At 43.2% G+C, this 72,089-nt stretch overlaps 1 long non-coding RNA gene across 2 annotated transcripts; it reads right to left on the reverse strand.

Moving 5' to 3' along the window:
- Nucleotides 1-7,494: 7,494 nt before the first annotated feature.
- On the reverse strand, nucleotides 7,495-41,219 carry LOC122453746. 2 transcript variants are annotated; one of them, XR_006273158.1, is made up of 8 exons: nucleotides 41,095-41,219; nucleotides 40,214-40,329; nucleotides 39,617-39,722; nucleotides 33,094-33,169; nucleotides 31,520-32,668; nucleotides 31,313-31,428; nucleotides 7,991-8,043; nucleotides 7,495-7,544 (listed from the first exon to the last, which is right to left on the reverse strand). It is a non-coding gene; the product is annotated as an uncharacterized LOC122453746 (long non-coding RNA). The 2 variants fall into 2 exon arrangements; XR_006273157.1 differs by having other exon boundaries at nucleotides 31,313-32,668.
- Between the last annotated feature and the right edge of the window lie 30,870 nt (nucleotides 41,220-72,089).

Consider the following 72,089-nt stretch of genomic DNA (forward strand, 5'->3'; position numbering starts at 1 on the left):
AGGACTGATCTCCCTTAGGATGAACTGGTTGGATCTCCTTGCAGTCCAAGGACCTCTCAAGAGTCTTCTCCAACACCGCAGTTCAAAAGCGTCAATTTTTTAGCGCTCAGCTTTCTTTATAGCCCAGCCCTCACATCCATACATGACTACTCAGCCATAAAAAAAAGAATGAAATTTGACATTTGCAGGAACATGGATGGCATTATGCTGAGTGCAATAAGCCAGACAGAGAAAGACAAATACCATGGTAGTACTTATGTGTGGAAAATCTAAAAAATACAATAGACTAGAGAAAGAAAACTAAACATAAGCAGACTCACAGATATGGAGAACAAACTAGTGATTGGTTACTGATGGGGAGAGGGACGTTGGGAGAGGGTGCATAGAGGTAAGGGGGGGGGGGAGGGATTATTGTGAGATTACATAAAATCCTCTGTGTGAAAGTTTTGAAAATTGTAAAGCATTATAGAATTTAAAGACTCTTCCATTCACTACTAACATTAATTTTTGGAAGAATCAATAGAACAGTTGATAGGTTGCCATCTGGTATCGGTCTCCTATTGCTCCGTTTTCCCGGCCAGGTTATGACATCTGTGATCTCTGACCGGGAAGAAGGGAGAGGTAAGACGCGGCAGGTAAGCAGCTGTCACATGTGGCCAGACTGCTGCGGTCCCAAGAAGACCACACCAAGATGAAAAACAATAAGTGAGCACAAAGTGTGGATCTCTCACAGCCTGCTGAAGGGTCTGGACTGGTGAAGGCTATACGACTACAAGGGAGGGAGCTGAAGGGTATTTGTGGGCTCCGGTAACCCCAGAAAAGTGGGATGGTCTGTGGATACACATCAGAGCCTCATACCCCAGCCTCATCCACCCTCCAGGACAAGTTGTAAATAAAAGTGACCGGATAATGTGCTCAAATAGGTCCTACTTGTGTTACGCTAATGATTCCACAGGAGGTAGGCATAGGCCCCTGGAGGGGGCCAGCAGAATTACAGAGTAAATCAGGAAGAAAGGAACGCCATGGCAGAGTGGACAAGAGCTCAAGCTGCGGCTCTTGCACCCTGGTTCTGATGCCCTAACTCTACAAACAAAGGCAGCTTCTCTGGGCTTCACTTAGCTCATCTAGAAAGTGGGTTTAATAACAGTTAACAAGAGTAACATTGGCTAAGCCTTTTTAAAAGTTCCTCTCACATAGCTAGTGTTTGACAAACACAGGGCATTACTATTTTTTGTTCTATATTTTCCATGCAAGGAAAAGAAAAGGATGGCTGCAATCTTTTTCACTATCAAAGCTAAACAAAACTATTCACACCAAGCTGGACCTGATTTCTTATATTTCAAAACTTATTCACATTTAAACTTTTAATTTGTGTGAACGTGTTTTTTACTTTATTTTATGGAAGTATAGTTGATTTACAAAATTAATTTCTGCCGTACAGTAAAGTCATTAAGCCATACATATGCATACATTCTTTTTCACATTACTTTCCATGATGGTTTACTTATCACAGGATATTAAATAGTGTCCCCCACAGGATATTAAATGAAGTGGGATCTTGTTATTTATCTATTCTATATGTAGTGGTTTGTAACCGCTAATCCAAAACTCCCAATCCATCCCTCCCTTACCCCACCTCCCCCTCGGCAACCACAAGTATGCTGTCTATTTTTGAGTCTGTTTCTGCTTTACAGATAAGTTCATTTGTGTCATATGTTAGATTCCACATATAAGTGATGTCACATGGTGTTTGTCTTTCTCTGACTTACTTAGTATGATCATCTCTAGATAAACCTACATTGCTACAAATGGCATTATTTCATTCTTTTTTATAGCTGAGTAGTGTTCCATTGTATATATGTACCACAGCTTCTTTATCCATTCATCTGTTGTTGGACATTTAGGTTGTTTATGCGCCTTGGCTGTTATAATTAGTGCTGCTATGAACATAGAGGCGTGTGTATCTTTTTGAATTGTAGTTTGGTCCAGGTACATGCCCAGGCGAGGGACTGCTGGGTCACACAGCAGTTCTGTTTGCAGTTTTATGAGGAATCGCCATACTGTTCTTCAGAGTGGCTGCACCATTTTATGTTGTGTGAACATATTTTTGAATTAGTCCCCAAATGCATGCACTAATACGCACCTACTCATATTGGAGTTCCCATCTCACGTGTGGGGAGCAGCCAAACGTAATTTGCTAAAAATCTCCACCTCAACGGCTTAAGCAGCAGCTGTCATCCCCCACACAAGCTCACTGTACAAATTCCTTGTGCACATCTTTGGCAGCATAACGAAAAATAAGAGAAATAAAAACATGTTTATTTACTTTTTTGATTCCTTTTTAAAAAGAGAATATTCTGTAAAATTTCCAATGGAGCATCACATTAGCATTGGCCTCATAACCTGTTGCTAATGCCAAATTTGCCATTCACTAAGGGAACATTAACTGATTTCTGGGAACTTGTTATAGTGGACGTCTAAGAATAAGGTGCCAAACTGCTATATCAGTGAGAATGAGAAGTGTCACTAGAGCACTAGCTTTTAAAAAATAATAGCAATAGAGAACAAGGCGCAGAAAAAAATAGGCTCAGAAAGATTCTACTTAAAGGCACACCATGAGTTTCTATTTCTAACAAGTGTGAGCTACATAACTCAGACCAATCTTTCCTTTAAAGACCATTAAAAATCTGAACCAAAAAAAAAAGAAAAATCTTCCTGAAAGCACTGATCTACTGACAGATATTAAAAATTGTATTGAGTCTGGCATTTAAAGTGACTTTAGGCATGGAATACTGAAGAGGTTTGCCATTCACTTCTCCAGTGGACCACATTCTGTCAGACCTCTCCACCATGACCCAACCGTCTTGGGTGGCCCCACACATGAACAATATGAAAAGGTAAAATGATAGGATACAGAAAGAGGAACTCCCCAGGTCAGTAGGTGCCCAATATGCTACTGGAGATCAGTGGAGAAATAATTCCAGGAAGAATGAAGGGATGGAGCCAAAGCAAAAAAAAATAGCCAGTTGTGGATGTGATTGGTGATAGAAGCAAGGTCCAATGCTGTAAAGAGCAATATTGCATAGGAACCTGGAGTGTTAGGTCCATGAATCAAGGCAAATTGGAAGTGGTCAAACAGCAGGTGGCAAGAGTGAATGTCGACATTCTAGGAATCAGCGAACTAAAATGGACTGGAATGGGTGAATTTAACTCAGATGACCATTATATCTACTACTGTGGGAAGGAATCCCTTAGAAGAAATGGAGTAGCCATCATGGTCAACAAAAAAGTCCGAAATGCAGTACTTGGATGCAATCTCAAAAACAACAGAATGATCTCTGTTCGTTTCAAAGGCAAACCATTCAATATCATGTAATCCAAGCCTATCCCCAACCAGTAACACTGAAGAAGCTGAAGTTGAATGGTTCTATGAAGACCTACAATACCTTTTAGAACTAACATCCAAAAAAGATGTCCTTTTCATTATAGGGGACTGGAATGCAAAAGTAGGAAGTCAAGAAACACCTGGAGTAACAGGCAAATTTGGCCTTGGAGTATGGAATGAAGCAGGGCAAAGTCTAATAGAGTTCTGCCAAGAGAACGCACTGGTCATAGCAAACACCCTCTTCCAACAACACAAGAGAAGACTCTACACATGGACATCACCAGAGGGTCAACAGCAAAATCAGATTGATTATATTCTTTGCAGCCAAAGATGGAGAAGCTCTATACAGTCAGCAAAAACAAGTCTGGGAGCTGACTGTGGCTAAGATCATGAACTCCTTATTGCCAAATTCAGACTTAAACTGAAGAAAGCAGGGAAAACCACTAGACCATTCAGGTATGACCTAAATCAAATCCCTTATGACTATACAGTGTTAGTGAGAAATAGATTTAAGGGACTAGATCTGATAGACAGAGTGCCTGATGAACTATGGACGGAGGTTCGTGACATTGTACAGAAGACAGGGATCAAGACCATCGCCATGGAAAAGAAATGCAAAAAGGCAAAATGGTTGTCTGAGGAGGCCTTACAAATAGCTGTGAAAAGAAGAGAAGCAAACAGCAAAGAAGAAAAGGAAAGATATTCCCACTTGAATACAGAGTTCCAAAGAATAGCCAGGAGAGGTAGGAAAGACTTCCTCAGTGATGAATGCAAAGAAGTAGAGGAAAACAACAGAATGGGAAAGACTAGAGATCTCTTCAAGAAAATGAGAGATACCAAGGAAACATTTCATGCAAAGATGGGTTCGATAAAGGCCAGAAATGGTATGGACCTAACAGAAGCAGAAGATATTAAGAAGAGGTGGCAAGAATACACAGAAGAACTGTACAAAAAAGATCTTCACAACCCAGATAATCATGATGGTGTGATCACTCACTCACCTAGAGCCAGACAACCTGGAATGTTAAGTAAAGTGGGCCTTAGGAAGCATCACTACGGAGAAAGCTAGTGGAAGTGATGGAATTCCAGTTGAGCTATTTCAAATCCTGAAAGATGATGCTGTGAAAGTGCTGCATTCAATACGCCAGCAAATTTGGAAAACTCAGCAGTGGCCACAGGACTAGAAAAGGTCAGTTTTCATTCCAATCCCAAAGAAAGGCAATGCCAAAGAATACTCAAACTAATGCACAATTGCACTCATCTCACACGCTAGGAAAGTAATGCTCAAAATTCTCCAAGCCAGGCTTCAGCAATACGTGACCACCCTAATGGCAGAAAGCGAAGATGAACTAGAGAGCCTCTTGATGACAGTGAAAGAAGAGAGTGAAAAAGCTGGCTTAAAACTCAGCATTCAAAAAACGAAAATCATGGCATCCGGTCCCATCACTTCATGGGATATAGATGGGAAACAGTGGAAACAGTGTCAGACTTTATTTTGGGGGGCTCCAAAATCACTGCAGATGGTGATTGCAGCCATGAAATTAAAGATGCTTGCTCCTTGGAAAGAAAGTTATGACCAACCTAGATAGCATATTAAAAAGCAGAGACATTACTTTGCCAACAAAGGTCCGTGTTGTCAAGGCTATGGTTTTTCCAGTGGTCATGAATGGATGTGAGAGTTGGACTGTGAAGAAAGCTGAGCGCCGAAGAATTGATGCTTTTGAACTGTGGTGTTGGAGAAGACTCTTGAGAGTCCCTTGGACTGCAGGGAGATCCATCCAGTCCATCCTGAAGGAGATCAGTCCTGGGTATTCATTGGAAGGACTGATGCTGAAGCTGAAACTCCAGTACTTTGGCCACCTCATGCGAAGAGTTGACTCGTTGGAAAAGACCCTGATGCTGGGAGGGATTAGGGGCAGGAAGAGAAGGGATGACAGAGGATGAGATGGCTGGATGACATCATCAACTAGATGGACATGAGTTTGAGTAAACTCTGGGAGTTGGTGATGGACAGGGAGGCCTGGCATGCTGCAATTCATGGGGTTGCAAGGAGCCAGACATGACTGAGCAATTGAACTGAACTGAAAAATAGAATCAGCAATGAAAAAAAGTATTATTAGAAATTAAGAAGATTGTTTCTCAATGAAAAAAAGGATCGATTCACTAGCAATTATAAGCTTTCTGAATTTGGATGCACCTAATAACATTGGCTTCAAAATATATAAAGCGAAAATTTACAGAACTATAAGGACAAACAGGCACATTTATGATATAATGGCAGATGTTAACATACTGTCTCAGTAATTGATAAAATAAGCAGACATTTTTTAAAGTAAGGCTATAGAACAATCTGACCTGATTGAAATAAACATACAAAATATCATACTTAACAACTGAAAAATACTTAACTTTTTTAAATTGGCTATATATGAGCCATAAAGCAAGTCTTCACAAACTTCAAAAGGTTAAAATCATAAAGAGGTGCACTGTGCAATATGTTTCTCATGAGAACATATGGCTATTCAAAATTGTTAATTATAATTAAATAAGATTTAACATTCAATTCCTCAGTCACGCTAACCACATTTCAAATCTCAGTCCTTTTTCAGTTGTCTCTAAGACATTTAAACCATATGAAAATTTTTATTTAGCTGTCTCTTTGCCAGCAAACTTATTCTTTGCTATATGTTTTTTATCTGTCTTCCCACCTAGAAGCATGCTCTGTGAAGTCAAGAACAGTATTTTTCATATTCACCCTGGGACCTACTTAGTAAAAGTTGGTTGAATTTATTAATTAACTAATTAATGATTCTGTATTATATTTTCCTGCAGTATAAACTTAAGTTGGTAGACTGAATGAAAGAATCATTCATGTCAAATTAAAATATCAAGCAAAAATTCTTAGAAACTGAAAGATATTTCACTTTCTCTGTTGGTGATGCATCATCCTAGAAATGATTAGTGTGGAAGAGGGCTTCAATTTTGGATTTAGAAAGCTACACAAATGCCTGAATGGAGGGAGTTGAGACTCAAGTCACACCTGTCTCGATGATCTAAAATTCCTCTCTTTTCATATAAAGCTGTTCAGAATAACCTCATACAATTTTTTGCCCCAGAATAAGGTATGGAATCTATTTTTCAAGGCCTTAACAATGACGCAGAGTCACGAATGAAAGCATGCATCCCTGTCAGTGTGAGAATGTCACGTTGCACATGAAGCAATTAGAAATGAGCAGAATCAAAATGAGAAAGGCCTTGTGTACTTTATCATGAAGCAGCAGAGGCCCACCAGCAAGTTCTAAATAAAAAGGAGATGGCCCAAGATGCCCCAAATATGAATAAGAGCTTGGACTCATGGCTGAATCTTGGAGGACCTACCAGCTTCCCTGAACTATATGCAAAGGTCACACTTTTTGCTTCACTGTCCCAATTTCAGGGAATGTTGGTTCCTATGAAGAAGAGTTTACTTACATATAAAAATTACACCTCTTTAAGCCAGGCTTGGAGAATGGCATCATCTGCTGCTATGACAGCAATAGACATCATTGAATTAATAAAATCTCCTGACATTTGCAGGCAAGATCGGTCACAAAGAATCATCAACCTCCTGTCATGTGGTTAGATCTGTTTTGGGTGCAGAGGTTTCAGCCACTAACTAGACATACAAGATCATTGCTTTCATGGAGCTTGCAATCCAGAAGGAAAGATAGCCAACAAACAAGCACACAAATATATAGACAGAGATAAGCTCCACAAAGAAAATAAATCAGGTCATTCAGACAAGGAAGTTAAGGAAGACAAGCTAGGAAGAGACTAATCTATCACTGAAAAGGTAAAAACAAGAATGTCATTTGCAACAATATAGATGGACCTAGAAATTATCAAACTAAGTGAAGCAAGTCAGACGAAGACAAATATCATATGATATCACTGCTATGTGGAATCTAAACAATTACACAAATTAACTTACTTACAAAACAAAAACAGACTCACAGACATAGAAAACAAACTTATGGTTACCAGAGGGGACAGCAGGAGTTGCCAGGGGGAGATAAACTAGGAGTTCGGGATTAAAAGATACATACCACTATATTGGGCTTCCCAGGTGGCTCAGTGGTAAAGAATCCCCCTGCCATTGCAGGAGACACAAGTTCAATCCCTGGAGGAGGAAATAGCAAACCACTTCAGTATTCTTGCCTGGGAATCACATGGACAGAGGAACCTGACTGGCTATAGGCCATGGGGTCACGAAGAGTCAGACATTACTTAGCAACAAAACAGCAACCTGTAAATGAGCTGTGTTCCAATAGACTTTATGAACAATGGGCAGCTGGTGGGCTGTTGTTTGCCAACCCTGACCTCAGATCCTCCTAACAAACTCTGTGAGCTGCCTACTCCATACTCTCTGTTGCCTTCATTATTGATAGCATAACCCCAAATTTGTTTACAATAACAATTCATGAACTGAAACTGCTCACTATCCCAGGTTGACCATGAGACTCAGTTATGGCCAATGAGATGTAAATGGATATCTCCAGATAGGGCTTGGAAAAGAGATTTTTTAAGATGGGCAGCCTCAGTTGTCAGGCTTTCATTTAAACTTACGTGCTTCTTTTTTCTGCTTCCTGTTGGAACTTGGATGGATTTGGAACAGCCATCTGTAAAACATGAGTCGACATAAATAAGAATGGAGGCTACATGCTAAGAACAGCAGAAAATGATATACAAAGGCTCTGGTTTCCAGTGCATCAGTTGGCAACTGTACTAGCCATGAATTGACTTCCTCCACATGCACGCTTTTCTAACTGATGCATTATATTCAACTGAATGCCTCCCTAGCTAATATACTCAAATCTTCAAAAGAATACAGCTATCAACATGATGGGGTAGAGGATTATCATATTAATAAAAAATAATCTATCATCAGAGACTTCTATGTAACAAACAACCACAAGATTTCTTGGCATATAACAATAAACATCTATTTCTCATGCATCTGCGGTCCACTGGGGTGATTCTGATATCTTGGCTGTGCTCAAGTTGGGTGCAGGTCTGCTATACATGGCTCTCATCCACCTTGGATGAGCTGGCTAGCCAGGGCATGTCATTCTGATGGTGAGAGTAGATGAAAAGTGGATTGAACAGAACAGGCAGGGTGTCTTAAGTCCTGGACCTGTCACTTCTGTCCACATTCCATTAGCTAAAGAAAGGCACATGACTGAGTCCAACATCCAGGAACAAGAAAGTAGATTCTATATTGCATTGAAAGAACAAATTGCAGGGCAAATGGCATGGATAAAGTGAAGAACTGGCACCAAGAACCTAATACACCACAGACAGAGGACACAGAGAAGGCAGAGTCGATTGGAGCAGACTCTTTGGTCACTTTGTGAAATCTTGCTGAGTCCTGGGGAATCCCACTGAGAAGAGTTTCTTGTCTCTCAAGAAGTCTCTCAAGTCTTCTTGGTCAAAGATGGAATAGCAGTCATGCCTTTCCCCTCTAAACACTCATCTGTTCTACCCCCAAAGCACCCATGACCCCCATAAATCTTCATATAATTCTATATATTCAATTATTTCCAGACCCTAAAATAATACATAAATAGTCATGCTCAGAAGTCAGAGTTAAAGTAAGTCAGAAAAAGATAAATACCATATGATATTACTTATATGTGAAATTTAAAATATGACACAAATAAACTTATCTATGAAACAGACTCTCAGACACAGAGAACAGAACGTTGGCCACCAAGGGGAAGGGACAGACTGGAAGTTTGGGGTTAACAGATGCAAACTAATATATATAGAGTGTATAAACAACAAGGTCCTACTATATAGCACAGGAAACTATATTCAATATCTTGTGATAAGCCAGAATGAAGTAGAATATGAAAAAGGATGTATGTATGTATTTATTTGAATAACTTTGTTGTGTAGCAGAAATTAATGAAACATTGTAAATCAACTATACTTCAATAAAATATTTTTTTAAAAAATCAGAGTTACCAATGGAACAATATATAAAGCCCAGAGATAAACCCACACACCTGTGGGCACCTTATCTTTGACAAAGGAGGCAAGAATATGCAATGGGGCAAAGATAGTCTCTTCGATAAGTGGCAATGGGAAAACTGGACAGCTGTCTGTAAAAGAATTAGAACCCTTCCTGACACCATACACAAAAATAAACTCGAAATGGATTAAAGACCTAAATGTAAGACCAGAAACTATAAAACTCTTAGAGGAAAACATAGAAAACTCTGTGACATAAATCACAGTTAACTCTCTATGACCCATCTCCTAGAGTAATGGGGAAAAAAAAATAAGCAAGTAGAACCTAATTAAACTTAGAAGCTTTAAGCAGCAAAGAGCAAAGGAAACTCTACTGTGTTCAGCCACTCAGTCATGTCTGACTCTTTGTGACCCAATGGACTACAGCCTGCCAGGCTCCTCTGTCCATGGGATTCCAGTTGCCACGCCCTCCTCCAGAGGATCTTCCCAACCCCAAGACTGAACCCAGGTCTCCCGCAGTGCATTCAGATTCTTTACCACCTAAGCCACCAGGGAAGCCCAAGGAAACTATAAGCAAGGTGAAAAGACAACTCTCAGAATGGGAGAAAATGATAGCAAATGAAACAACTGACAAAGGATTAACTTCCAAAATATATAAACAGTTTATGCATCTCAGAAACAGAAAAAGAAATATCCCAATCAAAAAGTGGTCAAAGACCTAAACAGACATTCTCCTAAGAAGACATTCAGATAGCTAATAAACACATGAAAAGATACTCAACATAGGTCATTATTAGAGAAATGCAAATCAAAACTACAATGAGATATCACCTCACACTGGACAGAATGACCATCATCAAAAAATATGCAAACAATAAACGTTGGAGAGGATGAGGAGAAAAGGGAATCCTCTAGCACTTTTGGTGTAAATGTAAATTGATACAGTCACTACGGAAGTCAGTATGGAGAGTCTTTAAAAAACTAGGAATAAAATTATCATATGACCCAAAAATTTCAATACTGGGCATATGCCCTGAGAAAACCATGATTGAAAAAGACGCATGTACTGCAATGTTCATTGCAGCACTCTGCAATAGCTAGGACATGGAAGCGACCTAGATGTCCACTGACAGATGAATGGATAAAGAAAGTGTGGCACACATATGCAATGGATTATTGTCGTTGTTCAGTCACTCAATCATGTACGACTCTGTGACCCCATGGACTGCAGTACGCCAGGCTTCCCTGTCCTTCACTATCCGAGCATTTACTCAAACTCATGTCCATCCAGTTGATGATGCCATCCAACCATCTTATCCTCTGTCACCCCCTTCTCTTCCTGCCCTCAATCTTTTGATGAGGGTCCTTTCCAATGAGTCGGCTCTTGGCGTCAGGTGGCCAAAGCGTTGGAGTTTCAGCAACAGTCCTTCCAATGAATATTCAGGGTTGATTTCCTTTAGGACTGACTGGTTGGATCTCCTTTCTGTCCAGGGGACTCTCAAGGGTCTTCTTCAACACCACAGTTCAAAAGCATAAATTCTTCGGTGCTCAGACTTCTTTATGGTCCAACTCTCCCATCCATACATGACTACTGGAAAAATCATAGCTTTGACTATTCAGACCTTTGTTGGAAAAATTATGGCTCTGTTATTTAATATGCTATGTAGGTTTTTCATGGTTTTTCTTCCAAGGAGCAAGCATCTTTCAATTTAATGGCTCCAGTCACCGTCCGCAGTGATTTTGGAGCCCAAGAAAATAAAATCTGTCACTGTTTCCATTTTTCCCCCAAGGAAATGGCAACTCACTCCAGTACTCTTGCATGGAAAATCCCAAGGACGGAGGAGCCTGGTAGGCTACAGTCCATGGGGTCGCAAATAGTCGGTCATGACTGAGTGACTTTTCCTTACTTCCTTTCTGTTTGCCATGAAGTGATGGGACCAGATTATTCAGCCAAAAAAAGGATTTGAATCAGTGCTAATGAGGTGTGTGAACCTAGAGCCTATTATACAGAGTGAGTGAAAGTGTTAGTCACTCAGTTGTATCTGACTCTTTGCAAACCCATGAACTATAGCCCACCAGGCTCCTCTGTCTGTGGAATTCTCCAGGCAGAATATTGGAATGGGTTGCCATTTCTTTCTCCAGGGGATCTTCCCAACCCAGGTATCAAACCTGGGTCTCCTACATTACAGCAGATTGTTAATCATCTGAGCCACCACAGAGTGAAGTAAATCAGAAAGAAAAAAACAAATATCATATATTAATGCATATATATGGAATCTAGAAAGATGGTACCAATGATCCTATTTGCAGGGTAACAATGGAGATACAGACATAAAGAACAGAACTCATAGACAGGGGGTAAGGGGGTAGGAAGAGGAGAATGGGATGAATGGAGTGATAGCCAGCGGGAATTCGCTGCATGAGTCAGGGAACTCAAACCAGGACTCTGTAACAACCTGGAGTGGTGGGATGGGATGGGAGGGGGGAGGGATATATGTAACCTGTGGCTGATCCACGCTGATATATGGCAGAAACCAACATAACATTGTAATTATCCTTCAATTAAAATTAAATAATTTTTTTTAAAAGTCAGGGCTATACTTTGCATAGAACTCTTTCTATTAAAGCAAAATAGTAACCATACAAAAGCCTTAACAGTAACCGTTAGTAATAAAGACGCTTACTTGTGTTTGGTCTTTGACCAGTCCTGATACAGGCAGTCTGGAACTGGGATCCTAATGATGATGATGATATGATGACGAAAACTGAGGTAAGTATATTTAGCACTTACATAGCACTAGATGCCAGGAACTGTTCTAAGCATTTGAAGCTTTAATTAACATGGTTCTCTCAACAACCTCCCAAGTTAGGCACCAGGAGTACTGCCATTTCTCAGATGAGGAAACCTAAGACACAAAGTTGTTAACTACTTTGCCCACATCACGTAGCAAGTAAGTGGCAGATGTAATATTAGGACCCAGGCAGACTGGTCCCAGAGCCTGTGCATGTAGCCACCACTTTTAACTGTTCACACAAAGTGAGAAAACAATCCTAAGACATCCATGGAATAGGATCCACATTCATTGGCACCTTTTACTTACTCGAAGTAACTGAACTCATTTAAATCAACAGGTCTGTGTAAACCCAGGAACACCACCTGGTAAAACCTTGTCTTTTCCTCCTTTTCTGGAAGATTAGGATCATTAAATTCTAGAGACAATGATAGTTTAATTAAAAGGCAACTGTAGTATGAGAACATTTCATTTGGGAAGGAATTACCGCTTATTAGAATGTCCCAGGGGGGCCAACCTGGTGATGGCTGATCACATGTTGGGAGGATGTTATTGTTGTGGACTGCAATTCTTGGACTTGAAAACTTGAGCAATAGCTTGGTACCCCATTACTTAAAGTACCTGAGGACGCTTAATATGGCAGTGGACAGCAGACTTTCAGTTCCTTTCCGTTTATAAGGAAGTGGTAACAAATTTCTGCAGTGGAAAGAATGCTGGGAGGCCATGCATGGGGCTGTGGTCAGGCATTGCCTCCCAGGGTATCTGGCCCACTGCTGGGTGTGCAGTGGGGATGCAGGGCTGGAATTGTACCTGCCCCTGGACGCCTCCCCCACATCCCACCCCCATTGGACCAGGCAGGGGTGAAGCTGTTATTTTCACCCCGCTTGAAGACAGATATCATGAGGTCTAACAGTACAGAGAAGAGATAATATCATGCCCAGAAGGGGACAGAAAGGTACAGATCTCAAGGTCAGCACAGCCCTGCCTTCCTGACACAGAAACTGTGAATGAACATCAGCGGGCAGGACCGAAGCGGAAACATCTTAAGGGCAAAATTTATTCTATAAATGGACTTTGCTATCACATTCATTTTGCTCACCTTGGCGTCACAAAATCAAGTGATTTAGAGTGCAAGAGAGCTGATATCATGGCAGCCAGTCCCCTTCTCTCACAAGTGAAAAAAAATTAGTTGTGTGGAGGTCAACTTCCTAAGGCAAGAATAAGATATTAGACTGATACCAGCTCTCTCACCTCTGAGCCCTTTAGCTATTAACCAGCATTCCACTGAGCCAACTTGAACCCTGCCTTCCCACCCAGGCAGCTCTAAAGTGTCGTATTTACAAAGAGTCTTTAATAACTTGAGCTGAAGGAAGTGTTGTGAAATTATATGTGCAAAATAATCTCAGCTACTGTGTGTGTTTAACCAACATATGACTTTGAAGGAAAGCAAGAAACTGGATAAATGGAAAGGAGAGAGATATTGTAGAGTGGTAGAGAAAGGAGAACCAAGATATTGATTCAGAAATGAGTTGGGTACACAGATAGCAATGGCAAAATGTCTGGAGAGTGTAGATACTTGATGGAGTGAAACGGATGCCCTGGGGGTAAGGGCAGGCATAGGAGTCAGCCAGATGTGTGTGGGTTTATCCCAGACAGCTCTGCCACCTAGGATAAACTCATAACTCCTGAGTCACACTTGCTCACTGGTTTCTTCAGCAAATATTTATTAAGCACCTACCATGAGTAAGTAGGGGGAGCGATAAACTAGGAGATACACAGGTCTACTATGGATACACACTACTATGTCCCAAATGGATAAACAACAAGGTCCTACTGTATAGCACAGGGAACTACACTCGATATCTTGAAATAACCCAAAATGCAAAAGAATCTGAAAAATAACATAATATAACATATATTTATAATTGAATCACTTTGTTGTATGGTGGGTGAGTGGTTTAGTCACTAAGTTATGTGTGATTCTTGCCACCCTGTGGACTGTACCCTGCCAGGCTCCTCTGTCCATGGGATTTTTCCAGGCAAGAACACTGGAGTGGGTTGCCATTTCCTTCTCCTTGTTGTATAGGAGAAATTAACACATTATAAACCATCTACCTTTCGAATTTTAAAAAACTTTTTAAAAAAGAACTAGAGGACTTGAGTCTATTGAATCAGCTGTTTCCTCACTAATCAAAATGAAGACAATAATATCTATCTGCAGAGTTATTGTGACAATGCTCATAAGGCACATGTCATGTGGCTCATCAAACACAGTTGGTACGAGGTCCCAGTTGCTGTAGGCTGGAACTCTAGGTGGGGGTTCAATGTAAGAATTCATATTCAGGAAGTAGAGTGAATTCCTACAACACAGAAAATGTTTATTAAAAATCAGAAATGGGGTGAGTCTATCCCCAGCACTTTGCAATCCCCTAGTTCCACCCCTGTCACACACACAGGCACAAGCTCACAGTGAAGGATCTTCAAGGACATGATTGGAGCCAGGTAGCAGCAGACAGAAACACGAAGTTGCCTATTACTCTGCGCCACTCCTCGTCCTGAGTGATCTGGTGCAATCAGTGAGACCAAAGTCTCCATGTCAGGCAGCAAGTAGCCTTTTCTAGATGGGCAGCCTTTCATTAGTCAAATCAAATGATGAAGAGTCAGATGTTTTTTGTAAAGGAAGAACAATTGTCAACTGAGAAATAACTGACTATAAATTTCACAATGAGGCTCAGTGTCTTGGCGCTAAAGCCCAGAATGCAAAGAATACCTGCATTTTGTTTCTAAAATGGGATGCCATTAGAGTCCTACACTAAGAAAAAGAAAAGGTCTCCAAGGAGGCCATGCTTGGAATCCTTTCAGAACACCCAGGAGTATGAAATGGCTCATATGAAATTGAAGAGCCAACGAATCTGGATGTCAAAGGTATGGCTGATGAATGAATTGGGAAGAGAAAGAGTCCCCAAGAGGAAAGAGACATTCAAAGAGAATTATAGACTTTCAAAGCTGGAAGGGACTTCAGTCCTCAAAGAGTTGAGGCAACTGAGAAAAACCAAAAAAGCAAAACACCTTGCCCAGAGGAACCCAACTAGAGAGGACAGTGTCTTAGCGTCAGTTCCCTGGAGAGCAGAGGCTTGGGTGCAGGCCATCTGTGCTGGGGGGAATCCAAGGAAACAAGGTCTGTGGCGACTGAGACAGGGAAGGATGAAAAGTCAAACAAAGAAGGCATTGTCAAGGTCACTGCTATGGGCAACAGGAGTTCCTAGTCCAAAAGGACCCCTCAGCAGTATACACAGTGCCGCTCAGGATTATCCGCCAGAAAGACGAGACAGGAGCCTTGGTCCGGTCACATCCTTTCCTGGGTAGTAAAGGATTGTCCCTGAAAGTTTTAACTCCTCTGCACATCTGTACACACCCCGTGCGTGACTGAAAGGGCCCTAGGGCAGAAGGCCAAGCCAAGCGGCATATCCTCAAGGCCAGACACCATCAGCAGCAAGAGAACCAAAGCCTGAGCAGAACTGTCCTCTCCAGTCACGACTGAACTCAGAGGTGAGGTCAAGAGAATGCAAAGCAAAACACGGAGTCGTTTACCACAGACAGCAAATTTTGAGCTGATCCCAATGCATACGATGTGGGTTACAGGTGTGTGACAATGACCTGATGCTTCTGAAAGACTTAAAAAGCCCATACTCCTATCACAACCATCTAACGGGACACTCAAGGTTCTAGTCAGAGAGTCAGGGGTTTTTTAATTGGAGTGTATTTGCTTTACAATGCTGTATTCGTTTCTGCTGTCCAGAAAATGAATCAGCTGCATATGTGTACACACACCCCTTCTGTCACCACACAGCTCTGGACAGAGGTCCTCACTCTCTATGGTAAGTTCTCAGGAGTCAGCTGTTTTATACAGAGCAGTGTATACATGTCAATCCCAATCCCCCAAGTCATCCACCTTCTGCCTCTCTCTCTTTGGTATCCATACATTTGTTCTCCATGTCTGTGTCTCTATTTCTGCTTTGTAAATAAGTTCATATGTACCATTTTTCTAGATTCCACATATATGTGTTAATTCATGATTTTTGTTTTTCTCTTTCTGACTTCTGTCTGTATGACAGTCTCTAGGCCCATCCACATCTCTGCAAATGGCACAATTCTGTTCTGCTTTGTGGCTGAGTAATATTCCACTGTATTAACATATACGTACCCCGCCTTCTTTATCCATTCCTCCAGGGGTGACAGATACTGAAGGTTTTAACAAGAGACTCAAGATTCTAACCAGAGATGCAAGGTTCTAACCAGAGACTCATTTACACATTGCCTTGGTCAAAACTGTAAAAATCCTCCATGAGGTACCCAAGTCTACCTTGAGGTCACAAGTTGATCTTGAATGCTGTTAAAAAGAAACTCTGAGCTCCTTGAAGGCATAGAAATATTGTGTCCTAACAGGATGTTGAACTGGATCTTTCATCTCTAATGCACCCTTCAAGCCAGCTTTGATGTCAATACCTAATTGAGCTCTGAAAGAAAACAGGTCAGTTCTAAAGGAGCATGTAAGCAGCAGACCCCAAAAGCCCAGGATCCATGCCACCCTTTTCTTGCTAGGCTGCTCTGGCTTCTGTAAGGAAACACCATTGACAAATTAAATGTAAGAGCACTGAAGTGTCTGACAATGTCAAGAAAAAGTGACAGGAGATGCCAAAAGTCTGTCACATCCATTTGCCATGGTACATACTAACAGCCAAACAAGGCCTGCCGTTCAGTTTCACTGTCCGGGAAAGCTGCCTGGTGCAATGGCCATGCCTCACAAACTGGGCTGGGCAAGCTCCCAAGGACGCAGCTGCAGGCCGGGGGTCTGCAGGACACCCAATAAACACGCGTTTCTTACAGGAGCATCTATTCTGCTTAAAGATATCAGCAGTTTTCACAGCTAAAAGGATATGTGATGAAGTAGGATGCCAAATAGATATTAATTTTTAAGAGAAAATGTAGAATTTGAAGAATTTTCAGACTCCTATGGGCAATTTGGGCAGTAGCCCTCAGGCTCCGTAGGGGTGTGAATTCACTTTCCTCCACTCATAGAATAATTCAGATGGAAAGGTTTTAAAAGTACTGGTGAGGGAGAAAGCTCTCAGGATCTAGATAAAAATTTTTTCCTACAGAGTCATTTTGGATGAGTTATTTAACTTTTTCTAAGCCTGTTTCCTCATCTGTTAAATGTGGATAATAATGCCTATTTCTTGATGTGATGAATACTACTCAGCTATAAAGAAATGAAATAATGCCATTGGCAACATCATACTAAGTGAAGTTAAGTCAGACAGAGGAAGGCAAATATCTTATTATACCACTTTTATGTAGAATCTTTAAAAAATGATACAAATGAACTTATCTACAAGATAGACTCACAGACATAGAGAACAGACCTGTGGTCGCCAAAGGGGAAGATGAGGTGAGACGGTTTGGGAGTCTGGGATGAGCAAATGTAAACTATTGTGGAGAACGGATAAACAACAAGGGCCTACTGTATAGCACGGGGAACTCTATTCAATATCTTGTGATAAACCATAATGAAAATGGATATGAAAAAGAGTGTGTGTATACATATATGTAAGTCATTTTACTATATAGCAGAAATTAACACAACATTATAAATCAACTATGCTTCAACAAAACAAATAAAAAATAACAATAGTGCCTACTTCTTAGGGTTGTTGGGGAAATTAAATGAGACAGTATGATAAAATGACTAGAATAGTTGATACATGATAAACACATGTCTATTTCCTCATTTTATAAGATGGAACCAAATGAAAAGTCAACTAGACTCAAGAAGGGCTTAACCAGAAGAACAATGACAGCTCTAAGCTCAGAGTCTGTGAGCCTGACTTCATTAGTGGCTCCAGCTTTTAACCCTCCCCCCCCGCCATTCCCACCCTTTGCTGTGAACTTGTGGTACCCTCCTGCCCCAATTCAGTGCTTGACCATATTACTGATGTCTTACTCTGCCTGGGCTGCTGTAACAGAATGATTATAAACAATAAAAGTTCATTTCTCACAGTTCTTAAGGAAGGGAAGTCAAGAAACTGGCAGATTCTGTGACAGCCGAGAGCCTACTTCCTGGTTCACAGACCACAATCTTATCCTTCTTTCCTCACAGAGCAGACAGAGTAAGGGAGCTTTCTGGGGTCTCTTCATAAAGACACAAATCAAATTCGTGAGGACTTCACCCTCATTTAATCACCTCCCAAAGGGCCCACCTCTTAAGACCATTGCATTTGGCGTTATGTCTCAACAGATAAATTTGGGGAGACTCAAATATTCAGTCTAGAGCATCTATCTTAAAACAGTGGGATGTAGGGGTACATGACAGAAGCAGAGGCCTTCAAGGTGTCTTCACTCTGAACTTGGTCTGCTTTGCCATTTCCCATCAGCTTGAGAAGGACATGGTTGCGGTAGTCTGCTCAAAGAGAAGACAAGGGGACTGTGGAGCCTGGCCATCTGAATGGTCCCAGCCAAGGCAATTCTGGATAGGCCAAGAGCCAGCCAGCCCCTGGGAATCTGGCTGAGCAAGTCAGCATCGCCTGGCCAGCCTGCAGTGGACCCCTGCTGCAAGACCAAGCCCAACCAGTGAGCTAAATAGCTATCTATTGTTGAGTGCCATTGAGCTGGTCTAGGTTTGTGCTGCACCCAAGAGGTAACAGACAGCTGACCCAGTGTTGCAGGCTGAGTTCTTCTTTAGTTGCTAAGTTGTGTCCCACTCTTTTCTCACCACATGAACCTGCCAGGTTCTTCTGTCCATGGGATCTCCTAGGCAAGAATATTGGGTTGCCATTTCCTTTTCCAGGGGATTGTCCCGATTTGGGGATCAAAGCCACGTCTCCTGCATTGCACACGGGTTCTTTACCACTGAGCTGCCAGGGAGTCCCCAGGCTGAGCTGTGTCCCCCTCAAGTTCATGTGCTGAAGCCCTCACCCTTAGGACCTCAAAATGTGGTGGCATTTGGAGACAAGGCCTTTAGGAAGGTGATTAAGTTATAACAAGGTCTTCAGAGTGGGCCCTAATCTGCTTTCACTGATGTCCCTCTAAGAAGAGGAAATATGGATCCAAAGAGCCAGCAAGGGCTCACATGCACAGGAGAAAGATGACATGAGGACCAACAAGGAGCTGGCCGCCTGCAAACCAAGGAGAGAGGCCAGGAGCCAGTGCTTCCATGACGGTCCTCAGTTCAGTCAGTCGGACCAGTCAGCTGCTCAGCCGTGTCCGATTCTTCGTGACCCCATGGACTGCAACATGCCAGGCCTCCATGTCCATCACCAACTCCCAGAACTTACTCAAACTCATGTCCGTTGAGGCCGTGATGCCATCCAACCATCTCATCCTCTGTCATCCCCTTCTCCTCCCACTTTCCATCTTTCCCAGCATCAGGGTCTTCTCAAAGGAATCAGCTCTTCGCATCAGGTGACCAAAGTACTGGAGTTTCACTTTCAGCATCAGTCCTTCCAATGAACACCCAGGACTGATCTCCTTCAGGATGGACTGGTTGGATCTCTTTGCAGTTCAAGGGACTCAAGAGTCTTCTCCAACACCACAGTTCAAAAGCATCAATTCTTCAGCACTCAACTTTCTCTGTAGTCCAACTCTCACATCCATACATGACTACTGGAAAAACCATAGCTTTGACTAGATGGACCTTAGTTGGCAAAATAATGTCTCTGTTATTTAATATGCTGTCTAGGTTGGTCATAACTTTTCTTCCAAGGAGTAAGCGTCTTTTTGTCTCATGGCTGCAGTCACCATCTGCAGTGATTTTGGAGCCCCCAAAAATAAAGTCTGTCACTGTTTCCACTGTTTCCCCATCTATTTGCCATGAAGTGATGGGGCCGGATGTCATGATCTTAGTTTTCTGAATGTTAAGCTTTAAGCCAACTTTTTCACTCTCCTCTTTCACTTTCATCAAGAGGCTCTTTATTTCCTCTTCACTTTCTGCCATAAGGGTGGTGTCATCTGCATATCTGAGGTTATTGATATTTCTCCTGGCAATCTTGATTCAAGCTTGTGCTTCATCCAGCCCAGCGTTTCTCATGATGTACTCTGCATATAAGTTAAATAAGCAGGGTGACAATCTGCAGCCTTGATGTACTCCTTTCCCTATTTGGAACCAGTCTGTTGTTCCATGTCCAGTTCTAACTGTTGCTTCTTGACCTGAACACAGATTTCTCAAGAGGCAGGTCAGGTGGTCTGGTATTCCCATCTCTTTAAGAATTTTCCAGTTTGTCATGATCCATACAGTGAAAGGCTTTGGCATAGTAAATAAAGCAGAAATAGATGTTTTTCTGGAACTCTCTTGCTTTTTCGATGATCCAGTGGATGTTGGCAATTTGATCTCTGGTTCCCCTGCCTTTTCTAAATCCAGCTTGAACATCTGGAAGTTCATGATTCACGTATTGCTGAAGCCTGGCTTGGAGAATTTTGAGCATTACTTTACTAGCATGTGAGATGAGTGCAGTTGTGCGGTAGTTTGAGCATTCTTTAACATTGCCTTCCTTTGGGATTGGAATGAAAACCGATCTTTTCCAGTCCTGTGGCCACTGCTGAGTTCTCCAAATTTGCTGGCATATTGAGTGCAGCACTTTCACAGCATCATCTTTCAGGATTTGAAATAGCTCAACTGGAATTCCATCACCTCCGCTAGCTTTGTCCATAGTGGTACTTCCTAAGGCCCACTTGACTTCACATCCCAGGATGTCTGGCTCTAGGTGAGTGATCACACCGTTGTGATTATCTGGGTCATGAAGATCTTTTTTGTACAGTTCTTCTGTGTATTGTTGCCACCTCTTCTTAATATCTTCTGCTTCAGTTAGGTCCCTACCACTTCTGTCCTTTATTGTGCCCATCTTTGCATGAAATGTTCCCATGATATCTCTAATTTTCTTGAAGAGATCTCTAGTCTTTCCCATTCTGTTGTTTTCCTCTATTTCTTTGCACTGACCACAGAGGAAGGCTTCCTTATGTCTCCTTGCTATTCTTTGGAACTCTGTATTCAAATGGGTATATCTTTCTTCTTCTCCTTTGCTTTTTGCTTCTCTTCTTTTCACAGCTATTTGTAAGGCCTCCTCGGACAGCCTTTTTTTTTTTTTTTTTTTTTTGCATTTCTTTCTCTTGGGGATGACCTTGATCCCTGCCTCCTGTACAATGTCACAAACCTCCATTCAGAGTTCTTCAGAAACTATATCAGAACTTATCCCTTAAATCTATTTGTCACTTCCCCTGTATAATCAAAAGGGATTTGATTTAGGTCATACCTAAATGGTCTAGTCGTTTCCCCTACTTTCTTCGATTTAAGTCTGAATTTGATGGTCCTCACAGAAAACCAAATGGCAGCATTTTGATGTTGGATTTCTGGTCTTCAGAACAGTGAGAAAAGTAATTTTTGTTTAAGCCTGTGTTATTCTTTTGTAGCAGACCATATTGACTAACACACCCAGATTGCTGAGCCTCAGCTAGACAAGAGTGAGTCACTTGAACGTGTCACAGCTCTGTGTGATGGGTTTGGGAACCCTGTGTCCAGGTGAGACATCTCAGTCTGGGCGGCAGATAAGGGTACAGCTAGAGAGGCGGGCCCGGCATTCAGAGGGGACTTTGGGCTGGTCCTTCCCAGTGTGCATAACCATGAGGTGAGGAGAGATGGACAGTTCTACCAACATTTTTGCCCTTGTCCCTTATCAAAATGAAATTCTCATCATGTGTTTAAGAAACATGATTTTCATGTCAAGTGTGAACACACATCAAACTTATACAAAACTGATCATTGGAGAATCCAGTAGAAGGGCATCCCAAAGAGCTTTGTGGATGTGAGTTATATCTAGTAATACTTGATGCAATAAAAATTAAAATTAAGGGTTTTAAAAATACTATTTTAAAATAATAATAATAATAAGCCCATTATGTGTGCATGCTCAGTCGCTAAATCATGTCTGACTCTTTGTGACCCCATGGACTGTAGCCCACCAGGTTTCTCTCTCCATGGGATTTCTCAGGCAAGAATACTGGAGTGGGTGCCATTTCCTCCTCCAGGGGATTTTCCCGACCCGAGAATTGAACCCGTGTCTCCTATGTCTCCTGAATTGGCAGGGAGATTCTTTACCACTGAACCACCTGGGAAACCAATAAACCCACTGTAGATTAATGTAAATTTTAAATAACATACCTTTGTAAAAAATAACTATATTTTCCAACAAAAAATATTTTTTAGTAAGAAAAGTGGGTATATTTTACATCTTGGTATATTTTCTTTGAAGTCTGGCTTAACAGAACACAGCTGGATTCTCATATCTGCTTCTACATTCTATCTGTTATAGCGTGTCATTTTGGTTGAGTAGCCAAAGGAATCCAACCTCACCCAGATATGCTATCAGAACAGGGAGGAGGAATATTTTAATAACCCTTCTAGATCATTCTGGATCATTTTCTTTGACACTTTATTAAAATGAAACAAATGGTCATTTCTCCTTGCAAATGGCAATGAACAATATGAGTCACTTTTGTTCTGAAATCACATTGAAAACTTTTTATATTGTTACAGTAAGGTCCTTTGGTCTGCCTTATATTTTCAATGGATATTTTACCCATGCATGAGAAATCATGATTGGTCATTTAGAAAATGTTAATTCAGTGAATTCTACAGATCTTCTAAATGCTGGCAGAATTCATTATGCTATAACAAAAAATTCATTAATATCACCACTGCTTTTGTCAGTGAAGCAATTTTTTATTTTTACTGTGAGTATATGGCAAGAAGTATGCAATGACTAGGGCTAAGATTTGTGCTAATACACAAGCAGTTTCACCCACTGTTGGTTTTGTCCCAGTTGCAAATGTCAATCCAGTGGAAAATGCAAATATCTTCATGTCATCACAAAAATAGTTTTGAGCTCACAGACACCCTGTATCGGTTTCAGGATCCCCAGGGATTTCCCAGCCCACACTCTGGGAAGCGCTTCTCTCCAGTATGATGCTGAAAAGATAAGCTGTCATCGTTTTGACATGTCTCCAAGTTTTAGCTCAAATTTCTTAATACCTCTGACTTTCACAAAAATAAACAGAGATCATTCAACCAGAGTTGGTGTTACTGACCAGTGTCCTTGGCTTCCTTAATCAGTGGAAACCGATCAGAGCTCAGAAGGAGTTCAGGCAGGGCTTTATGGGGTCCCTGCTACAGCAGGGTAGGAGGCAGTGAGAACAAGCAGCAGGTTCCCTTGCTCACTCGCTCCCCAAGGGGAGGCGAGCTTGTGCCCTATATGGAGTGAGGGTAGGTCGTGTTCAGGGGTTGGGCTGGAGAGACGGCTTAGATGGTCGCTCACCCCTTAGGTGGTGCTGTATGCAGGGGGAATGCCCAGTACCCGGCTTTTCCTCCCAAACCCCTGCTTTTCCTCCTGGCTCCTCAGAAGTGGCCATTGTTCTTTCTAGTCTTTTTTTGTCCATAATTACTCACTGTCCATAATCTGCTACAACTGCACATGCAAGCAGGTATTTTTAGTCCCTTATAATTTATTTGCATTTTGCTGCTCTATGTCCAGGTGCGAGCACTGCAGCAAAGGGCCCCAGGCCCCAGCCTGTGTCACTGGAAGCAAGGGAGGGGATAGAAAGACAAACAATGCTGGTGACAGACGGAGGGATGCGTGGCTGTTATTCCCCGGAGTACAAAATGTGTAAGCAGGACCATTGTGAAGAAGGGACATCATCTCCCAATGTGGCCCTGCAAGCTAGAGCGTGTCACCAAAAGCAGGCTTTGAATCAGGGGAATCTCCCTGAAAGCAGAGCTGACTACCCAAAAGCAAGTGGATGTGGGCTCACAAAGTTTTTAACTGCAACCCCACGCTCATTTGCCGTTAATCAACAAAGTTAATTAGCAGATAATCACTGCCCCTTAGGGTGTGTGCTACTCAATTCTCTCAGCAGATAATTTCAAAACAAAACAAACAGCCCAACTCTTTAGAAATTAATGCAGATGTAGTCTTTTGTCTCCACCCTGTAAATAGCACACTGATGTTTTTTCCTTCAGGATGTCTCAGCCCCTGTCAGCTCTGGGTGCCCTGTTGCCTAGATGGAGTGTGTGGAGTGGGTGGGGTGAAGCTGGGCGGTATGTGCCTCGGTCGGCCAGTCAGTCACCAAGGTTTCCTGTGCCAGGAGATCCAGTGAATAAAATGCTGGGCCAAAAGCGACCTGGCTGACCACTCAAGGTCCAGTAGGAGGGAGTCTTCCAAGAGAGAGCCACACAATCGAATGAGTAATTACAGACAGATTGAGTGCCCTGAAGGAAAGGAATGTGGTACCATGAGAATGCATTTTTTTAAAAAAATAATGAATGAAGGATAGAATGGGAGAATGGAATTAGCAGGTGCAAACTTTTATATATAGAATGGATGCACAACAAGGTCCTCTGTAGAGCACAGGAAAATATACTCAATGTCCTGTGATAAACCATACTGGAAAAGAATATATTAAAAAAGAATGCATTACATATATATGTTTAACTGAATCACTTTTCTGTACAGCAGAAATTAAGCCAACATAATAAATCAACTGTACTTCCATAAAATAAATTAAATAAAAAATAATGTGTTTTTGAAACAAGAAGACAGGGAGAAAGAATGCTGTGAGCAGGTGTGGACATGAGATGGTGGGAAAGTCTGATGAATTCACTTTTGTCTGTGAAGATGCAAGATGCTCTCCTCAAATTGGCCAGGGTAGAGGGCTGTTTTGGGGAAAGTACATTGATCTCAGAAACTTGGTGATGTCTCTGAGATCAATAGTCAAAAATTTTTGGTAATGTCAATGTTGCCATGTTTTTGCAGGTGGGGTGAAACCAGTAGCCACTTTCATGGAAGGGAGAGTTTGGCCAAGGAATTATCAAAAAGATGTGCACGGGAATCTAATCTTTTTAAGAAACAAGCAGGTAAATCGGCAGAGGGTGAGATGCTCAGGGCCCCAGAGGGCCTGATTAGACTAAAGAACCAGCGTAGAGGGAATTCTTAAACAACCAAGCAGGGGAAAGTCATGATCAGACAGCAGGAGGCTGGAATTAGCAAAACTCTGGGTTTCTGGTGAGTTCTATTATGTAATCAGTTGGTGGGGGTTGGGGGAGGCCTGAGGTGGAGCGGGGAAAAGAATCACAGGAGCTGAGGGAGTGACGTTGTCCTGGGAGGACCATCTGTATGAACGGCGGACTCGCCCAGGACCTGGAGCTGAAACGACAGACCGGAGCCACAGGCCAGGAGTTTCTGCAGAAGGGCAGAGTGACCAGAGTTGTAACTGACCTGCATGAAACTTTGATATCTGAAAAATTACAACAAAGCATTTCGCATACATTATTTGATTTGGCTTCCTCTTTTGTGGAAGTGATAGGCAAGCGTGTTACTAAACCAGTCTTGGGTCCGCTCACCTGTGCACAATAAAGCCGATCTACAGACACCAGATTGCCGGGGCGGGGGTTGAAGGAGGGGTGCAGAGTACAGGGTTTATTGCAGGTACAAGGTGAGGAGAACAGGCAGCTCAAGCTCAAAAGACCCAGACTGCCCCGTTTTTAAAGGTAGCGTGAGGGAGGGGGCTGCAGGGTATGTGATCAGCTTGTGCACAATTTTCAGATGTGCTGGCATCAAGGTAAATTTTCAAGCATCATCAACCTTTTGGTTTCAACCAGTCTGGGACCTATATGCTTGTGGTCAGCATTTTCATCTGGCGGGGGTCTGCTACCTGTAAAAACTACTCAGGAATGTGTGCCATGTCTAATCTGTATTTTCAAGGGACTGTGAGTTTGGTGATGTTCCACGTGGCTGGTTTATAGTCTGAACTGTTCCCAGTTTCCCAGCCCAGCAGCTATTCTTTTTTCCTACGTCTTCCCATTCCTAAAAATTAACTCAGTTTTAATTTTTTTTATTTTTAATTGGAGGATAATCACTTTACTATATTGTGATGGTTTCTGCCATACATCAACATGACTCAGCCTTAGGCATACACGTATCGCCTCCCCGCTGAACCTCCCTCCCCACCCCACCTCTCTAGGCCGTCACAGAGCACCGGCTGCCAGGAAAAAGGTGGCACAAAAGATTAGGCCCAACCATTAACTCCTGAGCCAGCTTTTCAGGCTCCAGGGAGGCCTGGGAGACGAGAACCTTTTACTTCAAAGGACAGGAACATGGACTTGTATAGTAAATCCCCTACATACAAACTTTTCAAGTTGTGAACTTTCAGAGATGCAAACATGCATTCACATGTCCAGTCACATTAAGTGAGCCCACGTTTGACACACGTTGTCACACGCCCGCATCCCCTACAAGCAGCTGTCCTTTTGCGTACTTTACTGTACAGTTCTCTACAGAGTATAGGAGCACAATCCTTTATTTCAAGCTCAGGATGTCTGAAAGCAAGGACAAAAACAGCTGCGATGTACCTGTACTGCTGAGAAGCACCAGCTGGTATACTGACTTCTGTACTTTTCAAGATACTGTACTGTAAGATAAAATACGTTTGTTTTTATTTTTTGAATTTGTTTTCTATGTACTATTTGTGTGAAAAGCATTATAACCCTATTACGGCACAGTACCATACATATAGCTGGTTGTACCAGTTGGGCGCCTAGGCTAATTTTGTTGAAGAAAGCTTAAGGTGTCCTCAGTCATGCCTGACTCTTCGCAACCCCATGAACTATAGACCCGCCAGGCTCCTCCGTGCATGGAATATCCCAGGCGAGAATACTGGAGTGGGTTGCCGTTTCCTTCTCCAGGGGAGTCTTCCCAACCCAGGGATCGAACTTGGGTCTCCTGCCTTTCCTGCACGGGCAGGTGAATTCTTTCCTCCTCCGCCACAAGTGGACTTGTGAACACGCTCTCAGAACAGAACTTGTTTGCATGCAGGGGACTTACTGCAGACGATTTCAAGAGCACTGTTCTCCTCTACTTCCTGCTAAGAAAAGGAGGCTCTCCAAGCTTAGATAAGCTCCCAAGGACTGCAACTAGAGACCTATTGAAAGGCCACTATCTCCTCTAGAAAGTCCTCCTGACCCCCAAAAGGGGTGACCACTCCCTCCTTGGCCTCCCTTACCACGTCCAGCCCACCAGGCTTCTCTTTCTGTCTGCGCCTTCCCTCCACCAGCAGGGAGATTGGGAGAAACTGTGTTTCCCATGGCACCATGGACTCAGTAAGTAATCAGGGAAGGAATTCTGATGCCTAGGTCTCTGCTTTTTACCCCTGGGGAGAGAGAATCTGGAATTGGACATTTTTTTTCTTTCTTCACTTTAGGGTCAACTTACAGCGGTTACCTCCACTTGAAAGCAGAGATGTTGGCACATTAGGAGGTGGGGGGACAGGAATGCCAGAGACAAGTATGTAGACACGTCTGGATGCACACTATACACATACTCTGCCGCGGCCACTGAGGGACGATGGGAACCCAAGTCCTACTTGCTTTTCTTTTCTTTTAAGATATGACTGTTTGTGTGTTTGTTTTCATTTATTTATTTTGGCTGAACCCCAGGACATGCAGGATCTTAGCTCCCAGACCAGGGATGGAAACCCTGCCCACGGCAGTGGGAGCGCAGAGTCCTAACAACTGGACCATCAGGGATGTCCCAAGTCCCGCTTGTTTTCTAAAGAGGAGCCCTCAGGCCAAATTTAATCGGATGCTGGGGATGAAGATTAGGGTTAGGAGCACAGATGCATTTAAATAAAAGATGGAAGGAAGGGGGCTTCCTTGGGTGGTTTAGTGCTTAGGACTCTGCGCTTCCACTGTAGGAGGCAGGGCTTCCAACCCTGGTCCAGGAGCTAAGATTCTGCACGCCATCGCACGTCATGAAGTGTGGCCCCCTCAAAAAAAGACAGAAAGAGGAGTTCAAGATTTTACAATAAGGGAAACAAAACTTTTCATTATCAATAAAACACACTTAAATACTAAACACCCCTGTGTTCCATCCCTGTGGTGGTGAATTTCCCAACTGGAAGGGGCCCTCTGACTACCAAGGTGATGTCTACAGAAGTCCAGGGACTCTGGAAGAACTTAAGATGATCACTGAAACAGTGAGATCCGAAAGATTAAACAGAAGCTAACAAACGAAAAGGAGGAGGAAAGAGAGCAGTGGGTGCTGAAGGGACCCTGACTCCAGCAGCGGATGGGAGGACAGGGAGCCAGGCTCTCCGATCCAGCCCACCCACTGCAGCAGCGTCCCCAGCAGCCTGGCAGCCACAGCCCTGCTGTCCCGCCCAGCCTCCCACATGCCACCACGAGGATGCCTCACTCTCTGCCCAAGCCCTCACACTGCCACCTTATACTTAGGACAGAATCTCTGCATGAGCCCCTCTGCCTCATCTCACCTGCTTCCAGCCTCATGTGAGGTCACCGCCCTTCACGTACATGCTGCAGTCACACTGGCCAAACCGTTTGACCTCCGGGTGTTTGCACATGCTACTCCACAAGCCTAGAAGGCTCCTCACCCCACCCCACCCCTGCCACCCCTTCCTCTGGCTCTCTCCTACGCATCCTGAGGCTCTTGTATAAAATGTCCCTTCCTCAGCAGTCTTATCTGATCCTAAACATGATGCCTTTGTTCTAGCATAATTGCTCACTGCACTGTAAAGCGTACATCCTCATGTGTGAGGATACACTGACTTTTGTGCCTCTCACAGGCCTCAGTGGAGGAATGCCCCAGACATCCTGAGGACTAAAATCAGTGGCAAAGTAAGGGAACCTTAAGTCGGTTGCCCAGACCTACTCAAGCCAGCCACAGAGCACAGTGATGCAGAGAAGCGGGAAGAGGATGTGAGCGGGGAACGCCACCAGAGGATGACCAGGCCAAGCCAACTCCGCAGACAGAGGGAACCGCAGCTCTTGACAAGGCCTGGATGTGCTTGGGTGCAGCCAGTACACGGCCAGGGGCCCAAGGGAATGAGGCAACATGCTCACTACTGCCCGTACCCTCCACCCATTTTCACCAAAGGAGGATTATTTATTACCCTTAGAGTTGTCATCTCTTCCTCCTCATTTTCCTTGTGCTATTTCCAGCTTTCTTCCACTGTGTCAAGTAATCACTTCCTGTCCCCAAGGAAGACTTCCCCACCATGGGCAATCTTTCTGAAGAAATATCATGAGACATTCACAGGGCTCTCTTTATTTTTATTAAAACAGAATTGATTTACAATGTTGTGCTAGTGTCAGGTATACAAAATGATTCATACATATGTGTGTGTGTGTTTAAGTGTGTGTATATTATTCTTTTCTGTTATGGTTTATCACCCAGGATATTGACTATAGATCCCTGTGCCATACAGCAGGACCTCATTGTTTATTCATCCTATATATAGTAGCTTGCATCTGCTAATCCCAAATTCCCAGTCCTTCCCTCTCCCACTCCCCATCCCTCTTGGCAATCACAAATCTGTTCTTTATGTCTGTGAGTCTATTTCTGTTTCATACGTAAGTTCATTTGTGTCCAATTTTAGACTCCACATGTAATTTATATCACCTGGTATTTGTCTTTCTCTTTCTGACTTATTTTGCTTTGTATGATAATCTCTAGGTCCATGCATGTTGCTGCAAATGGCATTATTTCATTCTTCCCTATGGCTGAGTGATAGGGCTCTCTCTTTAATGTCTCAAATGAACCCTGTAGCTTCTAATTATCCAGTATGGACCCTAGTTTATTCCTGAAGTCTACTCTTGTCTCCCTAGCTGTGCTGTGAGTCCCATAAAGGAGAAAATCCTTGCCAGTTGTTGGAAGGCCCTTCAGCGTGATATGGCAAAGACGGACATGCATGTAACCACGACCCAGCAATTCCTGCCCGAGTTTCACCCTCGAGCAAGGTTTCCTAATGTGCACCAGGAAACCGCGAGAGTGTTCACAGCAATGCTTTCCCAGCAGCAGAAACCTTAGATGTGACCTAATTAGCCCTCTTCAATAGAATGAATAAATCAATGTTGGCATATCTATTCAACAGAATACAATATAGCAATAAAAAGCAGCACAGGCATATACAAACAGATGGACCGAAGCATCAGTTGAATGAAAGAAGGCCATGGAAAACTACAGGATTGAGTCAACACAGAGTAAAAAGCAGGTAAAACTAAATAGTGTATTATTGAAGAGTGTATACAAATGTGGTTAAAAAATAAATAAATAAATAAAAGAAAGAAAAACAAAGATGTAATCAACCCAAAATTCAGGATGAATATTTATTCTGAGTTCTTAAACTGCAAAGACTATTTTGTATGCCAATATAGTGCACAATTTAAAAAAGAAAACAAACAGACTAACTCAATAGCACTCAGCACAGTGGTGACATAGAATTATGTTTTGTTTCTCATAAGAAGAAAAGTCTTTGAAAATAAAGGGTGAAAATGGTGGGGGGAAAGAACCAAAAAATGTGGAGAGGATAAATCTTTATGTCACAGGCTAGAAAACTATAAACTATGAGTAAAGCATTTAAAAAAGGAAAAAATTGCTCACAACCATTATTTTCTATTCATCAACCTATTATCTTGTTCTTGAAACTTTATTGATTGCAGGATGCCTGTAAAAGCTCAGTCTTGTCAATTGAAAGTATTTGGGTAATTAGTCTTCCTGAATGTCTTGTCTTTTTAAAAATCTTTCCTTCCTACTTCCATAAATGGTTTTTGGTTGCCGGGAAAGGTTAGGGTTCTGATGCTCCAGGAAAGGAGCTGCTTCCTCCACGGGACCATCTAGGAAGCTGCGTGTCCGTGGTCCTTTCTTTTGACTCAGCCCTCTCACTGGAGCTGCCATTCCTCGGAGACTTCAAGGCCAGCATCACTCCCGTGAGATCCCTACCTTCTAGGGACAGCTTGACCAAGACCCTGAGAACCTGAGAGTCACATCTCACACCCATCTGCAAGCATTTTTTCTTTGCCTTCTGGTGGCAGGTGAGAAGTGGCAAATCCCAGTTTTTTGTTTGTTTGTTTGTTTTTCTGAGAGGTGCATAGTCTTTCCAGGCTCTGCCTAAAGAATCAGGACAAACCACCCACTCTAGGGCTCATCCAAACCTCTCTGGAAGCCTCTGTTCATCTGCCTCCTCCCTACCAGAGAATGGCACATAAAGGATGCTTGCTCCACATGCTCACCTTCACTCAGCTCAGCCCCTCATGTGAGAACATTCTTTGCTGCTCCACCACTGTCTCCAGGGTCAACATTTCAACTTTGGATTCTTGGTGTTTGCATTAGTCATGATCAGGTTTGCCTGCAATTGATAAAAGGTCCAAAAACTGAGACTTTTTTCCACTCACATGAAGGTTAGTATATCCGTTTTCTGTTGCCACATAACCATTTACCACAAATGCAGCAGCTTTAAATGACAAGAAGTTACTGCCTCCCAGCATTGATGCATCAGAAGTCCAGGCACAGCACGGCTCCACTGCGTCCTCTGCTGAGAGCCTCTTACAGCTAAAACCCAGGTGTTGGCAGTGCTGAGCTCTTCCCTGGAGACTCTGGAAAGAATTCACTTCTAAGTTCATCCAGCTTGTTGCGGGAACTCAGTTCACTGCAGACATATGACTCAAGTCCTGTCTCCTTGACAGGTGGACCCCTTCATCTTCAAGCCAACAACCGCAAGTCAAATCTTCTCCTGCTTTAAATCTCTGATTTCCCCTTTCCCGTGACAACTGGAGAAAGATCTCTCTTTAGAAGGACACACAACTTAGATTTGGTCCACCTGATTAGTTGAGGATACTCTTCAGCTTAAGGTCAACTGATTAGTAACCTTAACTACATCTGCCAAGTCCATTTTGCCATGTAATGTAACATACTCATAGGATAACACCAGGGGCAAGGTCATGGGTCCAAAGTTCTGCCTTCCGTGCTGGTGAGGCAGTTCTGCCCTGGTCCTTAAGATCAGACTCCTTCCTGCACCACTCACCACCGCTGGAAAGGGGCCCTCACCCACCATGGTCCAGGAGGCAGCATGGGGTTCACTCTGACCAGGTTTTTAAGGAAGTTTCCCGGCAGCTGCCACATGACACTCCTACCTGCATCCCACTGGTCCAGCTTTGTGACTTTGTGACATCCTCTCCCAGCTGCAAGGGAGGCTGGATAAACTACTTATTCTGGCTGGTACTGTGCTAGGCAAGAATCCTATCACTATGAAAGGGGGAAAAAAAGCAATCAGGGACCATCTGTAAAAACACAATTCAGGAAAACCCAATCAAATCCTTTTTTCCTCTTTTGCAAGCTTGGCTCTCAAGATTTTAGAGTCTGTGACACTCAAGCTGAAAACTGGCATTTCTGTTCCCCCTTCCTGGGCAATCAGTCTCAGCCTCCAAGTCTAGACTCCTTGGCAATAAGGCTAAGGGAGAAGAGGTAGATTTGGAGAAAAGCTAATTCTCCCACGGACTCTGAATGCAAAAGATACGGGAGGGACGGTCAGCTCCGGATGCACCGTCTTCCACTGCCTCTCAGGGTCTGACTCGCAGCTTTACTGATGCCTGTACAAGAGGAAAAAAGCTATTGCAAGGCCATCTTTCATTCCATAGTGAATCTCAACCTTTGCAAACACAATTCCAGTAGTCATACCTTAAACAAGCCATGTTTTCTCTTTTACAAGAAAAGGAAAAATGACCTCCAATAGTGTTGTGCAATTATAGCCCCTCAAAGCATGCAGAAAAGTCACAGAAATGGAAACTACAATGAATTATTTTACAGATTCAGTCATGCTTAAGAAATGCAGCAATCAGAGCCCAGCATGAGTGGCCAGTTGCCTCCATGGCAGCTCTGCATAACTTTAAGAACCCTGGAGGCAGCTCATTATAGTCAGGGTGGGGATGAAATTCCTGGCCTGGCTCTTGGGGCCCACAGAACCCTCACTGAGGTGCTCTCAGAGGAAATGGAGATTTCATAAGCAGATTCATACCTCAAGCAGCTTATTTTTTTCCTGATGCCTATTTTTTAGAAAATGTAGTAAGTTGGTAGTTTCCACCTAGAGAGACCTAGAAGAAAAAAACAGAAACTTTTAATTCTGATGAATCTGAATATACAAATTGGCTCAGTCACTTTCCAACTGCGAGAGCTTAGCAAACTAATTTAAACTCTGAGTTTTGGAGTCTTCATTTCCGGGATTAGGATATTAACATACATCCTCCATTCCCAGAGTCCCACTTTAGGGCTCTGAGTTAATAAATATTAAATTCCAGGAACATTAGCAGATCCCAGGGTGATAAGGAGTTATTGTTGTCATTGTTCACACGTTGAATCAGGATCACATCATTATTAAGAGCTGGGAGGGCCGGGCTCAGCTGCTGAGACGTTTAATTAGACAATCTAAGCTACTGATCCTAAGATTCACTGGGTATTGACAGAAGTAGGAGACATCAATCCTGAGCTGCAGGATGGGGTGGTTCTCATCTGATGTTCTGTCCAGGGGACAGGGAACACCGCGGGTAACTCGACGTGAAAATGATGTCAACCTTATTTGTTATTCTCAGGAGATGCTAAAATAGCAGGACTTTACCTGCTCTGCCTCTGATGAAAATGGGCAAATAAAAGATGGCCTATCATACCACAGTGCCATTCTTTATCACAACAATGTCCTTGTCAAGAGAGCTCTACCCACCACCCCCCTTGGTATGGTCAAGCTAACCCAGACAGAGGACGATCTTCTTAGAAGTATTAGAACACAAGATGATATCTGGAGAAATTCTTACTCCAACTACAAACCATGGTGTTATACCTTCTCCAACTTGGATAAAGACCCATCAGCCCATCTCACAAGTTCCCAAGTCCATCTAGGCACCACAATTGAAAAACCACTGCTGGGACTGCCCTGGTGGTCCAGCAGTTAAGACCCCATGCTTCTACTGCAGGGGGCACGAGTTCCATCCCTGGTCTGGCAACAAAAATCCCACATGCAGCATGCAGCATGACCAAGAGGAAAAAAAAGAAAAACCACTGATCTAGGGCAAGGGTCAGCAAACTACAGCCTGCCAGTGGGTTAAACCCCACCTGCCACCTGTGTTTATTCAGCCCATGACCAATGAATGGTTTTACATTTTTTAGCGGTTGGGAGAGGGTAAGAGGAAGAATTTTACGACCCTTGAACACTGTATGAATTTCTCCATTCAATGTCCATAGATAAAAGTTTATGGAAACAGGTAGACTTGCATGCTGTCTGTGGCTGCTTTTGCATTGCAATGGCAGAGCTGAGTCGTTGCACCAGAACCTATCTAGTTCACAAATGTTCATCGTGTTTTCCTTTCCAGGAGAACATTACCCTAGGGTGAGCCAACCCCCTCACAGCACACCTGAAGGCGAAGCACTCACCTGGTTTCCTGCCCTTTGTCCAACGCTCTGGACTCATCTGAAGATGGGCATTGTCCAAAGAATCATTTCTTTAACACTTAGGTGTTAACAAAAGAAAAATTACCTTTCATCTTTCTCTCTCTGCTTATATTCAAACAACAGCAATTACAGGGCAGAGGCCCGCTAAAAAATCTGACCATTATACAAAATTAATGTCACAGAAGCTCAAAGCCAATGTATTTATTAAAGTAACCCACCTAAGCAGATAGCAGCAAATAGAGAGCAGGAGGGGCCAGGAATCTAGGAACCTGTGATTCCCAGTTAGTATTTCATTTTCGTTTGCATTTAAATGATAACACATCTTGTGGCAAATTATTGCAGACTTTTTCTAGCAGGGAAAGGAGAAGAAAAATGCACTCACTGAAGGAAAGCTCTGCAAGAGGCAAAAAGTGATTAAGTTCCCCAAGCCTATTTACAAATGCAGTCAATGAAACAGAATTTTAATGAATTGTGCCACGTAATCTGGCGGGTAATGAGCTGCGAAAGCCGTTGTCAATTGCAGTGACTGGGAACTAAGTCTTTCAGTTTCAAGATCAATAAGAGAGTTCTCAGCTCTGCACTCCCCAAAAGTGGAACTCTCGGGAAAAAGGAAGTTGTCATAGGCATGCCATGTCTGCAGATCACAGCAGCAAGGCTGCCATCTGTTTCGTACAACCCCCCACCCACCCCTTTTATTTAAATCCTGACTTCAGACCAAGAATGAGCAAAAGACAGTTGGGAGATCAAGCAACACACTGCCTATGAGATGCCTGCCCATATAAAGTGACAACAAAAGGTTGGAGTGACTCTGATAGTAGCTCCCAATATTTCAGAAGCTGTACTGAGTTCAACTACTGGCATGGACCTTTGGGAGGAAGTAAAGTCCCTGACATTCTGAGTTCCTGATTTACAAAGATAATGGGGGTGGGTGGGCTGTTTGGGGATTAAGCACTGACCTAAGGCTTCCTGCTAATTCTGTCTTCCATCATTCTTTCATCTGCTGTCCTCATTGCTGTGACTCCAAACAGTCACAGTCTTCTTCAGAGACCTAGAAGTTCCAAGTTATTGTATTATTCATCTTCTTTACCTCCATTGTTGCTATGGAGATGTGGTTGTTGCTATGGTCCTAATGCCACAGAACAAGAGAAATCCAGGTAGAAGACTTCCTCATTCAGCAAAAGGTCATCAACATTTATTGAGTACCTACTACGTGGAAATATTTAGTAAGAAATCTTGGGAAGGTGGAGACAAATGAAACATCAAACCACACCCTTAACTTGCTCTTAGACTGGTGGAGGAGACAGACTCTTACATTCCTTGAGTCAATTAATATACAACTTGATTATACATTTTGTGTTTAACAGAGGTGCTAAAAAGATTATATTTCATGTTAGGGGCCCAGTGGATGCATAAGAAACTTGCCTGAGGGACTACCCCAGTGATCCAGTGGCTAAGAATCCGCACTCTCAATGCAGGGGGGCTGGGTTCAATCCCTGGTTAGGGAACTAGATCCCACATGCCCAACTAAAAGCTCACATGCCACAATGAGGACCAGGTGCAGCCAAATAAATAAATATGAAAGAAAGAAAGGAACTAGCCTGATATTTTGACACCCACATCAAACTAAGGGAAAACACTCCTACCATGCCATTTCCCCCAGACACACATACCCACTCTTGGAGTTTACTTACAGACAACTTCTGCACTTCTATTTTCTTCCATTAAGGTTCTCTCTCTGGCATCAAGGCACAGGACCATTAACAAAAGCCATGGGGAAGCAATTTTAGAGGGCGGGCGGGGTGCGGTAGGGGAGCCTGATAAAATGGAAAACTTGAAGTGATCCTGCATGCTGCACTGAGGAAATTGCCATGGGCAATCCCACTCTGTCAACAGAATGTTCCACTTGACTGAAATCAAGACACAGGTGAAATGTCTTAAAATGTGGTCTTGCGGAAAAAAGGTAGAGCATGAGGTGCTCCGAGGGAACTGGGCAGCTCCGGATCACCCAGCACCCATTTTATAGCTAGCAAACTTTTACTGGACTATGAAGAGATAAAAAGATGTAGTCCCCATCCTCAAGGAGTTTATGATCTAGCCAAAGAATCACACTTGGGAAGAGATGTTCATAATCAGTGGAGGAATAAAGTAATTCATACAAGCAGTGAATGGTTGAAGACCATGCCAACATATTCAGATAAGGCTCAATTCAGATGTCAAGGGAAAAGGAAAAAATGAACTCTCCTTGAAAATGAATAGTACAGATTACCAGATGTGACAACCTCATTTTTGACTCACAGCCCTCCCCCCACCCAGGGGCTCGTCTTTCCTGGTCCTGCCTTACATCCTGGTGGCGGGCACACATTGGCCTCACCAGGGAGACCCCATGCCGGGACACTCCTCTCCACCAACCCCAAATCACAGGTGGAGTGGGGGGACTGTTGGGCATGGCTTGCATCCCACTGTGCTGCTTCATCATCTTTCCCCACTTTCAGCATCATCTCATCCCTATTTGCATGCACAGGTGCCACTCAGCAGTCTCAGTGGACGCACTAATAACAGGCTGTCAAACAGTCATCATTCTTTGAGAGCCAGGTATGTACCCGACTTCATGCTTAGACGGAGATCCATCTGTTTATCTCTCTTTCCATTCACTGATCCATCTAGACAGACATATAGACAGGTAGATAGATAGGTAGCTAGACAGATGATGAATAGATAGCTAGATACTATATCTATACATATATATATACATATACATATACACACATATGCATACATATGTTGGAGAAGGAAATGGCAACCCACTCCAGTATTCTTGCCTGGAGAATTCCCATGGACAGAGGAGCCTGGCAGGCTACAGTCCATAGGGTCTTAAGAGTCGGACACGACAGCAAGTAAACCACCACCACCACCATATACATATATAACCCTTCTGGGTTTGGAGAATTTCCTGTTTTTCAAAGACCCAGAACCAAATGTAAAAGTGTTAAATCATAAACTGTGAAGGGCCTGAGATTTCACCCTCCTTGGAAGCTTCCCCCAGTTTATCAATGTATACTAACGGAAGACACAAGACCTCGGGTGCATGGACAAAGACAAATTACTTGTCATGGCAAAAGATGCAGCAAAAGCAGAATCTTGTGTCAGTTACCTAAATTCCAACTCCTACAAGCAAAAGAGGTGGAAGAGAGAGAGAGGACTTTTTTTTTTTTTTAAGTTGGAATGTAAACAACTCTCTTCCAGGGAACTTACCATCCTGGAATGTCTTCAAAGAAGGCAGCAGCTTCATTTCATCAGCTTGAGCTTCCAAGGCTGGCTACTATTCAGGCAAGCTTAAACAGATAGTCCGAAAAATGTAGGGACATCATGGAGAATTGCCTCCTACTACCAAGTCATCGCATGCTATTCCCAACCTAGTCCCAAATGTGTCCATGATGATTCTTTGTGCACAGCTGCATGTCCTAGGACTGTATCATCCTCCCCAGGGTCTGGCACTCGTGGGAGCTGAACCAGTTAGCAATGGCCACCATCTACCAAACCCTTGTAGGTGCTCCACACCATGCAGGTGCTTTACAAACATCATGCCCCTTCCATGCAACAACTCAGTAGGAGAGATGTCAGTTATCGTTCCCATTTTAAAGATGAGGAAGTAATGACTTAAGTTGGGTGTCTTGCTCATTATTGAAATGTAACAGAACCCTATGGTCCTCCACCAGGCTTTTGTCTGTAGAAAAACTTTAGCCAAAGAGTAAGTTTAATCAGAGAAGTAAGAAAATGCAGAAGCAAAAGAAAGCAGGCAAATAGGACAAAATAAAAAGAGTTTAGTCATTAAGTAAAGTCAATGACTTCCAGTTCCTCCTCAAGGGTTATAGATAATATTCTGAGCCATCTCTTGTGAGCTGTCTTATAGATGCTGAAATGCCCACGAGGTAGAAGAAGTTAGTTAGCTACATGATTTCCAGACTGTAGCCCTGACATTAGCGGCCACAGTCCCAGGAACTGGCCTGATGGAAAGGGAACAAACCAGCCTTAAACTGAAGACTAACTGTACATAAAGCAATGGAGGTGACAGTGATTCAGTCACTGCACGACCAGTTGCAAGAGGACTGTCGAAATGCAGATGTGGTAGAAAGAGTAAAAGAACTAGAACTAGAATTGGAGCCTCGGCACTTCCATGGTAGTCTAGTGGCTAAGACACCATGCTCCCAATGCAGGGGGCCTGGGTGCAATCCTTGGTCAGGGAACTAGCTCCCACATACTGCAACTAAGACCCAGTGCAACCAGATAAATAAATCAAAAAAAAAAAAAAAGAATTGGAGCCTAAAGATGTCACTGAACTGTAGCAATCTCATGATAAAACTTGAATAGGGAATTGCTTCTTCTGGATAAGCAAAGAAAGTGGTTTCTTGAGACAGGGTCGACTCCTGATGAAGATACCATATAGATGGTTGAAATGACAACAAAACATTTAAAATATTACATAAACTGAGTTGATAAAGTACTGACAGGTTTGAGAGTACTGACTTCAATTTTGAAAGACATTCCACTGTGAGTAAAATGCTATCAAACAGCATTGCTTGCTGCAGAGAAATTGTTCATGAAAGGATCAATTGATGCGCAAACTTCACTGTTTTCTTATTTTAAGAAATTGCCACAGCCACCACAACCTTCAGGAATATCCACCCTGATCAGTTAGCAGACATCAACACGGAGGCAAGACCCTCGACCAAGAAAAATATTATGACTCACTGGACACTCAGATGATGGCAAACATTTTTAGCAATAAAGTACTTTTTAATGAAAAAAAAAATCAAGATGACTGTCAGAACTGACTGTGCTGTTTCTGCATGTAGCCCCCTCCCTCAGCCGATACAAACTCTTGCCCACTGATCGTCAGCGGGGTGTCAGCCTTCATACATGAGTCCACCCACTCCACTAGTCGCTGGCCTCCAAGATAAAGCAAACTTTCCTTTCCACCAACCTTTCCTCTCTAGTATAGACTTTCTAGCAGCAAGCAGCTGGACCCCACTTTTGATAACATCACTACCCCTTAAGTGGTGGAGACAGGATTCCTTGCCATGTTAGTCCAATTACAATACCTGTGCTTTTCTTCTGCTCTTGAAGCCTTGACAGTTGGCATGGGGTCCTAAAGAGGTCAGCCTTCTCCCAGCCTCACTGGGGCAGGTCAAGCAGCCTCCTTGCTTACTATTAATTAAGAACAAAGCCATTCCTTAACCAGACTCATCCTAGCAAGATGACCTTTTAAGAATAGCAATTAAGAGTCTGCACTTTATACACAGATCCAGTCAAACTTGGAGCGGGACAAGGTAAAGGGAACAAGCTCATTAGCTTAAAAAACCAGGGTAGCTGTGCTACAAAAAGGAATTTTTTTAAAGCCCAATTACCTTAAAAAAATAATACTACACTTAGGCAGCTTTCTACCTGCATACAAAACACAACCACAGTGTTACAGCCACACGTGCCAAAGCTCTATGCAATAATGTTGTTACTTTTCCAGGCACGGAGCAGATGGGGATGGGGAAAAAGCAGCCATCAGTGGAGCAGATATATATGCACAATGCCTGTCCCAGCTACCCCATATCACAGCCAAGAAGAACCCTGGGCCACAGTCAAGCTAGCTTGCAAAGAAAAGTCCAGAAATATTTGTTTGGTGTTTATGGTTTTTAAATCCTTACCATATAACCATCAGGCCTCTTCATTGGGGTCAAAATCATCTGTGGCACCTGCCAGGGAGTTCATGAAGGTTTATTTGAAGACATTAGACATCTGCCATGTTGGAAGACACAGCTGCCTATGGAAAAAAAGGACAAGAGTCAGGTGCCAGCCATGGAGGTAGGTCCAACTCACTCCAAGTGAAACTGCTGTCCCAGGAGCCATCAATTGTTGGCTGCTGCTCCAACTCAAAGTTAAATGAGTATGTCATCTGTATTGTCCCACCATGAGCCAGATACCCCTGAGGACCTATCTGCAATGAGCCCTAATTGAATGAAGATTGATGGGAACAAAATTTCCAAGGCCATTTACAGATGAAGGTGCCAGCTTCCTAAGCCATGACTGCCATGAACTGCAAGAGCTAATATTCATCCCTCAACGCCCCCCTGCCATCACTATGAAGGAGCTTCGTCATTCTTCTCTGGTGACCTTGAGCAGCATTTCAGCCGGCCTCCTAAGGAAGAAGGTTAAAGAAGGTAAAGTAACTTTTCCTATTTCTTCCATCTTCCTGTTTTATCTTTTACTTTGAAGAGTAACATATTTAGCTGGAACAATTCATGGCAGATGGTGAATTTGGCCGTGTTCTTCTTCTATGCCTCTCTTATCTTCTCAGTGACAAGCACATCCCTCCTCTGTGTCACCACCTCATTCATTCCTGAAACCCCTAATGCAAAGAGAAAAGTCATAGGAAAAATCTTTTCATGGATTTTAATGGGAAATGTTTGCAGTTTTTGTAAATAGAAAAACATATCCACTGAACCTGGAAAATAAGTGTAAGTCATAAACAGCAACTTGAAAATTTGTACATAAAATGCAATGCAATGAAGGAAGGGGTGAAGCTTACTAGTAGCGATGAGAGGGGTCACTGTCTGAAAGGTGGTAGAGAGTTAGGTGGTTGATTTTCAGGCAGGTCTTTCATATCAAAATCAGGTGAGCTTGGTGATAACTTCCTTTTCCTTCAGACTAACACTAGAAGAATCTCCTGGTGTGGAAGACACACCTGTAGAAAACATGGAATCTATAGATTAAAAAGGTGGGTGAGACTTTCCTGGTGATCCATTGGCTAAGACTCAGCATTCTCGATGCAGGGGGCCCAGCTTTGACCCCTGGTCAGTGAAATAAATCCACATACCACAACTACAGATTCCACATGCCACAGCTAAGACTTGGTGCAGCCAAATATATCAATATTTTTTAAAAGTGTGTTCGAGGGGAGAGAGCTTCAAAAGATGAGCAAACAGCACATGGATTCCGCAGACTAAAGAGATACAGAAAACCCCTTTATCCCTCTTGCTTGGCAACACGTTCATTCACCAGAGTTTGTGTTCGTCCTCAAAGACATAAATTTAAATTATCCTACATAGCACTCTCTGACTAGAAACAGAGATTACATCAACTACCAAGTACTTGTCTGTGCTAAGTGCAATGGCAAAATCTCACTTACTATTTTGCAGCACACTTGGAGGTGAGAAATCATACTGAGGGAAGAGTCATTGCATGGAAAGAAGTGTCATTTCCCCGGAGCCACGTGGCAGAAGGCATGAAGGGCTCAGCTGGGGCCAGTGTGTGCCGCCCTCTTCACGGAGCCATGCGGGTCTCCCTTACGAATGACACTGCTTATTTTCTGCCGTCATTGCCCTGACTCTCCTTTTACCTCCAAACTGCCCAGAACTGAGGTAGCACCTGACAGGTGTCCCATAGAGGTATGTTTTTATTTACCGAAAAGCATTTGCATTCAGATCAATGGAGAATCCACACACCTTCTAAAATTTCCAAGGCAATGCTTCTCAAAGCATGGTCCTTGACTCAACATCAAAAAACTCCCCTTTCTCCAGAACTTTCCAGAAATTCAAATCTTCAGGCCTGATCACAAACCTATTGAACCAACAAATCTGGGACAGGAATCCAGCAATTTATATAAAAACAAACCCATGGATCCACACTAAAGCTTGAGAACTGCTCTAAGGAATCAGACATTTAACCCAAATGCCCTAATGGACCTTGAATATTCAACCACAAAGGTTCAAAACAAATGCCCCTAGAAGAGAGGCCATATTCCTCTGCTGGCTAATTTGTGTATTAATCTCTTAAAGGGGTTGATCAGCCTATGATTTACTACAAACTTAATTTAACACATGAGCTAATTAGTAATTCCTCACAGTGTTTTATATGTACAGACAAATATATGAAACTTGAAAAGTGTTATCATATTACTCTGAATCCACTCAAATTACCCAAAGGAAATTTGTCCTAAAGGAAATCAGTCCTGGATATTCATTGGAAGGACTGATGCTAAGGCTGAAACTCCAATACTTTGGCCTCCTGATGCAAAGAACTGACTCATTGGAAAAGACTCTGATGCTGGGAAATATTGAAGGCAGGAAGAGAAGGGGAAGACAGAGGATGAGATGGTTGGATGGCATCACTGGCTCAATGCACATGAGTTTGAGCAAATGAGCTGGTGATGTACAGGGAAGTCTGGCGTGCTGCAGTCCATGGGGTTGGAAAGAGTCAGATACGACTAAGCAACTGAACTGAACTGACTCAAATTACCATATGAAGTTAACAAGGTGCTCATTGAAGGCAGATCATCATACTGTTTTCACCTCCATATCCTCACAGCACAGCACAAAACTGGTCCAGAATTAAGGCTTGTTGAAAGGGAAACGTGTGGATAAATTAAAAAAATTAATGTGGGGAAAAGGGGAATTATGGATGTGAAGTAGTCTGTGTTAGAAAAGCATGTGTGAACTTGCAGCAATACATGCTGTTGACCCTTGGTTCAGGCCCATTCCAGAATGAAATTTCAATGGCAGTGAAAGAAAACATATGGTTCCCTGGTAATAATGTGGCATTGTGTAGACACAACCTAAATTTGAAAACCTCTTCAAATGAAAACCTTGATTCCATCTGTCTCTTAAAAAAGAAAACCTCATAATTGCTTATAATCATGTTCATTTACCATTTTCTCAAATACTTAACAGCTGGTGGGGGGCGGAGGACAGACGGGCAGGAGGAGACATGGGTAATTAATAAAAGTCGTTCTCCTTCTTTGATTCTAAATGTTATCGGTGTTTAAAATGTCAAAACTATGCCCTCATATTCCTCAGATGACTCGCCCCTGACATGTCATAACTGAACCCACTCCTCCAACCCACGGATTCACCCCTAGAGAGTTCTACAGAATGAGTGGGCTCAACCTACTTCTTTTTTTAATTAAATATAGTTGATTTACACTGTCCTGTTAGTTTCAGCTGTACAGTATAGTGATTCAATTATACATATGCACATATTCATTCTTCTATGGATTCTTTTCCCTTATAGGTTATTACAAAATATTGAATATAGTTCCCTGTGCTATGGAGTGGGTCCTTGTTGGTTATTTATCTTATATAGTATTGCATATATGTTAATCTCAAACTTCTTTTAAAGGACTTTTGGGAGGCTCTAAGAGAGAGGCCTTTGCAAGGACAATTCAGCTGATGAAAACAATGTATGGCAAATATTTAAGTCTTAACATTCCAACTGAACTTCTTTTCAAGACTAGAAAGGGAACCAGCAGGGAGTCCAACCTGGGAACACATCTGTTTTTGCACGAAAATGAAATTGACCAACACCTAGACATGTGTGCACCAATGTACACTTCAGCCCTGGTGCCTTGTTACACATAGAATAAAACCTGCCTTATGGAGGCAGTTTCCTGCCTACCACCTTCTCGAAGGTGGGGGTGAGGACCACAAGCCCAGGTCACCCTTGGGCTCATTGATCATGCACAACCACTCCCTGACTCCAGACCTACAGAACCAGAGTCTGTGGGTGGGGCCTAGATAGCAAGGTAGCAAGTGCCCAGGTGATTCTGATTTAAATCAGGGCTCCCACTTCCCTCTCACTCACAGCAGGCATGAGTAGTTTGTCTACACCCAAGAGGTAGGTCCCTCCAATCCAGTCAGCTCTCTGCAACCATCTGGAGGTAAGGGTTATTCCACAACTTTGAGAGGACAGTAAATGGGCTTGTTGCCAATGGCTGGGGTGGGCACACATCTCGTAGGAGGACCTGGAGCGTTAATTTGACCGTATTAACAGAGCATTCTATAAATGGCCATCTCAAGGGGTCCCTGGATGGCCCTCTGGTTCTTCCTCTTCAGAAAAGAGTGAAGCTCTTTAGCTCAGTCTGCTAAGAGTCTGCTCTCTGTCCTCAGACTGACGGAAGTCTCCCATCACTGTCAAGTTCTACTGGAGCTCTTTTCCCCACCTAATCGTCTCCCAAGCCTGTCTGATCAGTTCAAGCCCCTGTTAACACATAGAAAAATTGTTAGTCTCATCACTCCACTGTACGCCTGGAACTCTGCAAATCAACTCTCTGCTATTCTGTGCTAAGTCACTTCAGCTGTGTCTGACCCTGTGTGACCCTGTGGACTGTACCCCACCTGGCTCCTCTGTCCACGGGATTCTCCAGCAAAGAATATTGGAGTGGATTGCCACGCTCTCCTCCAGGGGATCTTCCCAACACAGGGATCGAACCTGGGTTTCCTGTATTGCAGGGAGATTCTTTACCATCTGAGCCACGAGGGAAGCCCCATAAATCAACTCTACTTCATTTTTTTAAAAATACATAATATCCTATAATGGAAAAGAATCTGATAAAGAATACACGAGTGTGTATGACAGAATCACTTTGCTGTACCCTTGAAACTAACACAACATTGCAAATTAACTGTACTTCAAAAAAATCACAGATGTATGCAAATAAATAAGTTTTAAAATTAAAAAATGTTTGAAAACATCTTTTTAATATATAAAGAACATAGGACAATTGTCCTATATTCTTATAATTATATGCTGTGTATGAGGAACTCACATTAGGTAAAATGATACACGTATATTAAAAATGTGTTGTTGTTGTGTGTTAGTTGCTCAGTCTGACTCTTTGCCACGCCATGGACTGTAGCCGCCAGGCTCTCCTCTGTCCATGGAATTCTGCAGGCGAGAATACTGGAGTGGGTTGCCATTTCCTTCTCCAGGGTTTCTTCCTAACCCAAGGATGGAATCATTGTGGTCAGATTCTTTAGCATCTGAGCCTGCAGGGAAGCCCAAATTTAAAATGAGAAAATTGAATAAGTCAAAATAAAATTCCCAGTTTCTTCATCTTTAATTCTCAGACTTAAGTAGATACAGTAGGAGGTATAATACTAATCACTGAGATTCAACATCCCTGTGAGAGACTAGTGCCACGTCTATTTTGTTTTGTAATGAACAAACGGAGGCCAGGAGAGGTCAAGAAACTTGCCCAAGGACACACAGCTGGTCGTTGACAATACAAAGGTTGACGCTGGAGTGCTGGGCTGGAAATCAGTGTGACTGGAGTTCAAATCGTGACTTTACTTCTTTCTATGGAATTATTGCATCTCACATGCTAGCAAAGCAGTGCTCAAAATTCTCCAAGCCAGGCTTCAACAGTACATGTACTGTTAACTTCCAGATGTTCAAACTGGATTTAGAAAAGGCAGAGGAACCAGAGATCAAATTGCCAACATCTGTTGGATCATCCAAAAAGCGAGAGAGTTCCAGAAAACATCTATTTCTGCTTTATTGACTACGCCAAAGCCTTTGGCTGTGTGGATCACAACAAACTGTGGAAAATTCTTAAAGCGATGGAAATACCAGACCACCTGACCTGCCTCTTGGGAAATCTGTATGCAGGTCAAGAAGCAATAGTCAAAACTGGACATGGAACTATAGACTAGTTCCAAATCAAGAAAGGAGTACATCAAGGCTGCATGTTGTCACCCTGCTTATTTAATTTATATGCCAAGTACATCATGCAAAATGCTGGGCTGGATGAAGCACAAGCTGGAATCAAGATTGCCAGGAGAAATATCAATAACGTCAGATACACAGATGACACCACCCTTATGGCAGAAAGTGAGGAAGAACTAAAGAGCCTCTTGATGAAAGTGAAGGAGAAGAATGAAAAAGTTGGCTTAAAACTCAAGATTCGGAAAACTAAGATCATGGCATCCAGTCCCATAACTTCATAGCAAATAGATGGGGAAACAGTGACAGACTTTATTGTTTGGGGCTCCAAAATCACTGCAGATGGTGACTGCAGCCATGAAATTAAAAGGCGCTTACTCCTTGGAAGAAAAGCTATGAGCAACCTAGACAGCATATTAAAAAGCAGAGACATTACTTTACCAACTAATGTCTGTCTAGTAAAACTTTGGTTTTTCCAGTAGTCATGTTTGGATGTGAGAGCTGGACTATAAAGAAAGCTGAGTGCCAAAGAATTGATGCTTTTGAACTGTGGTGTTGGAGAAGACTCTTGAGAGTCCCTTGGACTGCAGGGAGATCCAACCAGTCCATCCTGAAGGAGATCAGTCCTGGGTGCTCATTGGAAGGACTGATGCTGAAGCCGATACTCCAATACTTTGGCCACCTGATGCGAAGAGCTGACTCACTGGGAAAGCCCCTGATGCTGGGAAAGACTGAAGGAGGGAGGAGAAGGGGACGAGGATGAGATGGCTGGGTGGCCCCACTGGCACGATGGACATGACTTTGGGTAGGCTCTGGAGTTTAGTGATGAACAGGGAGGCCTGGCGTGCTACAGGCATGGGGTCACAAAGATTCGGACACGACTGAGCGACTGAACTGAACTGATGGAGCTATTTAACCGCTCTAATTCTCATTTCTCTCATCTAAGAAAGGGGAAAAATAATAATAATGAAACTGCTGTGGAACTGGCTGGATGAATTACCTTCCAAATGCTTGGAGCATTGCTAGTGCGTGATAGGCGTTCAGTAAATGCTGTTGTTATTGCCATGGTACCGTATTCCAAAGGAAGTTTATCCCCTCGAGTGCTCCGTGACCTGTCTGGGCAAACACCCTACCCCAGGAGCAGCATCCCTTCCCACGAACGCCCAGGGCCCCTGCACTGGCTCCAGCCTGAGTGTCTAAGCTGCCTGGTCGAGCGGGGACCATTTTCCCTCTCCCTCCCCTGCGTGATGCATCTCGCTCACTCAAGCACAGTGAGAAGAGAGGTCTTGCTGGTTTGGTGGGCACAGTGCCTTCTTAGTGGCCTCTTCACCAAGAATGGATTTTCCTCCACTGGACAGAAATAGAGCTGTGGCCACACTTCCTGTCAAAGTTAAACATCCCCACCTGCAGCAAGGGCTTCACTCTGGCATCCATCTGCCTGCCCTCACCTCCCACTGGTCTGCGAGTGGTGGAAAGAAGCATTTGGTTTGGGAACTACTTATGAAGACTGTTTACCTTCCTCCTGTCTCACAGGGTATGTGGGTGGCCACAGGCTTCAGGGAAGACAGAAGCCAGTTCACATCTCACCCACATGGCTGTCCTCTCTTCTTTGAACCCTACTATTGCCTCCACCCTGACCAAGCTCGGCCTCCCCTCTGAACCTTTCCTGCCAACAGGGACCTACAGGCATGCGCCACTCTCTGAATTCTAGGGGGCTTCTATCTTGCTGGTCCTGGTGTTTCTGAGTCACCTTCACTTCCCAACTGATTTTCGCCTTTCCTTCTCCTCTGAGCATTTGGAGAGGAGGGCCATCTTCAAAGAAGAGGATACACCAGACTTGGTGTGTCTGGAAAGCATTTCCAAAACCCGAACATTGAGGGTAACTTTTTAAATTTTATGTTATTGAAGTATAGTTGATTTACAGTGTCCTATTTCTGCTGTATAGCAAAATGGTTCAGTTATACATATATACACATTCTTTTTCATTTTCTTTTCCATTACAGTTTATCACAGGATACTGAATGTATTTCCCTATGCTATACTGTAGGACCTTGTTGGTTACCTATTTTATACTTAACAGTGTGTATATGTTAATCCCAGATCCGTTTCTGCCCGTTCCCTTTGGAAAACATAAGATTGTTCTCTATGTCTCTAAGTCTATTTTGTTTTATAAATAAGTTCATTGGTGTCATATTTTAGATTCCACATATTTGATATCGTGATATTTCATTATCTGACTTATTTCACTTGGTATGTTAACCTCTGTAACATGGTCTATCCATGTTGCTGCTAATGACATTGTTTCATTGTTTTTGTGGCTGAGTAATATTCCATTTTATATATGTACCACATCTTCTTTATCCATTTATCTGTTGATGGACATTTAGGTTGTTTCCATGTCTTGGCTATTGTAAATAGTGCTGCTATGAATAGGGGAGCATGTATCTTTTTGAATTGTAGTTTTATCCATATATATGCTCAAGAGTGGGATTGTAGTATCGTATACCAACTGTATTTTTAGTTTTCTAAGGAACCTCCATAGTGTTCTCTATAGTGGCTGCACCAATTTTTATTCCCACCAACAATTAGGAAAGGTTCACTTTTCTCCATAGAGGGTAACTGTTTTTAACACAGGTAAATTCATTTTTTTCATCCACAGTTGTTGGCAAATGTATAAATAAGAACAGCTTTGGGGGAGGGCAATTAGTCCAAATCTAAAATACAATAGGTCTACATTTCCATCCGGCAACTCCCCTCCAGCTGTCTATCTCAGGAAATCTTTGCATGTGTACACAAAAAGTTGTATTTAGAATCATTCCTGGCATTTATTATTTATGATAGGAAAAGCTGGAAGCCACCCAACATCAATCCCTAGAAGAATGACCAAATTATTTTGCCACGCTGTGCTGAAGTTAAAGAAAATGATGATCTTGATGTTGTGAGAAAGACCTTGAAACAAATTATTTTAAAACAAGGATTAGCAAACTTTTCTATAGAGGGTCACATGGTAAATATTTTAGTCTATGCAGGCCATTCTGTCTCTGTTATGACTACTCAATTCTGCCACAGTTGTGCAAAAGCAGCCCAGTTCAGTTCAGTTCAGTTCAGTTCAGTCGCTCAGTCGTGTCCGACTCTTTGCGACCCCATGAATCACAGCATGCCAGGCCTCCCCGTCCATCACCAACTCCCAGAGTTTACTCAAACTCATGTCCATCGAGTTGGTGATGCCATCCAGCCATCTCATCTTCTGTCGTCCCCTTCTCCTCCTGCCCCCAATCCCTCCCAGCATCAGGGTCTTTTCCAATGAGTCAACTCTTCGCATGATGTGGCCAAAGTACTGGAGTTTCAGCTTCAGCATCAGTCCTTCCAATGAACACCCAGGACTGATCTCCTTTAGGATGGACTGGTTGGATCTCCTTGCAGTCCAAGGGACTCTCAAGAGTCTTCTCCAACACCACAGTTCAAAAGCATCAATTCTTTGGTGTTCAGCTTTCTTCACAGTCCAACTCTCACATCCATACATGACCACTGGAAAAACCATAGCCTTGACTAGATGAACCTTTGTTGGCAAAGTAATGTCTCTGCTTTTTAATATGCTATCTAGGTTGATCATAACTTTCCTTCCAAGGAGTAAGCATCTTTTAATTTCATGGCTGCAATCACCATCTGCAGTGATTTTGGAGCCCAAAATAATAAAGTCTGACACTGTTTCCCCTGTTTCCCCATCTATTTCCCATGAAGTGATGGGACCAGATGCCATGATCTTAGTTTTCTGAATGTTAAGCTGTAAGCCAACTTTTTCACTCTCCTCTTTCACTTTCATCAAGAGGCTTTTTAGTTCTTCCTCATTTTCTGCCATAAGGGTGGTGTCATCTGCATATCTGAGGTTATTGATATTTCTCCCGGAAATCTTGATTCCAGCTTGTGCTACTTCTAGCCCAGCGTTTCTCAAAGCAGCCCAAGAGAATAACAAACAAAAAAGCATGCCTGTGTTCCAATAAAACTTTATTTACAAAAACAAGCTTGGGGCCAAATTTGACCCAGAGGCCATAGTTTGCCAACACCTGAGTTTAAAAAAACAAAGCAAGTTCCAGATCAATATGCACTGCTGCTGCTGCTGCTGCTAAGTCGCTTCAGTCGTGTCCGATTCTGTGTGACCCCATAAACGGCAGCCCACCAGGCTCCCCCATCCCTGGGATTCTCCAAGCAAGAATATTGGAGTTGGTTGCCAACAAGTTGAAAAACAAATCTACCCCCAACAAATATAACAAATCTTTTGTTTTATTTATATAAAAACAAATCATAAAGATATGTATATGTTTTTCACTATGTGTATACATGTATTTATAGAAAGTCCTGAAGGATTATGAAAACTAATAAAATCATCAAGCCATCTTCAAATAATAATTTGAGAAATTTTGACAGCTGTTTCTTTTATGCATGACCTCTATTCTCCTTGACAATTCTAATTGTTTTCAATTAGACAGCAACTCTAACACATTATTCTTCTAAGAAAGGAACTAAGTAAGGATTTTCAGCTCCCACAAAAGAGCAGTTGGCAGACCACCAGATCTCAGGGCCCACTCTGCATGTCATGGCTCTCTCCCAGCATCAGAATGGTCCCAGGCAGACAAAGCAGGGGCCTGAGGCAGCCACAGGCCTGCTGGAGCAGGCACTTTCGTACCTGGTCTTTGCTCTTAAAGATTCCCAAAGCCAAAAACAGAAATTCTTTTCTAAAGGGCAACTTATTTGAAGTATTAATTAAAATGCAAATTAGTCCAAGATGGCTTGGCTTTTAAACATTTTCTCTGAAGTTTCCATGAATATAAAACATATGACAGGCTTCTGTTTAGAATGATCTGCATGCGTGCTCACAGTTGAAAAATTGCTTGATTTTGAAAATAACAAGGAGGGCAGTAAATGCCAAGCAAGGCAGCCAGAATCCTTTAGCCAGAGCTGTACTCCTTCAGGAGGACAAAGGAGTAAAAGGGTTGAAGAACCATGATCTGCTAAGACTCAGCTTCTAGCAGGGTTTTTTGAGGGGGTGGAGTTTGCCGCCCCCAAGGAAGGGGAGCCAAGTTACCAGGCTGGACCTCCCCGCTTTAAAGCAGTTAGCAACTTCCGTCAATGTACATTTGGGTTGCCTCCAGGTCCCAGCTGTAGTAATAGGGCTGCAGTGAACACTGGGGTCCGTGTATCTTTGTCTATTACTTTTAATTGGAAGATAATTGCTTAGCGATGTTGTGTTTGTTTCTGCCATACAACGACAAGAATCAGCCTTAAGTGTACATATGTCCCCTCCCTCTTGAACCTCCGTCCCGCCCTTCCCCATCCCACCCTCTAGGTTGTCACAGAGCACCTGACTGAGCTCCCTGTATTTTATATTAACTTCCCACTAGCTAGCTATTTTACATATGGTGATGTATATCTTTTAGTGCTACTCTCCCGGTTCATCCCACCCTCTCCTTCCCAAGTTAAATCCAAATGTCTGTTCTCTATGTCTGCATCTCTATTCTTTCCGTGCAAATAGAATCATCTCATCTGTACTATCTTTCTAAATTCCATATATACACATTAATATATGATATTTGAGTTTTTTTCTCTTTCTGACTTATATCACAGGCTCTAGGCTCATCCATCTCACTAGAACTGACTCAAACACATTCCTTTTTCTTGCTGAGTAATATTCCACTGTATATACATACCACAACTTCTTATTCATTCATCTGTTGATGCACATCTATGTTGCTTCCATGTCCTGCTATTGTAAATAGTGCTGCAATGAACATGTGTCTTTTTCAATTATGGTTCCTCAGGAGGGTATATGCCCAGTAATGGATTGCTGGGTCATATGGTAATTTTGCTCCTAGTGTTTTAAGAAATCTCCATATTTTTCTCCATAGTGGCTGTAACAATTTACATAGCCACCAACGGTGCAGGAGGATTCCCTTTTCTTCACACCCTCTACTGGCATTTATTGTCTGTAGATTTTTTGATGATGGCCATTCTGACTAGTGTGAAGTGATACCTCATTGTGGTTTTGATTTGCACTTCTCTAATAATGAGTGATGCTGAGTAATTTTTTATACGTTTGTTGGCCATTTGTATGTTTTCTTTGGAGAAATGTCTGTTAAGGTCTTCTATCCGTGTTTTTATTGGGCTGTTTGCTTGTTTTTTGATACTGAGGTGCATGAGCTACTCCTATATTTTGGAGATTGTCAGTTTCTTCATTTGAAAATAGTTTCTTCCTTTCTGAGGATTGTCTTTTCTACAACATGGTGACTAACTTCCCACCCTCTCCTTCCTGAGTCAGGGGAGAAAAGGAAGCTGTAAACAATCATGAAACTCATGAGTGGGAGGGAGTGAACCCATCATAACCTTCAAGGAAGAAGCAAAAAAAAAAAAAAAAGACTCACTGTTCTTAAACATCTTTTTTGCACCAGATGCTGAGTGTATCTTCTTGACATCCTTGTCCCAGTTTTACCTAATACTCTCCACAACTCTAAGAGACAGGAATTGACATTCCTAACTGATGGGGGAATAAACAAAGCAGAAAAGTTAAGCAATGTGGTCCAGGATCACAAAATTAAAGGGCAAAGGAAGAGAATGAAACAGAAATAATAATAACAGCCTTGATGATTACAACATCTGTAGAAGAGGGTACAATATAATCCACTATATCGCTTCTTCACTTAAAGGATCTCCTAAGCAACAAGGCCCAGGAGGGTAATTTCCCCGGGCAGTACCAGAGGTGGGGACTGCCACGCTAACCTCCAGGTCAGGAGTGCAGAGCTGGACCAGGACTAGAACTCTTGCACTACATAATGAACAGATGTTCTTACAAGAGGGGCGGCTGAAACAGGTCTACCCACCAGAATTTCAGCATCTAAGTAACTCCCCCACCAGGACGCCACCTTTCTGGCCCCTGATAACAAACTCCCTGATATTTCAATATTTACCTACTAGTTATTAGCAGCCTCACATGTTGCTGATGAGTAGACCTTTTGTTTGGGGGTGTTTTGTTGGGTTTTTTTTTTAAATTGGAATATAGTGGTTTTACAATGTTGTGCTGTTTTCTGCTGCATATGACCCAGCAATCCCACTCCTGGGCATATACCGAGAGAAAACCATAATTCCAAAAGATATATGCACCCCAATATTTATTGCAGCACTAATTACAATAGCCAGAAGCTTTTGTTTTCATCATCAGCCCTGATCACCACCGCCTCAGACCAACTAGTTGAAACGGTCACTTTTTATGGCAATTTGGAGTTATTGGTTGAGGGGCCTCTTTCTCTTTCAACCCCATATCCTGTCCCAACATACCCACATTTGCTTTTCTTGGGCTGATCCTATGACAACCCAGATGTTCCCCACCAAGTATCTCTTCATTCAAAAGCAGCTCCTGAGCTAGCTTTTGTATACTTTACTGAAACCAGCGCGGAGATGAGGAGAGAGTTTACATGACATCCTGCCCAGCAAACAGCTCCAAGTTTTTCCTTTGTCATTTTGGTTCTCAAAGTCCCTCTTGGCTTCTCTCCCCAGGGAGCTGCTGGTCTGCTCCCACTGGAATCCCCGCTTCCCAGGCGCCTCCCTCCTGGATTTCAGCCTCCTCTCCCTGTATTGTTCAGAGGAATTCTCCCCTCCCAACACCTCCTCTGTACTTGGGGCTGTGTGCATGCCGTGCACAATGAATGCCAAGGAATATCGGTAAACAAAGGATATTACATCCATCAAGCCATCAGCCACAGCAACCACACCCAAAGGTGCACCCTGAGGGGATTCAGGATGGAGATAAAAGGGATACTGGCCCTAGATAGTTAAGACGCATATCAAAGAATGTTTTCAATGAGCCCAGACTCTTGCATCTTCCCATATACAAGAAAGAAAGAAAGTGATGTCGCTCAGTCCTGTCCGACTCTTTGTGACACCATGGACTGTAGCCTACCAGGCTCCTCGGTCCATGGGATTCTCCAGGCAAGAGTACTGGAGTGGGTTGCCTTTTCCTTCACTAAATTCATTAAGCTTGGATGTCTGTTTTTCTTTAAATAGCAGTAATGTTTTGATCCCCTTCATGGATCACTGCCTTGGCATGGGGAAAGGACTTGTGTAATTCAATGGAACTAGATCTGGTGGACAAAGTGCCTAAAGAACTACAGACAGAGGTTCATAATATTGTACGGGAGGCAGTGACCAAAAGCATGCCAAAGAAAAAGAAACGCAAGAAGGCAAAGTGGTTGCGTGAGGAGGCTTTACAAATCACTGAGCAAACAAGAGAAGTGAAGGGCAAGAGAGAAAGGAGAAGCTATGCCCCTCAGACAGTAAAGAATCTGCCTACAATGCAGAAGACCCAGGTTCATTCCCTGGGTTGGGAAGAACCCCTGGATAAGGGAATGGCTACCCACTCCAGTATTCTTTCCTGGAGAATTCCATAGACAGAGGATCCTGGCAGCAACTCCATGGGGTCACAAAGAATCACACGTGACTAATTAACTAACTGAATGCAGAGTTTCAGAGAATAGATAGACCTCTTCTCTCCAAGAAGAGATAAGAAGGTCTTCTTAAATGAAATAGAGAGAAACAATAGACTTGGAAAGACCAGCGATCTCTTCAAGAAAATTGGAGATACCAAGGGAACATTTCAGGCAAGTATGGACATGATAAGCAGCAAGGACCTAACAGAAGCAGAAGAGATTAAGAAGAGATGGCAAGAATACACAGAACTATACAAAAAAGCTCTCAATGACCTGGATAACCACGATGGTATGGTCACTCACCTACAGTCAGACATCCTGGAATGTGAAGTCAAGTGGAACTTAGGAAGCATTACTATGAACAAAGCTAGTGGAAGTGTTGGAATTCCAGCTGATCTATTTCAAATCCTAAATGATGATGCTGTGAAAGTGCTGCACTCAATATGTCAGCAAATTTGGAAAACTCACAGTGGCCACAGGACTGGAAAAGACCAGTTTTCATTCCAATCCCAAAGAAGGGCAATGCCAAGGATGGTTCAAACTGCCATACAATTGTACTCACTTCACATGCAAGCAAGGTAATAGTCAAAATCCTTCAACAAATCCTTGTTGTTGTTCAGTCACTTAGTAGTGTTGGACTCTTTATGACCCAGTGGACTGCACACCAAGCTAGGTTTCAACAGTACGTGAACCAAGACATTACATATGTACAAGCTGGGTTTTGAAGAGGCAGAGGAACCAGAGGACAAATTGCCAATATTTGTTGGATCATGGAGAAAGCAAGGGAATTCCAAAATAAAAATCTACTTCTGCTTCATTGACTATGCAAAAGCCTTTGACTGTGTGGATCACAACAAACTATGGAAACGTCTTCAAGAGATGGGAATACCAGACTACCATATCTGTCTCCTGAGAAATCTGTATGAAGGTCAAGAAGCCACAGTTAGAACTTGACATGGAACAACTGAATGGCTCCAAATTGGGAAAGGAAGACACGAAGGCTGTATATCGTCACCCTGTTATTTAACTTATATGCAGCGTACATCACGCAAAATGCCAGGCTGGATGATTCACAAGCAGGAATCAAGACTGCTGGGAGAAATATCAACAACCTCAGATAGGCAGATGATATCACTCTATTGGCAGAAAGTGAAGAGGAACTAAAGAGCCTCTTGATGGGTGAAAGAGGAGAGTGAAAAAACTGGCTTAAAACCCAACATTCAAAAAACCAAGATCATGGCATCTGATCCCATCACTTCATGGCAAATGGAAAGGCAAAAAGTGGAAGCAGTGACAGATTTTATTTTCTTGGGCTCCAAAATCACTGCAGATAGTGACTGCAACCATGAAATTAAAAGATGCTTGCTTCTTGAAAGAAAAGCTATGACCAACCTAGACAGCATATTAAAAAGCAGAGACGTCACTTTGACAGCAAAGGTCCATCTAGTGAAAACTATGGTTTTTCCAATAGTCATGTACAGATGTGAGAATTGGTCCATAAAGAAGGCTGAACACCAAGGAATTGATGCTTTTGAATTGTGGTACTGGATAAGACTCTTAAAATTCCCTTGGACAGCAAGGAGATCAAACCAGTCAATCGTAAAGGAAACCCATCCTGAATATTTATTGAAAGGACTGTTGCCAAAGCTCCAATACTTTGGTCACGTGGTGTGAAGAGCCAGCTCATTGGAAAAGACCCTGATGCTGGGTAAGACTGAAGGCAAAAGATGAGGGGATGGCGGAGGATGAGATGGTTGGACGGCATCAACAACCCGGCGGACATGAATTTGAGCAAACTCTAGGAGATTGTGGAGGACAGAGGAGCCTGGTTTGCTGCAGTCCATGGGGTTGCAAAGAGTCAGACGCGACATAGTGACTGAACAGCAAGGACAACAATCTTTTCAGGTTCAATTGCTCGGGCTTTTATCCACAAAAAAAAAACAAAACTCCTCTATACCCTGGCTCACCCCTTACTTCTTTGAAACAGTCCCTCAGAGCTCTCTGAGAGGCTTTATCCTGGGCTTAAGTGTACCAAATAAAACATAAATCTCAATTTTAAAGTGTGCTTTTTTTATGGTCAAATTCAACCTTATGGAAGAGAGTTTATTAACCGTCTTTAGTTACTAACCACATCATCTTACTCCCAATCTCTACCCTAAACAGCCTATGAAATCCTCTCTTTCAAACACAAATGGTACTGGATCAGGAAAAATTCAGGTAAAAGAAGCTCTTGCCACCTAATATTCCCACATTCCTTTCATAACATCTGTGGAGATGAAGAAGCATAAAAGTGGAACAGCCCTTCTCTCTATAAACTTCACTACCTCAGAACCATCTCAGGCTTGGCTACTCGTGAAAGGTTCATATGGCCCCTGAGAGCCGCTGACAACTCTCAAGGGGCTGTCTGGGCCAGAGAGAATGGACTTGCGGTGTGTGGTGTGTGGCCACAAGGAGCACTTGGGTGGGCGTTGTAACTCAGGAGAGAGCAGATCTTTCTTGTCATGGGAGCTGTCCCACCTTGGACCAGTCACCTGCAGAATGGTACTCCACACCAGTCCAAGATGTTGGCATGGACCAGTCTTGGACAAAGGAGAACTGGATGAACTTCCAACTTCTCCCACCAAAGGTCAAAGACACTCCAAGCTCACTGTTCAGGCTTTGAAGAGAAGTCGGCCTGCATGCTGATCATGTAAAAGTGTGCTTAATTGCTCCATGCACCCACATTACCTCCTGGCCTTGCCTCTGGCATTGTCTCACCAGTGAGACATCAGCTAACCCAGCTTTATTGAATAAAACAAAGTCCACATTAGTAGTGTAAATTTTATTAAATGCAAAAAAAAATATTTTCGATAGATTAAGGACACCATTATAATCTTATTTATACTCAATTTGTTTAACAAATGTTTTCTTCAAAACAATATATTAAGCCTTGGTCCTGTCTGTTGAGGGGAATGATGATCAGTCCTGAGTTTCAAAATTTTAAATAAATAAGCCTTCCCTAACTCTGAAAAATCCTATACTGTGAGTTGTCCTTCATCTATCCATTTTACAGAACGATAAACTTGAGTAGAGAAATGGGTACAGACTAAACTCAGGCTCTCTGAACCATATTGTCCCAAACACATGCCAAAAGCATGCCAGGATCCAACAGTACCCACCAGAAGAGCCCTCCCAGATGTTGACTTTGGTTTGGTTTGGTTTAGTTTCATCTTCATTTTGTTTTGAGTTTTGTAATTTTTCTGTTTGTTTGGCTTTGCTTTACTTTGTTTTGTTTTGGGGGTTGGGGACAAAGGAAAAGTGATACAAGTCGGTCCAAAAACCAGCGTTTTAAGAATGGATATTGAATGTGTGGTGTGTTCCTGAAAATAGAAGTAAGCAGAGCATTTTCTAAGCTCCACTCTGCGCCCACCCCAACCACCCAAACCTTAGGATGCAGATGTCCACTCGGAAGCCTCCAGTCCAACTCAGGCACAGTCTTAACACGATGAAACTGTGAGGAGATCAACTCACTCCTTTAAAATCTTTTGCGCATGCATTGTGCACCAGACCTTGCGAAGAGTCCCACACAGAAGCTGGTTCCCAGTCTCTGAATGCCGATGACCTCCCGAGGGAGAGAAGACACACAGTGATCCCGCACACGACAGAGCCCTCAGACACTTCCGGCTCTGAGGGTAAGGGCAAGGGGCCCAGAGCAAGGTGGCCAGAGTTAGCGAACAAAAATACAGGACAGCCTCTTCAATAAACGGTGCTGGAAAACTGGATAGCTACATGCCAAAGAAGAAAGTTAGAACACTTCCTAACACCATACACAAAGATAAACTCAAAATGGATTAAAGACCTAAATGTAAGACCAGAAACTATAAAGCTCTTAGAGGAAAACATAAGCAGAACACTCCATGACGTAAATCAAAGCAAGATCCTCTTTGACCCACCTCCTAGAGTAACGGAAATAAAGCAAAATAAACAAGTGGATCCGATTAAACTTAAAAGCTCTCGCACAGGAAAGGAAGCAAGGTGAACAGCCGCTGCTGCTGCTAAGTCACTTCAGTCGTGTCTGACTCTGTGCAACCCCATGGACAGCAGCCCACCAGGCTCCTCCATCCACAGGACTCTCCAGGCAAGAACACTGGAGTGGGTTGCCATTTACTGCTCTGAAAGTGAACAGATAACCCTCAGAATAGGAGAAAATAATAGTAAATGAAACAACTGGTAAAGGATTAATTTCCAAAATATAGAAGCATCTCATACAATTCAATAGCAGAAAAACAAGCAACCCAATCAAAAAGTGGGAAAAAGACCTAAACAGACATTTTTCCAAAGAAGACATACATATGGCTAACAGACACATAAAAAGATGCTCAACATCACTCATTATTAGAGAAATGCAAATCAAAACTACAAACACCAGTCAGAATGGCCATCATCAGAAAGTCTACAAACAATAAACGCTGGAGAGGGTGTGGAGAAAAGGAAATGCTCTTTCACTGTTGGTGGGAACATAAATTGATACTGCCAAAATGGAAGATGGCTTGGAGATTCCTTTAAAAACTAGGAATAAAACCACCATATGACCCAGCAATCCCACTCCTAGGCATATACCCTGAGGAAACCAAAATTGAAAAAGATACATGTATCCCATTGTTCACTGCAGCACTATTTACAATAGCTAGAATGTGGAAGCAACCTAGATGTCAATAGAGAGATGAATGGATAAAGAAGTTGCGGTACATATACACAATGGAATATTACTCAGCCATAAAAAGGAACGCATTTGAGTCAATTTTAATGAGGTGGCTGAACCTAGAGACTATTATACAGAGTGAAGTAAGTCAGAAAGAGAAAGATAAATATCATATTCTAACACATATATACAGAATCTAGAAAAATGGTACTGAAGAACTTATTTACAGGGCAGCAATGGAGAAACAGACATGGAGAATAGACTAATGGACATGGGGAGAGGGGAGGAGAGGGTTAGATGTATGGGAAGAGTAACATGGAAGCTTTCATTACCATATGTAAAATAGATAGCCAACGGGAATTTGCTGTCTGGCTGAGGAAACTCAAACAGGGGCTCTGGATCAACCTAGAGGGGTGGGGTGGGGAGGGAGATGGGAGGGAGGGTCAAAAGGGAGGGGATGTATGTATACCTATGGCTGATTCATGCTGAGGTTTGACAGAAAAACAACAAAGTTCTGTAAAGCAATTATACTTCAATTAAAAATAAATTAATTTTTAAAAAATACAGGATACAGAATGTTTGGGACACATTTATACTCAAAAAAGGTATTCATTGTTTATCTGAAATTCAAATATAACTAGCATCCTGTATTTTATCTGGCTGATGAAAGAAAGTCAAGCTTCTGCTAGGAGGTTGGATGTCAGTAAACTAGTACATCCAAGGGGAAGGATGTTGTAGGAATTCGTGGGGAAAGGCAATGTGAGAATGACTGGGTTCTGCTAGGGCTCCTGTCTTAGTCTGTTTGAGCTACTGTAACAGAATACCATAGAGTTAGCGACTTAGAAACAAAAGAATTCTCACAGTTCTAGACGCTGGGAAGTTTTTGGCAGGTTTCATGTTTAGTGAAGTTTCCTGGCTTACAGTTGGCCGTCTTCTCTCTCTAACCACACATGGTGAAGAAGAGAACAAGGGAACTTTTTCAGGCCACATTTATAAAGTCACTAATTCTACTAAGCTCTCTCCCAAGGGCCCCACTTCCCCATAGCGTCACTGTGGGGGCTGGGCTTTCAACATATCAGTTTGTGAGGGGCACAAACATTTGGACCAATGCAACATCTTAAAGCTGGAAATGCAGAGGGAGCAGATGATAGAAGTTGTGGGATGTCGCCTAAACTGCGTGATTCTGTCTCAGAAAAGGAGCTCAATTCATCAAATCTACATCATAGTGAATGAGCAGAACATGTTAAATGAAAAAAACTCAATGGAAGCTTTCACAAAGCCAGTCCACCCGTCTCCTACTTTGTAAACATCCGTTATAAACCTGTGACCTGTCATATCTTTATTTTTGCTCTTTTACTAATTGAAGCATTGCTAATCTACAATGTAGTTTCAGTGAAGTAATTCAGTTATACATATATGCACATATATATTCTTTTTCAGATTCTTTTCATTATAGTTTATTACTAGATATTGAGTATAGTTCCCTGTGCTATACAGTAGGTCCTTGTTGATTATCTGTTTTATGTATAGTAATGTATGCGTGCTAAGTCACTTCAGTAGTGTCCAAATCTGTGTGACCCTATGGACTATAGCCCGCCAGGCTCCTCTGCCCATGGGATTCTCCAGGCAAGAACACTAGAGTGGGTAGCCCTTCCCTTCTCCAGGGGATCTTCCTGACCCAGGAATGGAACTCACATCTCTCGCATCTCCTGCATTGCAGGTGGATTCTTTACCTCTGAGCCACAAGGGAAGCCCATGTATAGTAATGTGTGTATGTTAATCCCAAGCTCCTAATGTATCCCTCCTCCGACCCCCACTATCTCCTCTGTCATTTCTTTAAAAAGGATCCTTCTGTGCTGCAGTTCAGACCAGATCAGTTCATGATTGGAAATTTCACAAAAGGGACCTTCCAGTCTCATCTGAACCAAGTTTGATCAAAATGAGAGATGTGCTATCAGTAAACTTTGAAAACGATGGTGGTCTAAACAAATTTGAGTCCTGGTGATGACATTCCAGCCTGGGAGATTCTTACAGTGGGGCTTGGCAAACTCCCGGAGCCTCTCTGAGCCTTCACGTCCTCCCAGGTGAAGTTGACCTTGCTCACCAGGGTAAGCAGCAGAGTTGGTTTCTACAGAACACCTAGCATTAAGCAGGATGTAGCGGGCAATCTGTAAATGGTTGTGTTTGCAGGAAGCTGACTTCCAGCACCATTCCAATGCTACATGCAGATTTCTGGGCTACAAAACAGTCATCTGAGCAGTCTCCAATCTCCTTTAAATAAAAGTTTATGAGCTGAGTCCACCTCTTTCTCGCCAGTTACTCTTTAACTAAAACCTCATGTGTGGCAGCTGCACAACCTGGTTAGCAGGGAGACAGCCAAAGTCTGGAGCCAAGCCTTGCAGAGCCAGCATGCGTGCCTGCCAAGGCTCCCGGGCCTGGGAAGAGCACATGGTGGACCCTGGCCGCCAGCCGAGCTACACCGTTTATCCTTTACAGGACAAACTTAGCGCATCCCCAATTCTCAGTGCTGCCGTAGTGTTTTTAATTAAAAGATCCTTCTACGGAAAAACAGCAGTCTTAATCTTCTGAGTTGGCTTGAGCTCACGTTTCTCCCATTCAGGTCAAGATCTGTCTTTGGCTCCAACCCCATGCTGTTCCCTGCAGTCCCATAGATTCCCTCACTGCCAGCAGCCGGTGGCCCACCTGCCCACCACCTTAAGACCAGGTCACCCTGGCATTGGCACTTGCGCCAGCAATAGGCATCAAAGACATTTTCTGAGCCTAGTATTAAACCCTGAAATAATAATTCTTATGAACTCCAAATGATACTAACCCTATTTCCTACACACCCTTTCAGTTACCAGATAACTGGGTAACTGTTATTTACAGCCTTCTGATTCCAAAGCATTACATAATTGCAATTCAGATTCCTCTTGTATAAAATGGGATGATCACCTTCAGGATTACTGTAAGGCTGAAATAATTCTATGTGTATTATCACCTAGCATGGCTCTTGGCATGGTCCATACTCAATAAGCGGCAATGATGATAAGAGATAACATCTGTTAAGTGTTTATTATGTGCCAGAAGTTGTTCTAAGTGCTTAGCAAATATCAACTCATTGAATCCATGTAACAACCTGAAAGGAAGATGCAATCATTATCCTGTTTTTCTGATAAAGAAATAAAAGCTCCACAAGATTCCTTGTCTTGCCCAAGTTTGAGCAGCTCTTATAAGACAACTGTGCTCTAATCCTGTAGCTGCTACTACCTGATAATGGCCTCCTTATAGTGACCACTTAAAGAAGGTTCTTTTTCACTGCAGGACTCTTCAGCCACAGGCTCATGCCAGCCACAGGCTGGGTCAGTCTCAGACCCTGAGAATGCAGGTTGAACCCACACCTCGTGCCTTCTGCAGTGGCAGGTAGGGGTGGGTGCTCCACACTGGCTCCCAGACTCAGAAAGCAAGGTGCCTCTCCCACCATCAGCTGCCACCATCCTCTCTTTCTGAAGCTCAGTCATGTCACTGGGCGATCCTGCTGGGATCTCTCAGACCTTTAAGCCCACCTCCATCCCACAGAGCTCTTCCTAAACATTCTACAGCTAGGGCAGCCCATCTGGCCTCACTTCTTTATTTGTTGAAAGGCCTAGAGCTTTCTTTGCTGTCCTGTCTGCATTCTTCTTAAAAGCCCATTTCTATCTCTCCCAGGGTCACACACTTTGCAAGCATACTCTCAGCTTTGATACTCCCAGCCCCCTGGGGCTCAGTCTATTTGGCCCAGCCACATCCTGACTACTGAGTCTTCCATACTCATCCTTGAATCACTCCTCGGGTGAGATTTCCCAGCAGCATTGCTGTAGTTATACCCTTGACTCCTCCATATCTTGGTTCTGGCCCCCAAGTTCAGACTCTGGATGCTCTAGAGATTAGCCCCATGCAGCATCCATGGCCCTGAGAAACATCATACACCACCTACCCTGATAGGAAGCTCATTGTGCTGTTGAGGGGCAGAAGGGAAGGCAGGGGAACAGCACATCCACTGGTCCCCAGCAGTGATCTCTACCAACTCCACAGATGACCAGACCTCCTCACTGCCCCCAGACTATTCTGTCAGCTAGCCCTTTTTTGACATGGACGCTGAGACTGGAAAACTCAGAAATAGCATCTACCAACATCCCCATCACCGGAGAGGCTATGAAATGCTAAATATTCTTTACCTGAAAAGAAATTCAACCTTCCTTTTTACAGCTCACCTATTAAGAATGTTCCATGAAATTGACTTTAGATTCCCATCTCTTAGGCATTTATCTGCTTTACTTTCATTTCCACACAGAAGATAAAATGTAGTGAAAGCACAAACTTGTAAAGAAAAAAAAAAAAGGACCGGTAAACTGCTGCTTTGCACAAATTTCACCACTGCAGATGGAGTTTCAGGAGAAATCACTTGTCAGTCAGTCAAAACATGTAATAGCGAAAAACAAATCTGACTCCATATTAGATCTATTTCTTTTACTTTAACCTTTGTGTTCCATTGCTTTTGCTTCAAGTTAAGAATGTTGCCCAGGTAATTCCCTGGTGTTCCAGTGGTTAGGACACTACACTTTGACTGCCAAGGGCCCAGGTTCAATTCCTGGTTGGGGAACTCAGATCTCCCAAGCCATGTGGCATGGCCAAAAATAAAATAGACATTAGAAAAAATAATCTTGCCTATAGCCTGAAATATACAGGATAGCCCATCTCAAGTCTCTGACCTTTACTTTTCCCATATAGATGGAGTCTTAACCACTTAGCCACCAGGGAAGTTCCTGGAAGGCTCAATGGGAGCAGGGAGTCTTAACAACTTCCCTGCTGGCTCAGACGGTAAAGCATCTGCCTAAAATGCGGGAGACCGGGGTTCAATCCCTGGGTGGGGAAGATCCCCTGGAGAAGGAAATGGCAACCCACTCCAGTACTCTTGCCTGGAGAAACCCATGGACGGAGGAGCCTGATAGGCTACAATCCACGGGGTCGCAAAGAGTCGGACACGACTGAGTGACTTGACGTCACTTCACTCCACTGATACAGATGGAGGTTACAGCAGCATTGTAACCTGACCTACCCGAGCAGCTATAAGAACAAAGGATTCCTGCACGAAGAAGTTTGCAATAACTAGCCACACCTCTCCCAGAGCCTCCCTTTAAAGGTGCTTTGCTGAAACCCTTCAAGGAGTTTGGGATTTTAGAGGTATGAGCTACCCGTTTTCCTCCCATGGCCCTGCAGTGAACCTTTCTCTGCTCCAAACTCTGACATTTTGGGTTGTTTGGCCTCACTGTGTGCCAGGCACATGGGCTGCATTAGGTAACAATTAGTATGAGTGACTGGGTTTACCTTCTCAGTGAAAAACTCGGTGAGGAAATGGGATATAAAACAGGAAATGAACAATGGGGAAAAGGAGGCAGACAGACCCACATCACTTCAGGAAGTGGCCCCCCTGGACATCCAGGGGCTGACACCCAGCTCCAGAAGTTCCCCATCTTCCCCATGCCCTTCAGAGGATACATTCAGTCCACGGGCAGGTCCAACCGACGCCCTCCTCACATCTCCTCTGTCCACTTTCTCCATCCCCTGCAGGGACCCAAGTCACCTCTTGCCTCATGTTCCCTCTTGACCAATCTGCTTGCTTCCAATTCATACTCTAGTAGCAAGAAAATGACCTATTCAAAATATAAATCAGATAAATTCACACTTCCTGCTTTACACACTCTAAAAACTTCTTATCATTCCTGCCATAGAATCAAAGACTGGTGTCTGCATTCCTGTCTGATCCCATCTTCTGCTCTCCAGACTAATGAGCCTTCTTTCTTCCTCAGGACCTTGGCACTTGTTCCTGCCTCTGTTGCAAACGCTCCTGGCCAAATCCTCCTCAAACTTAAGTGGCAAGTCAAACGTCACTTCCTCATGGGTGACTTTTCAAACACCCTTCTAGAAGAGTCAACTTCTTTGTCCTACTCCCTGACATGCTCATATCACCTCTTTATTTTCTGTTGAACTTCAATGAAGCAGGGAAATTGCATTACAGTAAGTCCTCTACATATGAATGAGCTCCATTCGAAGAGTTCATTCTTAAGTCCAATTTGTTCATAAGTCCAACAAAGTTCCCTCATAGCTCAGCCGGTAAAGAATCTGCCTGCAGTGCAGGAGACCTATGTTCGATCCCTGAGTTGGGAAGATCCCCTGGAGAAGGAAATGGCAACCCACTCCAATATTCTAGCCTGGAAAAATCCCATGGACAGAGGAGCCTGGTGGGCTGCAGTCTATGAGATCACAAAGAGTCGGCCACAACTGAGTGACTAACACACTTCCAACAAAGTTAACCTAGGTACCCAGGTAACACAACCAGCTATATAGTACTGTATCATAAGAGGTTTATAATACTCTTCACACAAATAATACATTAAAAAACAAACAAAAAATAAAGTATTCTTAATCTTACAGTTCCATACCTTGAAAAGTACAGTAGTAGAGTATAACAGCCAGAATACAGGGGCACATTCATATCTTTGAAAGTTCACAACTTGAAGGTTTAGGGGACTTACTATACATATACACTGATGTGTTTATTGTTGGTCTCCCCACTAGAACCCAGGCTCCGGAAGAGCAGAGACTATGTCTGTCTAGTTCCCCACTGGCCCCAGTGCACAAAGCGGGGCCTGACCTTCATTGGTGCCTGGATATTTGTGGGATGAAGATGAATGACCACAGAGAATGTCTGCAGAGAGGGTCTAACTGAGGACCCGCAAATAGCTGGCCTGCCAGACTTGTCCTGATAATTCATCCTGATATTCTCAGGCTCTGTGTGAACAGGGGGACATGACAAGCAGATCCCCCTCCAGTGGGGACCTCCAGCTGCTGGGTGCTGGCAGCAGGCCAGACAGCTCTCTGCCCCTCCAGGTTCACAACCAGACCCCTCACCTCAGGTTGTCCCCTTCTCAGCGTGGCCCTCTTCCAAGGACTGACAGAGGTGAGGGTACAAAGCCCGGCCAAGTCAGGCCAAGGAGGCACATCTCTAAGGGTTTATTCCAGCCCCAGCATTCCCCACACAGCTAGGCAGCGCTGTTGTCAGGCTTGCCTCCCAGCTGACGACAGAGTAAAATTATAATGGAGGGATCGCAGTTCAGGTGATCTCAGACAGGTCTCTGACCCACTGATAACTTGAACTCTCTTTGAACTATACCAGGTCCAAGGACACTACCAGCCATATTCAGAACAGCATCACCAGCTGCAAACTTATGGTCTCAAAATCTCCCCTGGTAACTATGCCACCATTTCAGACACCGACCAATCCTTACTTAACAAACTCCCTTACTGCTTGTCATCTCCAACTATAATTCTTGATAAACAACTCAAGTAACTACTGTCACCTGGAAGTTTTGCCTTTATGAGCCTCCCCTCTGCTGTAGTCCACTGAAACACAGGTGCTTCTTAAGTCTGTGTCTTCCAGGCTACAGTCCTAACAAATCCCAAATGAACACCTTTATTAAACTCTGATTTGAAAAGACATATGTACCCAATGTTTCTAGCAGCACTATTTACAATAGCCAGGACATGGAAGCAACCTAAGTGTCCATTGACAGATGCGTGGTAAAGAAGGTGTGGTACATGTAGACAGTAGAATACAACAGCCATTGAAAAGAACCAACTAATGTCATTTGCAGCAACATGAATGGACCTAGAGATTATCACATTAAGTGAGGTAAGTCAGACAGACAAAGAGAAATACTGTATGACATCACTTGAATGTGAAATCTAAAATGTGACACAAACGAATTTACTCATAAAACAGAGACAGACTCACAGACATAGAGAACAGGCTGAAGATTGCCAAGGGGCTGGGGAGGGACAGCCTGGGAGCTTGGCATCAACACATACACACTTCTATATGTGAGACAGAGAACTGACAAGGTCTTACTGTATAACACAGGGAACTACCATCAATATCTTGTCTTAACCAATAATAAAAAGAATCTGAAAAATAATAGATTTATATGTAACTAGATCGCTTTGCCGTAAACCTGAAACACAACGCTGTATATCAATTATACTTCAATGAAATTAATTTTAAGATTAATTAACTATTTAATTTTTTAAAGCACCTTTTATTTCAATCAGGTTTCTGTTTCCATAATTTTGGTGAAAACAGATCACTTCCTGCTTCCTTCCCCTTCCATCCACAGAGGCACTTCCCAAGGACACCCCCCTGAAAACCCTCTCTGACCACTAAACTCCATCCAGAGTCTGCTTCCTGGGAAATCCACTGTGCCAGAAGGCCCCCTAGCGCTCAGCAATCCAGGTCAGGTGGGGCATCACAGCCACGCAAGCGCAGGCGCCCACAGCGAGGGGGACGTGTGACAAACCACCCCTAGTTACAGCGCCTGGACGGAACTATGGGGGAGGGAGGTGCACAGCCTTCCCGGTCCTCTCACCCGGCCTTGAGAGACCCCGCCAGGTAGAAAGACCAGGGAAACTTCCTGAAGAAGATGCTGCTTGAGTTCAGTTCTGAGGAGCAAGCAAGAGTAAGCAGGAGGACCACTGGGGATGGGACGTGAATGAATGAGACAGGGAGGCAAAGCTGGAAGGCGAGCAGGGACCAGGCGAGGCAGACACCAAGGACCCGAGGGGACAGGAGGCGGACCCTGCAGGGGAGGATGAGACACAGCTCCCGAGCCCTGGGCCTGCACCCAGGGTTCTCATGCTGGAAGGTCGGAGGGGGCCCTGGGCCGCACATGCCCTCGCCATTCCGCTGCTTCCTTGCAGTGGGCCTGGGATCTAGACCCCTCGTCGCCGAGCTGAGTGCTGGGGAAGCAAGGAGAGCTGGCCTGACCTCCACCTGAAGTCTCCCCGATGGCCCTGCCCTCCAAGTCTGCTCTGGGTTTCCCCAGACCACACCCCCTGCTACCCCTCCAACCATATCACTGAATCCCCATCATGAACCCCCATCACTTGGTATTTACCACCTGATGAAGGTTTTCAGCCTCTCAAATCTAAGGGCGACCCTCTGACTAAAGCCAACCCTGCATTTCTATATTCCTGTCAAAGTTACATTATCTACCCTTGACCTGACTGCCTGGTCACCCTCTCTGTTAACAAAATGCCATGGTAATTAAAATCTCCATAAGGTTTGATGTTTGAAAGTATTGAGGACTTTTTAGAGAACACACTTCACAAACCACCTAGAAAGCTCCATCACTTGGGAGAAGTTCGTTTGGACCCAGGCCTGATATTCTTTGTTTTGTTTTTCTTTTTCTCTTTTTTAGGAGAGTGGTCAAGAGAGTAGGCTTTGGACTCTGGGTTTTATTTTGTTATTGTTAGCTCACTTTTTTTTGTTGTTCGTCCACTTCCTTTCCTGACTTATCATAAAAACTTGCAGGGTAACTGATATTTTTATCCTGAAAGCATTCTCATCTATGCCAGACCACTGGCTTGGTTTTGGCTAATTAAACTTACTAAACAAGGAAGTGGGTAAAAGTTCATTGCAGAGGTACAGGCTGCAGCAATTCTGCATGCTAATTGAGCCCCCACTAAAGAGAGATGCCGCGGGCTGCCTGCATGTTATTTCATTATCACCTGCCTGGTACAGCCCTGGGAGTGTGGGGATGGGAGCCAGGGGTAAAACCTGATAGTTGGAACATATTCTTTACAGCCTACTTTCACGTTTTAGAATCCCCTCCCCCACCTTTTCATTAAATACTACCTACAAAAGACCCAGTAATGACTGGAGTGGCCTTGAAAACTCCAGCCTGGTGTCTGATTTGCATCAACATTCAGAAGGATTGGGTATGATGAGGACAGGCGTTTTTTATGAAGCAAATGTGCGATGTGCTGAATAACCATGGGTTCTGATTAGCAGCTCCACTGTACCAGGTGCAATCCAGATACGGTTTCTTTTTGGCTGAGATCAACTCTTCAAAGCAAACATCAGGATCTCCTCTGTCCTGAGAAGAATCTGCAGTTCTAAGAAGTAAAGAGGTCCAAGTTTACAGAGCAAGTGGATAAGTTTGCGCCGGGACCTGACTCTTAAGTCCATGCTCCGTCTGTTGAAGGAGACTTAAAAACAGGTGGTCTAGACCAGGCTGAGAGAAACCAGGATTGGGCACAAGAGGAGGGGAGAGCGGTCTGCAGCCCAGCCTATCTGGGTGGTATTTTTCTCCTCTTTGATCTATGGTGGGAGTTTTGCTACTGCTGATGATATTTGCTTCTTTAGGTAAGAGTTCAGACTTGCCAGTGTTTCCCATTTTCCAGATGATACAGAGTTTAGATGCTTCTGAAACCTGACTGTTCCACTGCTATTAAACACAGGGGAGGAACTGTGAACCCAATGGCATCTCTTTTTTACTCCATATTTACTTACTTGTTTTTGGCTATGCTGGGTCTTCATTGCTGTGTGCAGGCTTTCTCTAATTGTGGCGAGTGGAGGCGACTCCCTAGTTGTGTGCACAGGCTTCTTGTTGCAGTGGCTTCTCTTGTTCCAGAGCGTGGGCTCTAGACTGCAGACTCAATAGCTGTGACACACAGGCTGAGGTGCCCTGCAGCACGTGGAATCCTCATGGACCAGGGATCCAACCCATGTCCCCTGCATTAGCAGGTGGATTCTTAAGCAACGGATCACCAAGGTAGTGGTTTCCTTGTGGCATTCTGATGCCAAGAAGTGGGGAGCACCAGATCACACTACAAACAAGAGAATGTTCTAGAACAGTCACTGAATGTCACACAGAGGATGAGACCATGAATGACAGGCCCCTTCACACTGGTGGTAGAGGTCACACTGGCTGCTCATTTCTCCCAGTGAGGCCTTGCAAATAAACATGCCAGTTTGCCGAGAAAAGCATGTGTGGCAGTGAGGGGAGGAAAATGAAGTTGAATACTAGCAGATGCTAAAATATATCCCAAAGCTACTATGATTTTTTAAATTAGTACTTTGTGCAGGAATAGACAAGAATAAATCACATTAAACAGAAAAAGAATAAAGTTGTATCTAAATGTATAACTGACAGATGGAAAATCAGTACGTGATAAAGGTAGCATTTCACATTGACAAGAAAAATTAAGAGATTTATTAAACAGTGATGCACAACTGACCAGCAATCAGCAAAAATAATAAATAAACCTAATACCTCAGTTCAGTTCAGTTGCCCAGTCACGTCCGACTCTATGCAACCCCATGGACTGCAGCACGCCAGGCCTCCCTGTCCATCACCAACTCCCAGAGTTTACTCAAACTCATCTCCATTGAGTCAGGGATGCCCTCCAACCATCTCACCCTCTGTCATCCCCTTCTCCTCCCACCTTCAATCTTTTCCAGCATCAGGGTCTTTTCAAATGAGTGGGGTCTTTTCAAATGAATCAGTTCTTTGCATCAGGTGGCCAAAGTATTGGAGTTTCAGCTTCATCATCAGTCCTTCCAATGAATATTCAGGACTCATTCACTTTAAGATGAACTGGTTGAATCTCTTCGAAGTCCAAGGGAATCTCAAGAGTCTTCTCCAACACCACAGTTCAAAAGCATCGATTCTTTGGCCCTCAGCTTTCTTTATAGTCCAACTCTCACATCCATACATGACTACTGGAAAAACCATAGCTTTGACTAGATGGACCTTTGTTGGCAAAGTAATGTCTCTGCTTTTTCATATGCTATCTAGGTTGGTCATAACTTTTCTTCCAAGGAAAAGTGTCTTTTAATTTCATGGCTGCAGTCAAAATCTGCAGTGATCTTGGAGCCCCAAAAAATAAAATCTGTCACTGTTTCCACCGTTTCTTCATCTATTTGCCATGAAGTGATGGGACCAGATGCCATGATCTTAGTTTTCTGAATGTTGAGTTTTAAGCTAACTTTTTCACTCTCCTCTTTCATCGAGAGGCTCTTTAGTTCTTCTTCACTTTCTGCAGTAAGTGTGGTGTCATCTTTATATGTGAGGTTATTGATATTTCTCCTGGCAATCTTGATTCCAGCTTGTGCTTCATCCAGTCCAGCGTTTCTCTTGATGTACTCTGCATAGAAGTTAAATAAGCAGAGTGACAATATACAGCCTTGACGTACTCCTTTTCCTATTTGGAACCAGTCTGTTGTTCCATGTCCAGTTCTAACTGTTGCTTCTTGACCTGAATACAGATTTCTCATGAGGCAGGTCAGTATTCGCACCTGGTATTCCCATGGTCTGGTATTCCTATCTCCTGAAGAATTTTCCACAGTTTGTTATGATCCACACAATCAAAGGCTTTGGCATGGTCAATAAAGCAAAGGTAGATGTTTTTCTGGAACTCTCTTGCTTTTTCGATGATCCAACAGATGTTGGCTATTTGACCTCTGGTTCCTCTGCCTTCTCTCAATCCAGCTTGAACATCTGGAAGTTCACAGTTCACGTACTGTTGAAGCCTGGCTTGGAGAATTTTGAGCATTACTTTGCTAGTGTGTGAGATAAGTGCAACTGTGCGGTAGTTTGAGCATTCTTTGGCGTTGCCTTTCTTTGCAATTGGAATGAAAACTGACTTTTCCAGTTTTATGGCCATTGCTGAGTTTTCCAAATTTGCTGACATATTGAGTGCAGCACTTTCACAGCATCATCTTTCAAGATTTGAAATAGCTCAGCTGGAATTCCATCACCTCCACTAGCTTTGTTCGTAGTGATGCTTCCTAAGGCCCACTTGACTTGGCATTCCAGGATGTCTGGATCTAAGTGAGTGATTTCACCATCGTGATTATCTGGGTCGTGAAGATCTTTTTTGTATAGTTCTTCTGTGTATTCTTGCCACCTCTTCTTAATATCTTCTGCTTCTGTTAGGTTCATACGATTTCTGGCCTTTATTACCCATCTTTGCATGAAATGTTCCCTTAGTATTTCTAATTTTCTTGAAGAGATCCCTAGTCTTTCACATTCTATTATTTCCCTTTATTTC

The sequence above is a fragment of the Cervus canadensis genome, chromosome 15, assembly GCF_019320065.1.
Source record: "Cervus canadensis isolate Bull #8, Minnesota chromosome 15, ASM1932006v1, whole genome shotgun sequence".
NCBI classification, from domain to species: Eukaryota; Metazoa; Chordata; class Mammalia; order Artiodactyla; family Cervidae; genus Cervus; species Cervus canadensis.